The sequence below is a fragment of the Crotalus tigris genome, unplaced genomic scaffold, assembly GCF_016545835.1.
Source record: "Crotalus tigris isolate CLP2741 ecotype Arizona unplaced genomic scaffold, ASM1654583v1 scf7180000017729.2337069, whole genome shotgun sequence".
NCBI lineage: Eukaryota > Metazoa > Chordata > Lepidosauria > Squamata > Viperidae > Crotalus > Crotalus tigris.
The window spans coordinates 1,713,173-1,785,261 of NW_024096596.1; the positions used below are offsets into that span (position 1 = coordinate 1,713,173).

The 72,089-nt window shown below is 38.8% G+C and overlaps 2 protein-coding genes across 3 annotated transcripts; one reads left to right on the plus strand and one right to left on the minus strand.

The window, feature by feature from the left end:
• Positions 1-17,996: 17,996 nt before the first annotated feature.
• On the minus strand, positions 17,997-38,786 carry RAD23B (RAD23 homolog B, nucleotide excision repair protein). Its single transcript, XM_039339092.1, has 10 exons — positions 38,503-38,786; positions 31,492-31,573; positions 30,236-30,315; positions 27,096-27,361; positions 25,664-25,719; positions 23,674-23,801; positions 22,820-22,955; positions 22,298-22,425; positions 20,692-20,859; positions 17,997-19,331 (listed from the first exon to the last, which is right to left on the minus strand). The coding sequence occupies exons 1-10, from the start codon at positions 38,566-38,568 to the stop codon at positions 19,218-19,220; spliced, it is 1,224 nt and encodes a 407-aa protein (XP_039195026.1). The 5' UTR covers positions 38,569-38,786; the 3' UTR covers positions 17,997-19,217.
• A 302-nt stretch (positions 38,787-39,088) lies between these two features.
• Positions 39,089-55,197, plus strand: LOC120306250. Of its 2 annotated transcripts, none has more exons than XR_005556213.1 (2): positions 39,089-52,850; positions 53,975-54,002. XR_005556213.1 is itself a non-coding variant. In XM_039339094.1 (2 exons), exon 2 carries the CDS (start codon positions 45,720-45,722, stop codon positions 46,758-46,760), a length of 1,041 nt encoding a protein of 346 aa, XP_039195028.1. In that variant the 5' UTR covers positions 39,089-39,265; positions 44,310-45,719; the 3' UTR covers positions 46,761-55,197. The 2 variants fall into 2 exon arrangements, 1 of the variants encoding a protein (XP_039195028.1); XM_039339094.1 differs by having other exon boundaries at positions 39,089-39,265; positions 44,310-55,197.
• Positions 55,198-72,089: the final 16,892 nt, after the last annotated feature.

A 72,089-nucleotide genomic window follows, 5' to 3' on the forward strand; every position in this document is an offset into this window, starting at 1 on the left:
CTAGGCTTGCTTTAGGGCAAAAATGGAAGAACAAGGAAATTCCCACAGAGGAAGAGTTAATACATAAAATATTAGCATGTGCGGAAATGGACAGGCTCACAATGATATTAAAAGATAAATGTGGATCAGTTTATTATGAAACCTGGGATAAATTTTACCGTTGGAGGAATTTGAAGAGGACAGTTGGGATTAAAGATGAATGTTAAGATAGAAATATATGTTATTTTAGAACAAGTATTGTATATAAAACTTAGATGTATATGTAGAGATGAAGAATTGATTGTAAAAAGTGGTATAATCTGATAAGAATGTATATACTGGAATGTCATGTTAAATCCAATGTTTGTTTGTTTTTAACTGTATTATAAATAAAATTTGTAAAAAAAAAATAAGAAGCAATGGATGAAAACTAATCAAGGAGAGAAGCAACCTAGAACTAAGGATATATTTCCTGACAGTTGGAACAATTAATCAGTGGAATGACTTGCCTCCAGAAGTTGTGGGTGCTCCAACATTGAAAGTTTTTAAGAAGTGATTGGACAATCATTTGTCTGAAATGGGGTAGGGTCTGCTGCTTGAGCAAGGGGTTGGCTAGAAGACCTCCAAGGTACCTTCCAACTCTGTTATTCTTTTATTATGTCTCCACAGACTGTGGCATAAGCGAAATAAGTGAAGCAAAAAAGTGATTAAAAGTAAATGAAATGATAGGAACCTTAAATGTTGATGCAATCTTAAAACAGTAAACTGATTGTGTAAGATGAACCCTGAAACTATAACCTAGCCATAGATTTAGAAAGTCTCCCAGGTATTTTTTTTTCCTAATACTAAAAGACAGGGGTCTTCAAACTTGGCCCTTTTATGACTTGTGGACTTCAACTCCCAGAATTCCTCAGTTGGAGTGCCTGGCTGAGGATTCTGGGAGTTGAAGTCCACAAGTCATAAAAGGGCCAAGTTTGAAGACCCCTGTCCTAGGAGATAGAACATTTGTCAGTATTTGTCTGTATTAAATCTTTATGCAGATTATCTTAAATATGCCATTGTTATGTTAATAGGTCATAATTTGAAATGAGTATCTCTGTAAGGACAATACTGAGATATAAGTAAGGTAATTTCAGTCAGCCTTGAGCAATCCTAGTTAGATTCCACATACCTTCAATAAAGGATGTTCAGAACTGTCATCAAGCTCTTTTTGAGGCTCTGCATCTGATTTAGAAATTGAGGATTGCATATTTGACAAGTCCCTGCATGTCAATGACATCTTGATTTAACTAGCAGTATGCCACTTCTGGTGACTGAAAAGACCAAAATGTCACTGGAAGAATAATGCATGTAGGGACAACTTAAGCTCTGAAAACAAGTGAAAACAAGTGGTTCTAGAACTCATGAATCCTGTTTGTACCGCAGCTGAGCCAAATTGTGCTTTCAAGGTAATATGATTTGGAATTTGTCTTCAGATATGTTTAGAAAGTGGCAAACTTCATATTTTTCTGACAAGATTAAAGCAGATTGGGGCTTCAAAGTCCACAATGCTTTGCTATTTTCCCCATGGAAAACCCCCTCTATCCAATTACCAAAGTGTACACAGTATCTTGCAAGGATACTGAAACTGGCATCACCGTGGTTGCCTAACTTGCAGGTTAATTTACTTACAGCCATGTTCCTAAAAGATTTGAAACCAAAGCTGGAAATCATCATCTCATCAGAAAAAAATAATAATAGCTGAATTAAAAGCCCATTGAAATTAGCACAGTTAAGAATTAGGCAGGCCCACTCAGAAATTCCACTGAACCAAATATTTGCTTAAGTAAAGGAATATTTGTAGAGTAGAGATCACTTCAAATATTGGTGAACTAATTTCTCGCCAATAAGTACAGGTAGTCCTCAACTTACAACAATTTATTTAGTGACTGTTCGAAGTTACAACAGCACTGAAAAAAGTAACTTATGACCATTTTTTGCACTTAATACCGTTGCAGCATCCCCATGGTCATGTAATGATTTACATTTGGATTCTTGGCAACTGGTTCATATTTATGACAGTTGCAGTGTCCCAGGGTCATGTATTTATCTTTTGCAACCTTCTGACAAGCAAAGTCAATGGGGAAGCCAGATTCACTTAACAACCGTGTTACTAATTTAACAACTGCAGTGATTTGCTTAACAAATGTGGCAAGGAAAGTCATGAAATGGGGCAAAACTCACCTGACAAATTTTTCACTTAGCATCATAAATTCTGGGCTCAATTGTGGCCGTAAGCCGAGGACTAACGGTATGCTGACTGGGCCTGTTGGAAGTGTAATCACCCAATATTTGGCTGGCTACAGATTTTTCATCCTGATGTAGAGAATTAGAGATGCTAGTCTACAACTTCTTTTTTTCTTTTCCTGCGTCCTCATCATTTCTTTTCTCCAAAAACAGTCATCGGTTAATCCATATTCAAAGCTTTTTAAGCCAGAATATTCATATTCCAAGGCAGCAAAGAAAGACACTCTTATCGTTTGGTGAATAGCATGTCTGAACTAAGCCCTAAAGCAAGCAGGCCAACCAGATATCAGATTGATAAGGCTGGCTGAACTATTTTTGAATAAAAGGATGACTTCACTGGAGTGCTGTTGGCTGGGTTAATATATTTTGCTAAGAGCCAGATGTCACACAATAGGGAAGGGAAGGGAAGGGAAGGGAAGGGAAGGGAAGGAAAGGAAAGGAAAGGAAAGGAAAGGAAAGGAAAGGAAAGGAAAGGAAAGGAAAGGAAAGGAAAGGTGTTAAAATCTGGTTTAATTTGAGTCTTTTCCAAGGTGACCCACAAACATATTAAAAATAAACATAGCACCCATAGAATTCATAGAACTATAGATTGCTGTTGTCATCTCACATTGTTCAATTGATTTACAATCTTACTGACAGGACTGTGGGGTGAGTTGGAGTGAGAGAGAAAAAAATGGAAAAGCAGTTCCCTATTCTGATGTGGCAACACACAAATATTTTCATGCATCATGGCATCTTGGTAAAAGAAAGCTATCTGAAACAGGATTTTCCTGTTGGCAAGGAGACACTATATTTGCTTAAAACAACAGTTGTATGTTTCTGCAATATTCAACAGGTACAAACAAGGAAACATACTGCTAGATGAAAAAGACAAGGGGGGGATTGATATCTGCAGGGATTACAGCCTGACATTTATAGAGATGGTTAAAAACATTTCAATGAGTGACATAAGGTACTCAGGTATTTTAAATGCCTTGCTCATTCCTATATGTTTCCTAAAAATACGAACAGCCTTTAATTCTCCCTGGATTTGGTTTAGTGGCATAATAAATGAATACTTTTCGGCTGTTAGAAGCACTAACATTCATCTCTCCATCAGCTACTTTTTAAAAAAAAAACCCTTAGAAATGTCCTTCCAGTTTTTCATAGTCATTGTTCAGACTTGAGTCTCAGTTTACACTAAAGACACTTCATTCCATTTTTTGACAGATTTGTAGAATTGCCAGTTCTTGCATTTGTAACAAGCTCAACAAAATGACTTATGAGATTTATTTATTTCTTTATAACTCAGCACAAGGTCAAGAATGGAATACGAGGGCATAAGGCTTGACACAGAACAGGCTTATCCCATGAAACTATAAAAACTGAAAGTCACCCATCCCTCTGAGGGAAGCTTCCCACCACTATCAAGTACTGACATGGAAAGAAGCAGCAGTGTTTAATTTTCTGTAAAGTTTTAAACCAGGATGTCATTTTCAAGGTGGTTGGCGGGTCTTATTTAAAACATAGGTGGATGTTTTACCATAAGGGGTACCATGATCACAATTAAGAAAAGAAGATGGAGGGAGCAGTTGGAGGAATTACAGAATTGGTTGTTCCTGCAAAGTTTGGTGGTTTTTTTTCTTCTTCTATTGTTACTTCTTACTAGCTCTTTCATTACCTCACCTACCAATTTGTGAGTTAATCTGTGGTTTTAAAAATGTGATGTCCAATAATTTGAAGCCATGTTTTGCTGGATACTAATTCACAGAAGTGAGCTGGGTTAGTGTAATGGTTAAGGAAATCAGTTAGAAACCGGGAGATCATGACTTCAAGTACTGCCTTAGGCACAAAGCCAGCTGGGTGACCTTGGGCCGGTCAGTCTCTCTCAGCCAGTGGTAAACCACTTTAAAAAATCCTTGCCAAGAAAATTGTAGAGACTAGTCCAGCAGTTAAAAACTGACTCAAAGGCACACATGCACACCATTCACAGAAACCACAGTTCAACATGTAATCTGAACCCAGATCAGGTGCCTCTGTGTGTATGTGTGTTTGTGTGTGTGTGTGTGTGTGTGTGTGTGTAGGCTGGAAAGTTTGTAAAGTGGAGCAGCGGCAGCATCTCTCTCATTCCTCATCCTCTCCTTTTCCATGTCCATGAGATACTTTAGGTGTGAAATGGGGATACAAGACAGCCAAAGAAGCTCAGCCGGTCCATGATTTTCCATTCATAAATATTCCACTGCAGGTTCATTGAAAAAAAAATCAAATTGATAAGTGGGAAGCGGAAGGAATGGAAACAAATGTTGTCGTGCAATTGCAAAGGTGATTGGGATACTGGTCAGAATGAAAGCTAGCCAAAACTAGTCATGCTGTAGTATATACTCTTTTTTTATCAATAAATAGTTAGTTATCAGATTGCCTCTTATTTACTGATGAGATGAAAGCTGACATTACAACTGTCCGAGGATATATTTATATGAGATAGTAACTGATCAAGTAGAGAAAGGCACATAACATTTGGAAGCTTCCCACTGAAACCCTTCATTGAAATGGACAAGGGGACATGAACCCTCTTCATATCCTAGAATGAAACCTCCAGAACAATTTAATACCTAACCTTACTCCTCTAATCTCTCACTCACCTACCTAGAAGCTGGAGAGGTTGAGATATAACTCCATCTTCATACCAAACAATTTCTTCTCTTACGCAAATACAAGAAGTCACTTTTTCTGGGTGTTTCATCTGGAAATTGTCTTTTGAAAATCCACCTAGCACCAAATCGCCTATAAATCACCTTAGAGTCTCTGAGTCTCATGTTCTGGATTCTTCTGGAAGTTATTGTACTTAAGACAAATTCCCGTTTTAGCATCTTTGAAACCTTGAATCCCAGCTACTATCTGAAGAAATTTTGTTGTGATGAATTTAGCCTGATTACTCATGACCTACTATATAAATGATACTCCCTTTTCATTTCTATTAGAATTCAAGAAAGACTATATCCGACAAGGACACTGGAAGGTAAGACTTAAGAAAAAATGTCAAAAAAAAAATCTGAAAATATTTAAAATTACGGTTCAGCTCTATACAAACTTCTTAAATATTTTGAAATGTGTCCCTTCTTTCCCTCTGGTAACAAAAAAAAAAAAATAGAGAGAAATGGTGTTTAGAAGAAGAACTTCAATTTTAACTTTCAGAAAAAACAAAATTTGGCAAACGATGGTAGAAAACGTATAGAAACATATACAGCATATGTTTAAAAATTGTAGTAATCTTTCACCTCTTGGAAACATCCAGCTGTATTAGTTGTATTTATTCACATATTTCATTAAATGCGCCTTCAGATCTCCTTACTTCTTGGCTTGAGAGAGAAAAATGCAACTTGGAACATTCCACAGATACATTTCTGAATCGTTTGGAGAAAATAAGCACAGAACAAGGTGTAGGTCATCTGGTTTATTCATATGAAAAAAAGACATGTATTTCAAGGTATTTTTTTAAAAAAAAAATGTGCATGTGTATATATAAACATAGTTTATTTCTAGAGAGTAACATGTTTGGGCGTGGTGGTTTCGTGAGTTTTCTCAACCTGTTTATCCATCTCTAATTAAACACATCTTAGAAGACAGATTGCATAGGAGATAATTAAAATGTCTCTAACAATTATGTGTTTTTTTAAGTCTTTGTATTGAAATATGATTGGGTTCATCAGTTCCATCTAGGTTAATATGTGGTTCTTTTCAGCTGCTTCTGGCCATGGTAGCGTGCCACCCGTTTCCGAATGTTGAGTTCACTCTACAAGATGGCTTAATCACTCTGTTCTTTTGTGGAATATTTGCTTTACTACTGGGAAAGAAATTGCCATTCAATTGTGGTAGTTCTCTGTTGTAAGCCTTTCAGCAGACATTGCAACAACAGTGAAAAAAATGTTCTTGGCATGTGGTAATAGCAAACAGAGAGATAGCAGATAAGAGGTGTTGAGCATAAAAGTAGCAATAATGTGACCAGACATCTATAGAAAACTCAAGCATGACTAGATTAAACACACATTAGCAACTGAAGCCCTTGGACCGAACCTGTCCTCTGAGCATACTATCTAATGGCCTAGCTGCCAGGCTTATGGAGGGTATTACCCTATGATGGCAGCTGTAAGCAACATGAGTGGAAGCCTATACTGATGAACTCAGATTGTTGTCATATTTGTTTCGCTAGAGGACAACTTTTAATGTCTGTATCTCGGCTATCATTGCATTTACTTGTCAGCCCAAGCTCTTACCTCTCTTGACCTTTCTGTATGTAACAGCTGAAAGGAGTGGGAAGGATGCATACCCACATACACTTGCCAAATTTCTCTGAGAAATTTATTTTAAAAAACTTCTCCAAACATAATTATATGGTTTAGAAGAGGGGAAAAAATAAATAAGTCCCAGTTTCTGCTGCTTTTAGAGCAGATGTGAGGCCTCCAAAAGTTTAAAAGCTGTGTTACAGTGCCCTCAAAAGGAATAGGTTTATCGCTACATCTGTCAGCTCAATACAACGTACTCCAAAGAGTTTATTTTCAAAAAGGTTTTTAAAAAAGGAGGAGCGAATGATAAAACTGAGAAAGCCCACTTCTATAATGTTCTTTATGTGTGTGTGTGTATGTATACACACAAAACTTATGACTTTTATATTTTGTATCAAAAGAACTCCATGGAAGAAATTCCAGAGCTGGGAAAATTGGACTCAAGCTGGAACATATTTATTATTCCCAGAAGATGACATTGGTAGCAACTTGATGTCCTCCAGATGGAGCTACACAGTAGGTTCCATGCTAGCTAATGATGGATGTTACCTAGGTAATAAAAAGGGCAATTCGAAAATAAACCTTTGTTTATTTTTGTTTTATTATACACATTAGAAAACTACATTACATTACTTTTCGACATAATCGCCATTCAAATTGAGACACTTGTCATAATGTCTAACAAAGTTTGAAAATCCTTAGTAGTAGTCACTTGGCGCCAAACCTGGGCTATGGTGGGGGGTGATCAAAAACATCCCAATGGAACTGCTTCAAAAGTTCTTGGGTGCGGCTAGCAGTGTGCAGGCGAGCATTATCGTGAACCCATACCACACCGGAAGTGGTGCCATAGAAAATCCCGCCAAATGTGAAGATGCCAAAGGAGTACTGCTGGTGAAGTTCATGGAGCATGGTTTAACCATCAATTCAGATGTCTACTGTGAAACGTTATGAAAACTCAGATGACCCATCCATAACAAGTGTCAGGACATGCTGACTTCCAGTGTGGTGTTGGTTCATGATAATGCTCGCCTGCATACTGCTAGACACTCCCAAGAACTTTTGAAGCAGTTCCATTGGGGTGTTTTTGATCACCCCTCCCCCGATAGCCCAGATTTGGTGCCGAGCGACTACTACTAAGGAATTTCAAACTTTTTAAGACATTATGACAAGTGCCTCAATTTGAATGGCGATTATATTGAAAAGTAATGTAATGTTGTTGTTTTCTAATGTGTATTATAAAAGTTCTGTATCTGCAAGTGTCTGTCATTGATAACCAAATGGAGGTTTATTTCTGAATTGCCCTCATATATTGGGACAAGATAAGATTGGAAAATAAAGCTATGTGGTGAGACATGGATCAGCTAGTTGGACTAGATGAAGCCAATATTATCTTCCATGGAGAAATTATTTTACCTTCTTTTTCCAAGTGGCGACTTCCACATTGTCAAAATAGAGAATAAGTGGCTGTATAGATAACATCATTTTTGCTCATGCTAAGTTATACATACAGCTTCCAATTTAGAAAGCTGTGCCATCGTGTACAGTAACTACAAAGAGACACTTCGAAAACTGCAAAGAAGACTGTGCTAACCTGAGCACAGGATTGTTATCCAGCAGTTGTTATGCTGACTGCTGGTTCTCATGTCCTCTAGTAGGGTATTTTCAAAGTAAAACTTCTGAGAGAGCAGAAGGATCAAATAGAATTAAAGTCCTATCAGTCCTAGGCAACATGGCCAGTTATGAATTATCACAGTGGAAGATACTGCTCAAGAGTATCTGAAGGCCCTATATTTCCTTTTCCTGAAAGAGTAAAAGTATTTTCTCTTTAATCAAATTTATCTGCTAGCCAGCTCAGCACACTTTGTTGTTGACTTCGCCTGGAATGTTCCTTCAACTTAATAGAGCAGGGGTGTCAAACTGCTGGCCTGCAGGCTGGTTACATCAAGCGGAGGCCACAGCTACCCCAGCTCCGGCAATGCATGATACAAAGTCATGATACATCGTGATATGTCACGTGACACGGCGAGTTTGACATCCTGTAATAGAGAGATTGAATCAAGAGCATGTGAAGGGTTAGTACTGCTTTATAATGCCTTGGTAATAATACACTTGAATATTGCATCCAGTTTTGATCACCACGATATAAAAAAAATTGCGATTCTAGAAAGAGTGCAGAGAAGAGCAACAAAGATGATTGGGATTCTGGAGGCTTAAACATATGAAGAACTGTTGCAGGAAGTGGGTATGTCTAGTTCAGTGGTTCTCAACCTTTCTAATGCTGCGACCCCATAATACAGTTCCCCATGTTGTGGTGACCCCCAACCACTTATACATCACTGGGTGCCAGGGGCGTGGCCAAAGAAAAGGGGGGGAAAATGGCGGACAGCCTTGTTTGGTGACCCCCGTGAAATGGTCGTTCGACCCCAAATGGGGTCCCGACCCACAGGTTGAGAACCACTGGTCTAGTTTAATGAAAAGTAGGACTAGGGGTGACATGATAGCAGTGTTCCAATACTTCAGGGGTTGCCACAAAGAAGATTGGGTCAACCTATTCTACAAAGCACCTGAAGGCAGGACAAGAAGAAATGGATGGAAACTAATCAAACAGAGAAGCAACCTGGAATTAAGGAGAAATTTCTTGACTGTTAGAACAATTAATCAGTGGACTGACTTGCCTCCAGAAATTGTGGGAGGACTAACACTGATGGTTTTTAAAAAGATATTGGACAGGCATTGTCTGAAATGGTATAGGATTTCCTCTTTGAGCAGGGGGTTGGATTAGAAGACCTCCAAGGTCCCTTCCTTGGAGGCAAGAAGGCAAGAAAATGGTGAGCACCTATCCACCCTAGAAGAGTTCAAATCACCAGGACCAGATGGACTACACCTTAGGGTTCTGAAGGAACTGACAGACATGATCTCAGAACCACTGAACTCTATCTTTCAAAGATCCTGGAGCAATGGGAAACTATCAAAGAACTGGAAAAGAGCTTATGTAGTTCCCATCTTCAAAAAAGGGGAAACAAATAGATCCAGGAAACTACAAACCTATCAGCCTGACATCAATACCTGGGAAGGTTCTAGAAAAGATAATCAAGCAATGAATCAGTGAACACCTAGAAGCAAACAAAGTCATAACCAAAAGCCAACATGGGCTTGTCAAAAACACATCATGCCAGACAAATCTTATTGCATTCTTTGACAAAATGACAAAATTAGTGGACCAGAGGAATGCTGTGGATATCATTTACTTGGACCTCAATAAAGCATGTGATAAAGTAGACCACAACCTGCTACTAGATAAGATAGAAAAATGTGGGTTAGAAGAGCATCACCACCAGATGGATTCATAACTGCCTGATCAACCATACTCAACATGTAGTCCTCAATGGAACTGCATCTACATGGAGGGAAGTATGCAGTGGGGTATCCCAAGGCTTTGTTTTAGGCCCAGTACTCTTCAACATCTTTATCAATGATTTGGATGAGGGGATAGGTGGGGAGCTCCTCAAATTTGCAGATGACACCAAACTGGCAGGAATAGCCAATGCTCCAGAAGATAGGCTTAAGATATAGAAGGATCTTGACAGACTTGAACATTGGACACTATCAAATTCAATGGTTCTACATTTAGGCAAGAAAAACCAAATGCACAGGTATAGTATAGGTGGTACCTTGCTCAATAGTAGTAACTGTGAGAGGGATCTCGGAGCCTTAGTGGACAATCACTTAAATATGAGCCAGCAGTGTGCTGCAGCTGCCAAAAAAAGCCAACAAAGTGCTAGGCTGCATTAACGGAGGGAAAGTATCAAGATCACATGAAGTGTTAAAACCACTTTACAATTCCTTGGTAAGACCACACTAGGAATACTGCATCCAGTTTTGGTCATCATGATATAAAAAAGATGTTGAGACTCTAGAAAGAGTACAGAGAAGAGCAACAAAGATGATTAAGGGATTGGAGGCTAAAACATATAAAGAATGATTGTTGGAATTGGGTATGTCTAGTTTAATGAAAAGAAGGACTAGGGATGACATGATAACAGTGTTCCAATATCTCAGGGGCTGCCACATAGAAGAGGGAGTCAAGCTATTCCCCAAAGCACCTGAAGGACAAAAAGCAATGGATGGAAATTAATCAAGGAGAGAAGCAACCTAGAACTAAGAAGAAATTTCCTGACAGTTAGAACAATTAATCAGTGGAACAACCTGCCTCCAGAAGTTGTGAATGCTCCAACACTGGAAGTTTTTAAGAAGAGACTGAACAACCATTTGTCTGAAATGGTATAGGGTTTCCTGCCTAATCAGGGAGTTGGATTAGAAGATCTCCAAAGTCTATTCTATTCTATTCTATTCTATTCTATTCTATTCTATTCTATTCTATTCTATTCACTCTCTTATTTTGTTCTGTTCTGTTCTTTCCACTCTAGCGTACAGCCTTGTGCTAGCCTAGTTCAGGGGTGTCAAACTACCGACCCACGGGCCGGTTGCATCATACAGAGGCCGCCCCCACCCCAGCTCCGGCAATGCAAAAAAAGTTGCAATACATTGTGACACATCACGTGACGCAGCGAGTTTGACACCCATGGTCTAGTTAGTCTTTTATCCAAGCTCTATCTGAGTCTAACGTTGCTTAGATGTCTTCATGATCAGCCAAGGTCTGGTGGATACTTTCCAACAGAAATTACAGCCATTACAGCCATTCACATCTTGTGTAACAGACTTGATTCTTCTCCAGTTGAACACTTCATTGCTTGAAATATGCTGAATAAGCTATTGAAATGTTGAAAGTTAACACACTTTCTCTAGGCTGCAGAGAACAAAGGACAGATACATTGTCCTCATTAAAATTTCATTATTAGTGCCTGTTGTTAGTTTAGTTCTCCCCTGCTAAGGACATTTATTATGACTTTTTAAATCTTCAGATCCAATAAAGCAGATCTTCAGTCTGTATTGTAAATCTTTGGTCATATGCCCAACACCTCAATGTACAGCGAAAGCTGCAATGGGGGCTGATGAAAGCCAGTGAATGTACATTTAATGAAGCATTGTTTTGCCATATGTTCTGCTGATGTTGAAACAAATGCCTGGTATTAAATGACAGGGACTGCTTTGGGGTCTGAATGGGCCACAGCTGTGCTGTGTTTTTCTGAGAGCTCAGCCCCAGCGAAGTATCATTTGCTCCTCTCCATTAATCCCAAATGTGCAGAGATCTTTCTGCAAGGCAAGACTCTAGCAGCAATTCTGTCCCAGATAAGATCACCCAGACATTGCTGTAGCAACATAATACCTATGTTGTCATATTGTCACAGCAATGACTGGATGACGCTATCAGTATCTAATGGGAAAATGCTCTGCATGCATTTTCCAAGTTCCTACTTCTGCTTGGTAAACAAGCCCTCTGAAAAACATTGGTCCAAATAAAACACAGCCATCTTCTCTCTTATTGACCAACAATGGCAAGAAAATCGACCTCAGCATGTCAGCAAGGAAGTACTGGGAGGCCGAATGAAGCATTACTACAGCAAAATCTTCTTTTTTGGTGGCATTTCAATGGACTTTGGAGATGGTTGCAGTTCAGGCTTCACCTCCAAATAACAAAACTTTGTTGTTTCCAAAACAGTCCAGGCAAGTGAAATGCTTCATGGAATGTACTTTGATTGCACAATTATGCACTTAATGTAATTAGAACTATTGCATAATTCTGCACATGGCCTAAATTACAGTACATTAAGCTATGTATAGTTGGATTCAACAGGCCCTACCTTCCCCTAATTGGTCTGCAAAATCTGAGAGTTTACGGTGTAGAAACAAGATGGTGCTGTCTCTAGTCTGAGCTGCTAGAGGTGCAATAATGGGACTGAATCAGCTCACATGTCTCTGTCCTTTTGTCCGATTATGTTTGTTCCACAGATTAAATAACACAGGGCTTTATGGTTTGGCAACACTTAGAACTTCTCCCCCCCTTTTAACGTTCATCCCCCTCCCCCATCCAAATATTGCATTGCTAACTGTACTAGAACTCAGAACTCATCATCCCTGGTGCTGAACATATTGGGTGGTAATGATTAAAGTCAACGCAACAATGCATCTCGAGATCACTTTACAATGCCTTGGTAAGGCCACACTTGGAATATTGCATCCAGTTTTGGTCACCATGAAGTAAAAAAGGTGTCTAGAAAGAGTGCAGAGAAAGCAACAAAGATGATCAGGGGACTGGAGGTGAAAACATATAAAGAACAATTGAGTATGTCTAGTTTAATGGAAAAAAGGATGAGGGATTGAAATGATAGCAGTGTTCCAATATTTGGGGGGCTGACGTAAAGAAGAGGGGGTCTATTCTCCAAAGTGCCTGAAGGCAGGACAAGAAGCAACGGATGGAAACTAATCAAGGAGAGAAGCAACCTAGAACTAAGGAGAAATTTCCTGACAATTAGAACAATTAATCAGTGGAACAACTTCCCTCCAGAAGTTGTGAGTGCTCCAACATTAGAGGTTTTTAAGAAGAGATTGGACAACCATTTGTTTGAAATGTTATAGGGTTTCCTGATTGAGTAGGGGGTTGGACTAGAAGACCTCCAAGGTCCCTTTCAACGCCGTTATTCATCTGAAGGATACATGTAGAAGCACTGAAATAGGGCTAGGAAGTAGAATTAGGAATCATGAATTATCCTGAAGAGGCATCTGTAGGATCCAAAGTTTTCACTGAAATAACCAGAATAACATTGGATCATCATATGTTTGTGCAATTTATGGCCCCAGTACCTCAGGGGATTTAACACCTGATATTACTTGCAACTTCTGAACTTACAGACATGGATTATGTATGGACAATTATAAAGGAAAAATGGTCATTCTTTCTCAAAATTACTATCCTGGGAGAAAGATTGCCTATTTAGTACTGTAGCCATTTTTCTGAGTAATATGGGGCTCACTCATAAATCATCCATCTATCCCCCAAACAAACTGGAATGGATATTCTTCAACCCCTTTTTCCTCTCTAGCTGACCAGGGTGCTTCCCTCCCATCTATTGGAGTTGATCCTTTGACTGGAAAAATAAGCACACATTCTAAACAAAATGCTGGATTATTATTGTCCTCATGTTCTTTTTCTATGAATGGTTTTGGGGAACCACACATGGACTCTAGAAGCATCACTAAAAACCACAATGACACTCAAAGACTGAAGGTTGTTAGATTGTTAGACAGTTATCAGATTAGGTCCCTGGAGGTGCACTGTGGTTTGAACACCACACTGGAGGCCCCATAATAGATCAATGATTGAATTAAAAAGGTGACGATTATATGTTTAGGTGCTTCACATGTACAGATCCCTTTTGGTATTTTGTCACCAGCTACTCCCAATTTATATATTGCAATGTGATGTTCCTCTTCGTTTACTTCCTTTCAGGAAAGAGAAAAAGGGGGGGAACCTTGGCTTTTTATTATAATTATGGAGCACTTCGGGGAGGAAAGAGGGACAAGCTTTGAAATTAGCTTTACATCTACAAGAAAATATCTAGAATCCATGAATTCCAAATGGCAAAAAAGAACAGAGCTATTAGAGAATTTTCCTTCAAAAAATGAAGTACTGCTGCCATCTCAAGTATATTTTAATACTAAGTTCTTCCTTTAAATTAAAGGTGCTGAAGAAGGAAATCTATATGTCAGGCAGACAGGATGGAAGTGATGGAGATATTGGTCTTTTATGTTTGTTTCTCTTTTGTCTTGTTCAACATACATCAGAGAGTAGATAATTTTCTACTGTTTGGGTTAAGAGTAGATGTAAATTAAATAAAGGAATAGTCTCTTATAAAATCTCTAGTCTTAAGATTTTTTCAAAGATTCTGTGACTGGGCTTACACATTAAACACTCGATGGTTTAATAATATTTTGTTGAATAAGCTAACATGGAATCAGTTCACATAACCATGAGCCATGATTTACAAATCACACCAGCTAGACTGACATCATGCAAAATCAAACCGGAGAAATTATATGGTGGTTTAATGCAATTCTTTCTCTCTTTCTCTATTGTTACAGTATAAAAAGAGAAAAGAAAAAAAGAAAAATAGAAGGGAATAAATGAAAAGGCAAAGTATTTTTGTTATGGTTTTAAAATGAGACTCAATAATTAAATAATCCAATAAGATTTCTCTTTCATGTTTGTTGGATGTCATAGACCAGTGGTTCTTAACCTGGGCGGCAATTTCGTTTTTCAGGGGGGCGATGGAATGAAAAGGGGCAACACGGGGGCAAAGGAATGAAAAGGGGGCAATATGGGGGCGATGGAGCGAGAAGTTTTGGGGATACTTTTGAGACTTTTTCGTACAGTGAATCACTGTTATGTCGTACAAAAACATCAGATCACTCGCTATTAGTGGATTGAATTATGTTTTCAAATGTTCCTCCAGCTAGCTTCAGTACAGAACGCCATACATATGTGAATACGTATCGCTTATCTTCATGCGCGTTGCATAGCAGCCTCTACCCATACAGTGGCATGCCATTGGCCAGAATGGGCAGCGATGGAGGGGGGACCGTTTCTTTCGAAACATCACATGCTGAATGGCTGTCCCCTGTGACATCAGCTGTAATGTCAACATAACTGTTGAAACTAGGTTTATCGATGTCCACGTGTGTTTTTCTAGTGTTCCAGTGCAGTCAAAAATTTAATCTGCAGGTAGTGCCTTTCATTTTGAAGACCTCTCAACATAGCTGAGAAGAGGAAGTGTCACCAATATTCGACGGAATACCTAAAATTGGGATTCATTCCATCTCCTTCCAATGTACCACTTCCGTTTTGTCTTCTTTGTGAGAAAACATTTTCAAATGAAGTGATGAAGACTTCCTGATTGAAAGACCATTCGGTAAGAATTCATTCAGATAAAGTCGACAAACCGGCATTGTTTTTCCAATCCTTAAAGGCCAAGTTTGAGGGTTGCAGCACTGTTGGGAAGTTATTTGGAAAATTTATTTATTTATTTATTTATTTTCAAATATTTATATGCCGCCCAATCCCAAAATCATCACTCAACACTGACAAGGGGCTCATTTGTTACTATGAAGTATCTTTGTTGATAGCAAAATGTGGCAAACCTCACACTATCGGAGAAACACTGATTTTACCAGCAGTGAAACAGATTGTTGCCACTATGTTGGGGCCCAGCGCAAGCACTATCACGCAATCGATTCCTTTGAGTAATGACACCATATCAAAAAGAATAGATGAAATGGCTGATGTGGAAGAAAGGCTTATTGACACCTTGAAAAATACAGAATTCATGAAGCAGATTGACGAGTCAACGATTCGTGAAAATGAAGCCTTGTTATTGGCTTATGTCCGTTTCATCAACGGAAATGAAGAGATCGGGGAAGAACTGTTATTTCACTTGTAATTCAATCATTAAATGTTACTGTTTTTCTTTTCGTGCGTTTCACTTTATTGCAATTGAATTTTGTTTTCATTGGTCATTACATTTAAGTGTCTTGAATAAATAAGATAATAAAATACATGTATCACGAAGTTTGGGAACAAAGTGACAGGTGGCACCAAAATTTTTCACACAGTTGAGATATGGGGAAAAGACTGGAAATAAATTATTTGCATCGATATATCCTGATGACAATTTTAAAGAAAACAAAAAAAGTGTTTGCATAAATTGAAGAATTATTTCCTATGTTGTGATTGAGAGGTTATGTTGGGGGAGGGGGGTGATGACAACTTCCTCATTGGCTCAAAGGGGTGATTCTTTCAAAAAGGTTAAGAACCACTGTCATAGACAATGCTTCAGAAGGTTTGGCCATACCCTGAATAAAAGATTTCTATCTACCTTGCAAAGGCAAATTGATCAAGATTTGATGTATTGTGAGCTCCCAATACCAGCTTTCCTTATTTTGAACCTTAATAAAACTTTAGATAACTCAAAACAAGATCTTGGACATATTCATTCAAGTTTAGCGTTACCAGATGTTCAGCTAAAGGACAGTTCTCTGTCCAGCATAGATTTAAATTCAAATGTCTAGATATTTTGAGTTTTTTAAATTCACAATTTTCACAATTACAGCTATTCAAACTTTTCTGTGACTGTGACTTTGTAAATTGCTTCTTCTTTACCTGTCAGTGAACAGACTCAACATCCTAGATTTACATTATTTCTTGATCCCAGCCTTCAATTTTAATCCAGCCAAATCTATAATCCACATAGCCTGGAGATCACAACCCATCACACTTTTCTATGGCAAAATTTGAAAAACATTGCTGGCAATTCTACATTATTGCTAGCATATGTTCTTGAAAATATTTCTTGCAAAAATATTGCAATTGAAACACCAGGTTTTCTGAGGCTGGAAAAATAATTCCATACACATGCAGGCCAAATTTTGGTACATTTTTGATGCAAAAAAGTTAAAGTTATTGTAGTGTCTCTTCCTTTCCCATTTGTCATCCTTTCCTACTTTCTGTGTCCTCTTTTGTCAGGGATCTGGTAATTCTAGTCAAGCAGAACCAAAATGTCCCATCCAGGTGTTGACTGGTTCATTCATTACGTTATCTTCATTGATGGATTGGTAGAAACATTTCTGATTCAACTGAAATAGGAGATGGTGCCTACTGTGCAATTTGAGTTTCATATCTGATCTTCTTGGCTGTAGTTATTTGCTGCTTCATTATGTCTACTACTTGCTTGATCTTTCTTGTTTCTAGGTATTTCTTGAACAGGTATTCTTAGGAAACAAGGAAGATCAAGGGAGCACTTGAAATATTATAATATACAGAGTAAAATCACAGCTGCCAGTTCTTTAACTGGCATTAACCTTCATACATATCAAATTCTTCCCAATTCCCCACAATGATCCAGAAATACTATTTAGAATGTTTCTTGTAGGTGTATTACAGGTTGGGGTGATGGTGAAGTTTTAGTGTGATGTTTTGGATATTTAATTAATACTGTATATCCCTTACATATTTAATTAATTGGATCTATGTTATAGAATTTAGAGCCTCTTGAATGAAGTTTATATCTAGATATATATTAAAGTTCAAGGTGTTTTTGACACTGAAAGCAGAATGCAATTGCATTCAGTATGTTTATAATTTAGCTACTTTCCAAAATAAAAGAGTTTTCATAAGTGAAAAACTTTAAAATTCCAAGCTGAAATGGCATGGAGCTGAGCTCTAGCATTTTATCCCTATTAATGCTGCCTAACGTCAGACAAATTTAAGCAAAGCACCAAGACTGGAGAACATTCCATGCAGTTGGCTTCCCATTAAAGGTCAAGATATGTCTAAATTAATGGTTTAATGATTGTATAACTAGATGTTGCTAAAGAAACCATATTTAATCCCTAAACTGTTCTTTTCTGACGAGATTGTTATGCTATCTTCCAACAATAGTATAGTACTACAGGAGTTATTCAGAGCCACTCTACAAAGATCAGTTCCCCCGTTAATAAGAAATGATGCTCACAAGCTTACAATTAAATGTTACTTTTAATAGGAAGTAAAAGGGGATGTGCATAATCTTTAGAGATCCAATAACTTGATTGTTCATCTATTTTTTTCCACTTTCTGAACATCTCTTCAAGAGTAAAATGATTCACAATGCTTTTAAACAGAAGAGAAGGCAAGTTACTGGACAGTCCTTATTAAAGCATACAAATGACAAAAGCCTTTAGAGGCCCAGAGATTGAAACTATAAGATTACAAGCATTTAAAGACACCTAGTTTTGAAATACTTGCAGCTGTATTCATCAGATCAGTTTGACTTTCAACAAAATATAGGTAGGATGCAATCTGATTTCTTCATAAATACTTTCACTAGATTGGAGAGTTTACATTTTCTTCATTGGCATTAAAAAGTGCTCAATTCACAAAAAGGGATACATCAAACCAAAACATGCAAAGACAGCTGTTTGCTTTTCCTTTTCAAAAAAGCTTTACTATAACCCAATCTTAAAGTAAGCAGTAATTAGGCTATCTGGCATTTGCTCCAACTGTTTCCTATGTGTATATAGTCACTCTATTTATTACTTACTATGAAAGGAGCAAAGGGATAGGGATAGGAAAAGTTCTCTCAAATCAATGATCAAGAATCTAAAACAATAAGTGGTTTAAATCTAGCACTTCAGCAAGAAATAATGGGCATCCTGTAAAAATTAGATACATCTGAAGCAGCAAAACCCCACCACCTACTATTTTTGGCATATGTTTTTAATGTTACTCAAATATATTTTCTCTTAAATTTATGAAGCCGTCATCCAGTGTTACCATGAAATACAGACTGTTGATCCTAGGTAGTCTTTTCTATCTCCAAGACCCAATGTTATTTAAAAAGAAACGAAAGCAGGGCACCACGCTAATTTTGGGACCTAGTATACTAAAGAAGTGAAAATTGGGGTGGGGGGGCATGAACTTATAGTTTTTATAGAAGAAAGGAACTAAATATCTGCAAAAAAAGCTAATTTTTGGTGTATAGTATTTTACATTTTGATCTGCTTCATCTGCTGATTTAGAACAGATGTGCTTGTCTTTTCCTGTATCCTTTCTATATTTTCCTCTCTTCTCCCATTTCCCTCTCCCCTTCCCCCTTCCACCAAGTATCATGGATATGAGCCCAAGTATCCCAGACAATCCAGTGAGTAGCTAGTGTAATGCACTGGTGTGATGTGTGAGATTTTAAAAGTCTCTTCTTTTCAATCTTCATCAAAGTTCTGCTGTAGAAGGAAGTTGGCTGCCAAATTTTCATTCTTCTCACATGCAAAATATGCTTGTATCACAAGTCCTTCAGGAAATCCTAGGGCCTTTAACTATACGAAAGAAAAGACTATTAGAATTCACATTTATAGCATAAGCTTCCTTGTCAAACCAAATATTAAAGATTAGTATTTTAAATAAGTTAGCAATATCAGTCCTGATGCATGACACAATTGTTGCGGATACAAATTTGTTACACTAAAATCTTGATATGGCTAAACTGCATTGAATGGGCTAAACTGCATTGAATGCTGAGCCTGAAACAGAGTTGACTATGCAAAAATTATTCAAATATATTGATTACATTTATGAATTTGAAAACCAAGAATAAACAAGTTCATCTTTCAACTAAACCTTTCAGTTCAGGATCCTAGTTTAGCAGCAAATTGCTAGGCCTGTTTAAGTATAAATGATATTAAGATTATACATACAACAAATAACCACAGCTTACTTTTCTATCATTTCAAAACTGTATAAAAATGCTCTGTGTAGAGAAGAATCATATTTATGCAATAACATCCGAAATAATAACTTCATTTTCATTCATTAATTGTGAGAACAATTAATCAGTGGAACAGCCTGCCTCCAGAAGCAGTAAATGCTCCAACACTGGAAGTTTTTAAGAAGAGACTGGACAGCCATTTGTCCGAAATGGTGTAGGGTTTCCTGCCTGAGCAGGGAGTTGGACTAGATGACCTCCAAGGTCCCTTCCAACTTTACTACTATTATTATTTTCTACTTTGAAATATTGGAATACAGGTTTAAAATAATTTGAGGGAAACAATTTATGCACTGTACATGAATTCAGCCTGAGCAAATACAAAAAACCTTCATACTATCAAACAAATGCTATGGAAGTTAACATGAAACAAAATCATGAACTTGTAATCAGTTGGGATATACGACACATATAATTGCATATTGTAAGTAATAGGCAAGAGGTACATATTCTCCTAATTTTAATATTTATTTTCCGCCTTTATTATTTTTATAAGTAACTCAAAGCAGTGAATATACAAAATATCTCCTCCTATTTTCCCCACAACCATCCTGTGAGCTGGGCTGGACTGAAAATATGTGACTGGCTCAAGGTGATTCAGCTGGCTTTTATGTCTAAGGTGGGAGTAGAACTCATAGATTCCTGGTTTCTAGCCTGGCGCCTTAACCACTTTTTCTAATGTACTTCAAATGCTGGAGAAAAGAAATCTACTAAATATTATTCATTTTATAAGGATAGCAGAAGAAATTGAAAAGATATGTTGTTAACCCCCCCCCCACACACACACACACACATACCAAAACCCCACAGCCCACTCACATGTAGATTTTGGCTATGTAAGGATTACTCAATCTCTGAACTTAAGAAACTGAGAGAAAATTGGGGTTGTGAGTAAAGAAAAATGTTCAACTCACCCTTTCTATAGCTTCTTTTTCCTGAGGTGTTACTTGAATATAGTTCATGTGACGGCTTCCAGCTTCAGCTACCCCGCCTCCACTTCCACTGCCACCACTTCCTTGTCCTGATTCTTGAACAGGTTCGTTTAACATCTGAATGAAATGCTCTTGATGTTGGCTTATTTGCTATGGTGCATGGGAGGACAAAAGCAAATAATATACTGAAATAAAGACTGCCTCTCCTGATTACATCTGCCTGTCCCACCAGATCCAGCAGAGAGGATATGATGCAGGTCCCATCGGCTAGGGCAGCGGTTCTCAACGTTTGTGTGACGGCGACCCCCGTCACACAAACGTCATGTGCATGCGCAGCACCGCCCCCAGGCGCGGCGCGCATGCGCAGCACCGCCCCCAGGCGCGGCGCGCATGCGCAGCACCGCCCCCAGGCGCGGCGCGCATGCGCAGCACCGCCCATGTGCGGTGCGCATGTGCGGCGGCACCCCCATGCGCAGCACGCATGCGCGGCGCTGCCCCCGGAGGCACGCCGCCCCCCCATGCGCGGCACGTATGCACAGCACCGCTCCCGGAGGGGAGAAAATGGCGGATCGCCGCCTTTGGCGACCCCCGAAAAATGGTCGATCGACCCCAAATGGGGTCGCGACCCATAGGTTGAGAACCGCTGGGCTAGGGAGTTTCACCTAGCAGCTCCTAGGTAGTGGGCCTTTTCAGGTGTGTTCCCCACATCTTTATCTCTCTTAACTTTCTGGAAGTCCCTCAAGACCTGGTTGTGTCATCAGTCCTGGAGACCCCAAGCGACTGGTAAAAAATTGACATGACTCCAGGGTAATTAACACCTGCTCTTCGCCTAATATTTTTAAATTATTGTTGCTTTTATCATTTTAAAGTTTTTAATACTATTAATAATGTGTACATATCATTTTTAACACTGCTGTATGCTGTCCAGAATCATTTGTTTATGAGATGGGCAGACAACACATAAATATGATAAAGAAATATGTATTCCTATTTACCTTAAACAAACATTATTTCCATTTGAACTATAAATGATAAAATACAAGCCAACAGAAACCAAATAGTAGTAACAGATATACCTATAATCAGTAATGGTGAACCTTTTAGAGACCGAGTGCCCAAACTGCAACCCCAAACCCACTTATGTGGGCGTGGCCAATTGGGTAGGTGTGGCCACTTGGGTGGGCGTGGCTGCCGTGGTAACGGCAAACTGGATGGGGCTAAAAAAAGTTCAATCAATCAATTCCAACTTTGCGAGATCTTTTTTTTCCCTGCGAGTTGAAATTGATTGATTGATTGAACTCTTTTTTTTTGTACATGCGGCGGAGGCCTAAAGGAAAAAGGTTTTATAAAACCCAGCTGAAGGCCTAGGACTGGGGCAATGGTGCGCGTGCCCACAGAGAAGGCTCTGTATGCCACCTGTGGCACGCATGCCCTAGGTTCGCCACCACGGGCCTATATGGTAAATTATTACACTGAGAGACCTTTATAACTCACTTCATTTAATTCATTTTATTCTTTCCTCATCTGACACTGGTTTTTAAAAGAATGTGAAACTACAGAAGAGAACTCGATATGATTTAAAAGTCACCTGCAATAATTGAGGATTTTCCCGTCCTATTTGTTGTAATAATGCGGGCAAAAGCGATGGATTCTGCTGAATAATTTGTCTCATCTGCTGGAACTGAGGCTGATTTCGTAAAAATTCAAGAGGATGTCCTGAAAGAGGAGGTACGTTTTGAACAAGATTGTACGCAAAAGGCGAGCCTTTCTCAAAAGCTTTTACAGGACTCATGCTAGAGCCCAGTATTAATTTTTACCACGGTTACTAATGATAGGAAAGGGTAGATTTGTTTATCTGTCTGCCTAGAACAGCTTCATGCGAAAATGTATGATAGAATGGTACAGAAATCTGAACTACAAAGCCAAAAAGTTTTATAAACCTTGATGCAACATTCTACAAATAAATAAAAAAGCCCGCCAACCTATAAGAAGAACTATCAATAGAGATATTTGCAGAATTATACTTAACAAAAGAAAATGCCTTAAGGGCTATTTTGCAAACCATTTCTCTAGTGAGTCAGACTGAGACTTGTAGAAATGGCTATCTTACCTCCTGTAGAGCTAGTGGTAGTAGTAGTGGTAGTTGCTGCAGCAGCAGCAGCTACTGCTGAAGATGGAGAAGCCGCAGTGCTGGCTGCTTGAGGGGGGTCAGCCATACCTTGACTCTCCCTATCTCCAGGGATACCCTAAAATGAACATAGCCTTTATGATTTCGATACATCCATGAAGTCTAAGGACTGAGATCGAATGAAAGGAATAATTCTTTACTGTTAACAATTTTTTTAAAAAATCTGCCATCTGTTTTGTTACTTCTGCTGAAATAAGAACATTTAAATGTGTAAATGAACTTAGCCTATATCACGTAGCCTGTCATTAGAGATTATGAAATTGTCTAAAACAGTGTTTCTCAATCTCAGCAACTTTAAGATGTGTGGACAGCAACTCCCTGTGTCGCGGGGGAATTCTGGGAGCTGAGTCCACACATCTTAAAAGTTGCTGAGGTTGAGAAACACTAGTCTAAAATCCTAAAATCAGATTGAGTACATATATTCTCGGAGTCTTCCATTCAGAAAGAAATTTAACAAATGCAAGAAATGCAAACCCTCATTGAATAGTTTTGCTAAGAGAACACCGAAACAGCTAAGCTCTTTTTATATTGATATATATGTATCTCTTAATGTTATTAATCTTTTTGCAGTTCAAACGGAGGCACCAAGAACAGCTATACTGACAAAGAAATTAAACCAATTTGTGTTCAGTTTTCATTAAAGAAGAAAGTTCATTACTCAGTCATTACTTTATCTCTTATGTCTCTACATCTCGCCTTCCCATAAAAAAGGTGTCATGATCAGACTTAATTGTAGAAGGAAGAGCAAATCATGAAATAACAAGAAACAGACTCACCATTAAAAGATACTCCACTGCTCTGTCAGGATTGTTGAAGCTGGCTCTCAATGCAGCAATTACCTGCTCTCTTTCATATCCCATTGACATAATCTCAGTCACCATATTTTCATACGACTGACCTGTCACTTAAAGGTTAAGAGAATAGATAAGATATATGCAAATTTTGAAGAAAGTAGGGAGAAAATAACCGATTGGCATATTCTGTCAAGAAAATAACAGTACAACAGGGTTTGCATTAGTTATTCATTATAGCAATCTAGGTGACGTGTTATTTTCTGCTATTCAAGTTTACTATATTAATAAAAATAATTCATCTCTCATTTCGATTTCTTCTTTACCAAAGCCACATATGTATTAGTTGCAATAATCTATGTCTCACTTTAAATAGTTATAATCAAAAATAAAAACTGATTCCCTAGATAAAAAACAAATTATCCTTTTTTTCTTTTTGCTGTTTTTATAATAAAACTCCTTTCCTGATTAATCATTAAGTTTGTATTACAGTCACTAATCTGTACCTTTTTAAAAATAATTAAAAACAGTATCAGAGCTTGAACTTGATCAATAATAACTGAGGATAGATCTGTAGTGTTAATACTAATTGAGGGAAACAAAGAGGTGACTATGACCTTTAAGAATTCTCAACCATATATAAAAAGGTTTTTTTTAAAAAAAGCATAAAAGCCACAATATGCTTCAGCTGTCACACTCCATCATTTCACAGTAATCCATCAGGGCTCCCATTTATTTTACCAACTCTATTCAGGTCTAATCAGGAATATTATATAGAAGGGTGGGAAATCTTACTTAGCCTAAGGGTTATATTCTTTCACAGATGACTTTCCAGAGACCACATATTAGTAGTAAGCATTGCTGTGCTGTGACAATCATCAAGATTATGTTTCCCTGCTGGCCCTTACACTTCTATTTCTAACTCTTACAAGCAAACTTAGGAACAAAAGACAATTTTCAGATTATTATTTTTTTTGGGGGGGGGATTCAGGGAAATCAAGTAAGTTGAACTGACTAGAACCAGTTTAGCAGAAAAAGAAGTGGAATAGAATGGACACAGAAGAGGCTGAGAAGACAGCTGATACTGACAGATAGTTCCCCCCTATGTTTTTTTAAAATTACTGCAGATCTTATCCTGGAGAAATGCTGAATTGTAGCAGAAGATTTGAAAAGGAAAAACTCTCAAGTAAATGTTGTTAACTGGACTAGCATATTCTAATATAAAAACAACCAACCAGAAACCAGTATTCAAATAGCCTGATTAAAATAGTTCAACCAAACATTTAAAAAAAATGCCCATCCCCTCTGCTGCATCATTCAATTGATATACGCTTGGAAATAAATTGTATATAAAATGTACAGACATCCATTCTTATAAAGACTGATCTTATATCAACACTGGCAGCTGGGGTGGAAAGTAAGAACATCTGATTGGACTACAATTCAGAATTGCTTCTTTGAATAGATTGCTTTCTTTTAAATCTACTAAGACATGTTTTATCACAAGATACCAAACAGTAACAGCTTAGAGAAATGATTCAGGTTAGAACAATTTGCAAGTAACTCAGAAATTCGGAAAGTTTAGCACATAGTTTGAAAATCTATATGGCTTTTTTGTCTTCATGAATAATTTAGTACTGAAAACCGATTTATTTGATTATTATGATAACCCATTCTAATCTGGAGACTCTGGCTTGTGTACAACAGAGTAAAAATATAGAATAAAAACAGAAATATATACAACTGACAGAAATCCCTCAAAGAAAAGTATGCAATCCACTTCCCTTTTACATTATTCCTTAGCCTTTCACATAGAAATCCAAGACATATAGGTAACTTGTGGCATGGAAAATAAAAATATTATTAAGAAGCAACTGGCATCTTAAAATTATAGTAGCAGAGACGGGGAGAGGAAAATGATGGTAGCGAATATTTTTTTTACAAATGAGCCACTGAACTATCAGGAAATACTTACCAAGTGCACTTGTAGCATCCTCAAAAAGATTTGATCGAGAAATATCTCCTATTGAACTGCATTGGAACAAAACAAACATATTTAATACCTGTCCTATGAGTTAAGATATTTTTCTTATTAAAAATTTGCTAATAAAGAATCTAAAGTGACTTAAAAATTGTATAATAAAAACCAAGCTTCACTGGCATACATTTCATTTTTACCAGAGCTTAAGGTTGGAATCAACGAGCAACACAAAAGTAAGACACAGAACAGTACAAAGTAGACATTTAGGAATTACAACTTACTTGAGTTTTAATCATGTCCACATTGTGTGAACTTGAGCATGGTTCTTTATTTAAAATAAACACACTTTTATTGTTGTCTATTGAAAATGACTTAGCAGAAACTAGTAATACTTTCCAAATTAATACTGACAAGCATCCATCTGGCTACCATTTCAGAAAAATAAAATTCATAGTACATTAATTTGCAAACCACTGAAATGCAGATATTGCAGACCCAGCTAATAAAACTGTTCTCTTTTTTACTACTGGCAAAGCTGCACCAATGCGAGACATCTGGATCAGGATCAGGACTTTTCTGCCAGAGGTGGCCAGATATGATTGCCTGTTTGCTAAATTGGATAGCTGAGACAAAAAAGGAGGCTGTCTAAATACCAGCCACCTTGCTGTTGAGAGAGAGGGGTCAGGAGGGAGGGAGGGATATGGGAAGCCTAAGGAGATCTCACATTAATACAGTTCTATCAATTGCCTGACTAGCTGCTGACAACACAAGGTGACATGGGCTTAGCAAGAGCCAGAAGGGCAGTCAGTTGGATCCAGGAGATAATTTACACTGCAATATAGGATGGCATTTTATGCTTTCTCCTTACAAGATCCTCTCTGAATCCCACTGTATTTAGTTAAGGCAGCAGCCTAGAATTATGTGCCAGAGTTTTTAATTTTATTTAACACATGGCAAAAATGTTAAGAAGGACATCACAATTACATTCTGTTTTTATATAATTTAATGCTATATTATTACTGAATGATTTTTTCCCCTAGAAAACTGCTGAGAATTGTATGACTGTGAAGTGTATGGTTATGACCATTTACAAGTCTAATACACAATTACAATACTGTGCCCACCTGAGCAACTCAGAGTTGCAGTCTCTTAATAATAAATCTGTATATATGTTAAAAGGCAACCAAGAGCCGCCATGTGTATGTACAGTGTGGCTTCAACAGCTAAAACTTTACACCACAAAAGCTTTAAAAAGACACAGAGTGTAAAAATACATCGGTATGTGATACTGCCTTTCAGATATTTACTGTGTTAAACAGCCTAAGACTATAATTCCCTTTCGGTTGCAAATTGTTTTTAATATTCACTGCATTTAGTCTGAATGTGAACGAGAAGCAAAAGTCCGATTTCCAATGTTCTGCAATACCTTTCTGTAGATGTTGGGCTGGTGGCTGGTGGTGTTTCTACTGGTTTGTCTGCTGGTTTTTCTTCTACAGTAGCACTTACAGGTGCAGATTCACACGCTGCTGCTGTAGCTGGTATTGAAGCAGTGGGTGCAGATACTGAAACTTGTGCAGGAACAGGAGTAGGGACTAGTTTCGGCACAGCAGCAGGTGTTGTAGAAGTAACCGTAGTGGTGGTATCATTTGACTGCTGTGCTGTAGTTGGAGATGGAGCAGCTGCCGCTTTGGGCTATAAAGATGAAAGAATTAGGTCTTTCTCCAAGTTCATCTAAAAGTTACCTCTTTATTACAGTTTGAATTGCTTCATGTGAACGGTGCACAGCTTCTCACCTGCATTTACAGTAGTTTTTTTCTCCAGTAGAAACAGGTTTGAACTAATAATTCAATGAGTCAACCATTTCTCTGAACATGCCCCTCAAAACTGTAAATCAGACAAGGCAGACTGAAGGCCCAGCAAAGCTCTTCCAAGGCCTTCCTAAATTCTTCTATAATATGTACATGTCCTGAAGCCTCAAAGCGGCTTCAATAGGCTTTTAATCGGTTGCTTTGCTACTTGAAAAAGTAAATCTATACTCAGCTCATTATGATTTCCATAAACCCAATAAGAGAATTAGGTAAGCATATCTAAGTGATTAATGCTGCATGTCACAATACAGATACTAGTGATATTACCTAGCATGGGAAGAGAACATTTAGAACTATTCGTAATATTGCAGTATCACGACCTACAGTGCAATCATTCATCAATAAACAGATTAATGTTAAACAAATAACACACACACACACACACACACACACACACACACACATATATTGTGTCTAGTCTTTAATGAAAGCATGGTACACACTTTTGCTCTGTTTGAAATCCTCAGGAATAACCATCTTTCTAAAGGGGTAACCAAAGTTACAATTTATGAAGACAATTAGATGTGAGTTGAAGCAGTTTTCACCTATTACAGAAAATATTTTGGCTGTCCCCATTGAAATCTACACTTCATAAAATGGGTTTATGGAACTGAAGCCCAGTCCAACAACAACACAAAAAGTTATCAGATTTTAGAAAAAAACTTGTTGATATTCAGGACGCTGAGAAGGACTACAAAAATATGGCCTTCATCAATACAAGATAAAACAGAGAGTGTATAAGTCGAGATGCTGCCCATCTTGCTATCCAGTTTTTACTCCTCATAGGAGTACTTATTAAAGTACAATATTCCAGAATGGAACAAAGAACTCCAAGGTAAATACAGAATGCTTCTGACTGCCTAATATCAATGTTCATGAGTTTCTCATAAGCAAAGCTTAGAACAAGACGTAAGAATACCAAGATGAAAACCACTATTCTTCAGGAAGCACAACACCAAAGTGACCGAAGACCTCCTGGATGATCCAGCAACAGCTTGTCAACAGATCAAATGAAAGGGGAATTTCTGGCACTAATGGGGAAGGTTATGTATTAAAAAAAAAAACAGAACACTGACATAAAATAATTTCACCTCATAAACATTCACTTTCAGAATAAAACAGAATAGCAGAAATATCACCGTTTGGAGCTGCTCTGCAACTTCAGAAATTGGTCAATTTTCAATAATCAAGGAACAATGAATTCTAAATTATATCAGCATATTCTATAGGAGAATGTTAGATACCTGTCTATCAGTCTAAAGATAAATAAACATGGATCACGCAACACAATGATCCTAAATGCATCAGTAAATTTAGAATATAGCTGAAGCCAAAGAAAGTTCATGTTTTGGTATAACCAATTCAAATCCCTAACATTAACCAAACTAAAATGTTCTCAGGTGACCTGAAGTGAGCAGTTCATGTAAGATAGCTCAAAAGGATCAATAAGTGCAGGGAGTTCTGCAAATGGGCCAAAATCCCTCCAGGTCAATATTGTCTATTGATGAAAAGATTCAAGAAACATTTGGTTGAATCATTACTGCTAAAGAATATATATATTCTTTATATTATTATTATATTTAAACCTAAAACTTCATATATATTTTTTTCCAACAAAGGCAATGAATGTTTAATTTGGCACCACAACAAATCTGAGTGGCTTACAAAAGCAAAAACCAAATATAACCATACAAAAATAAATTTCAAATTTCAAATCATTACATTACACAACTTCTAATATTGATATCCCTTGGTCTGAGATGCAGATAAACAACTGGGTATTTTCTTCATATTGATAATACTTTGGGTACAGTACTCCAGAGTGTTGAATAATCTCCCAGCAGTCTCAAGTAAGTGTTAAACAGAATTCTGCTAGGGCAGGGATGGCGAACCTTTTAGAGACCGAGTGACCAAACTGCAACCCAAAACCCACTTATGCATCGTCGGGTGCCGGATGGGTATGGCCCATTGGCTGGGTGTTGCCAATTGGGATGTGTGGCCTATTGGTAGGTGTGGCTACGATGGTAATGACAGACTGGGTCGGACTAAAAAGTTCAATCAATCAATACCAACTTTGCAAGATCTTTTTTTTTCCTGCGAGAAGTTGAAATTGACTGATGGACTGAACCTTTTTTTTTTTTTTTGCACACAGCAGCGGAGGCCTAAAGCGAAAAAGTTTTATAAAACCCAGCTGAAGGCTTAGGACTGGGGCGATGGCACGCGTGCCCACAGAGAGGGCTCTGAGTGCCGCCTCTGGCACCCGTGCCATAGGTTTGCCACCACTGTGCTAGGGTATCTAGGTCTAGTTATATACCGGAGTACCCCAGGGTTCAACCTCTCAAACGTATGGCATGCTGAATGCAATCCTTCAGAAAGGTTTAGAAGAGTGTTTCTCAACCTTGACACTTTTAAGGCATGTGGACTTCAACTCCCAGAATTCCACAGTCAGCAGTGCCTTCTGTTTAACTAGAATTTCTTATTAATTAACAGAGTTTCTATGAAGCTCTGATGATACTGTAGATCACAATATAGAAAGAGAACCCAAAGTTCACAAACTTTCACCACTGTAAGACAATTTAGTAGTCCACAAAACAGTCTGTAGCAAGATTCTTTACTAATCAAGAATGTGTCCAGAAAAACAATTAAGGTTAACAACAAAACAGTTATCTACAAATAAAAGTATAAAAAAATAACTTACTTTTGTTACCATAACCACCACAAAATTCTTTTCATCAATTTTGTATTCATTAAGAGCAGTATCATCATTAAGTATTTTACCTGGAAAATTAAAAAAGATGTCATATGTCAGCTTTCTTTAACATCAAATATCTTCATGTCAATACAATGATTTACTCATTCTATGTAGAAATCTAGATGTGGAATCAAACAGCACTAATTATTTAAATCTGATTAACTATTTAATTATTGATAGATTTATGTCCTTTTTGTTTTGCACAACTCAAGGCAACATCCATTAATGCTCCCTCCTATATTCCCCATAACCACACCCTGTGCAGTGCATTCCGCTCAGAGAAATTTCAAGTTTCAATTGCTATTATCACATATTAAATAGAAAGACTTTCCCAGATGACATTATTTATACAGAACTACCAAAATTGTTATTAATCAATTACTCTGACTTCATGCTATGCCTCTTTGTACGTATGACTTATCGGCTAGGATAATTTTGGATACAGAGTTAGTGCTCTTTAAGACAAATATACAGCTGTAGCCTGCCTAATGTATTGTAGGCACAGAGCATCCCCATGTATGTGACCAACAGTCCAGCAACTTGTCCTATTTCATCTCGCCACATATTAAGAAGGACACATGAATTTCTCCTCAGGTTTTACCAAAAATAAACAAATTGGTCCAAACCAAATTCAAAGGACAATATCCCAACTTCAAGAGGTAAAACAACTGCGGCTGCTGGAATAGGTTAAAAAAAAACTCTTACCATCTAATGCTATTTAAAACAGCTCATTCCAAGATTATTTTCCTAAGGAAATATTCAAAATACATGTGCTTCATTCTGATTTTTTTAGGGGCATTTCAGGCTCAAAACAGGAGGGGTGAGATTAGTATTTTTTTTTTTTGGAAGCATAATTTACAGGAAATATAGGAATATAGGACATGTATTTTATTAACGATTGGTAATTATTTGCGAAAATATTTTCATTGTGCTCTTTGGGAGAATACATGTCAACTCCTCATTGCTATTGCTATTCCCATTCAGATAGGGAATGGGTGTGGAAAAAGTATTTTGGTTACAAAGATGGAAAAATTAGAGATAAAATAAAATCTAAATAACTTCATAGTTAATGGATTAGATTTTATCTACTCAAAAGAAAAACTAGGATTAAATTGTATGTCATTCACAGAATATTATTAATTACATACTGCTTCTCTAACCATCCACACACACATCCCCATAAAATGTCATAATTGCATTACCTGCATATATTAATTTTTGGCCAGCTACTGGAAAAGCATCTTTTCCCTTTTCTAATTCAATCTTCTCTTTCAATGCTTTCACCTATAATAAATATTTTTAGTTAAAAGAAGTTGAGTAGCTTTCATATAAAGCATTAGGGTAATAAACACTTTATTTTCAAAATGCCAGCAAACACTTGATATTTTCTGTGGTAGCTTAACAGTAATCCAGTTGTGACCTACGGTATCTATGGAAAGACTATATTTTGCAAGATAAAATTAAGTATTAGAAACAAAGCTTTCCAACTTCAAATCCATATACAGTAAGCCCCCCTCCCAAAAAATTGTTAATCCTTAAAAGATTGGTCAGCTTGGTAAAGTTTGGTGAAGTCCCCCATATTACTGCACCTCAGAAAGGCAAGTGTGTACTGACAAGGAGACCCCAGCCTGTGGTCCCTGGGTGTATCTCTCTCACATGCACTGCTGCTCCTCCCTCGGCTTACTCCTTGCTCCTCTCCTCACACTCTGGCAGGCCATCCCAGTGTTGGAGGGTTTTTGTTCGGTCTCTGCTGATTTAAAATAAATCACTATAGCCCAGGGAACCCCTAGTGACCTTTCCAGGAATCCTATAACCTCAGCTGAGAAACGAATTATATGGTCCCAGAAAGAGGAGGGCAGTGGCTCCCGTGGTTAGGATGCTGTGTTGGTGGTTAGCGAGCCTACATTTGAGACCCAAGTGCTGTTGCATGGCGGGGTGAGCTCTCGTCATTTGCTCCAGCTCCTTGACAGCCACATGAAAGGAGTCCAACAGGCATCCTCAGGGCAACAGTGATATTACCAGCTAATCCTTTCAACCCAGAAGAGCCTTAAAATGGGTGCCTCTGACACAAATGGGATGGAGGGGGAGGGATCCCAGAAAAAATATATAGATAGTCATTTGTCATCAGTTGCTTAAAAACTATTCAACATTACAATAGCCCCAGGAGTGCTTTACGGTCCCTTTTGCCTGTTATATAAATGTTTGCAGCATCCTGTAGTCATATGAGGATAATTGGTGACTTTTTTGCCAGTTTTCAGCAAAAACATCGTTCAAGTATAACAATATAGTGATTTGCTTAATGGCCTTCCCCAAAAATGTTGTAAAATTAGGTCTATTCACGTGAGTGCCTCAACATAGGACCAGAAATCTGGTGCCAATTGCAGTCGTAAGTCAAGCTTTACCTGTAGCTGATTTAAAAAGCTGCATATAGGCATTATATCGGTGTTCCAAGGCATCTTTTTTTTGCTTGCAAATTTGAACCACCATACAGCCCAAGTATTTATGTGCAGATGGGTAATTATTTTTATAGATTGCCATTATTATTAAGCAATTGTGATCGCCAGTATTCCAAGGACTTTTTCACAACCATTATTCCCAAGGCAGATATTTCCTATCTGGATGATTTGTATTTCCTAAATGAAGAACTATATGTTATTTATGTTATATTTTGTTCTCTAAATAGGAATCATTCCACCAGATGAAAAGAGGCACTACTTTTTGGAAATTATATTTTATCTTATTTTTCAGACCTCAACAATTAAAAAAGGACACTCTGTCTAAAAAGAAGTAGAAAGCAAAACAAAAACAACCCCCCCCCAACCCTTAAATTCTCCAGGTGAGAAATATGCTGATTATTTGGTCATTTGAAGTTCCAATCTCCCTAAACACTACTATTCAGTTAAATACTGTTTATAAAAATTATACTTGTAAATGCATAGTCTAAAGGAAAGGAGATTCAAAATCTGCAGTTACTGACAAATCTGGGGGAAAAAACTAAATCATTTCAGTGGTTCCTATTATTTCCATGTGTTTTATACAACCGCTTTAAAGCTACATTTGGCAATTCCAGGCAATTAAAACTGAATCAATCACTAGAAGTGAAAAAAGAACCTACAAATAAAGGCTTGCTAAAGTTGATTAATGATCTAATTAATGACCTAATTAACAAAAGATAAAATTCAGCAGAGATTAAGCAACATTTATCCTATACACTTGAAAAAACGATGCGGGATGGAGACTTGAAACCATAAATATTCACTAATGCAAGATAATGATTGCTGAAGAGACATGATAAAATCCTAGTGCCAAAGAAATCAAGTTACCAACACTACCAGAAAGTCTTCAAAAAGCTGCAGGTGTTTTGTCTCCAAATATTCCAGTTATGATTCTTTCATTTTTCCAAACCCAAACAAAGGTACCAATTCAGTTTGCCATAATTTTCTAAGTACTACAAAAAAAGTAGACTTTTGTTCTGTTGGGACATAAAACTGTTGAATTTTGCATTACTGGAATAAAATCCAAATAGAAATATTTTATAAATAGCTTTAAATCCTTCACTTAACTTTTTACTAATATTCTATGGAATCCCAGGAATTCTCAAACTTTGTGGTACTAAGTCCACCTAAAACAATAAACAAATCTGTATGAATCCCCATGAATAAAACTAACGATTTAATTGGAGATAGGGAAGGTAAGAAATAAGCAAAAGCAGTCCCTGACTCACAACCATAATTGAACCTGGAACTTTAGTTGTAAATTGTGCTGGTCATTAAGCAGGTCACGATGTAACTGCATCCCATTTTATGTCCTTTTGTTACAGCTGTCATTAAGTGAATATAGCAGTCATTCATCAAAAGTGGCAGTCATTAGAGAATGCAGCATTGTTTATTTTATTAATTAATTAAACTCGCTGGAGGTAAATCTAAGCCACTTCAATTAAAATGCACTATAAAACATTAAAACAAGGATCTTAGTTTAAAATTCAATTGAGCGAACCCACTGTATTTGCTGCAAACCCAGGTCCAATTTCTGACAAAAACACATAGATTGTAGTCAGATGACTACAGAATGTTGCAAATGGCCATAAATGTAGGCTGGCATCATGAAACCACAACTTGGTTTTAAGTAGCTTTGGAGCAGGTTCATTGTAACTTTGACCAGTGACTGGTCATAAGTAAAGAACTACCTGTATTCTGATTAATTTTAATAATTATATTTCAATTTATGTATTACAGAACTCAAAATGTGTAATTAGCGTGCAGCAGGCTGACACAAAATCAGAACAAATCATGGAACAAGTTTTAACAGTGTGCCCATGTTCCCAGTAGAGAACTCGTCAGGTTTTTTATTTCCTTCCTTCTTGGCTTAGACCAGGGGTAGCAACCCTGGCTCTTTTATGACTCATGGACTTCAACTCCCAGAATTCCTGAGCCAGCCATGCTGGCTCAGGAATTCTGGGAATTGAAGTCCACGAGTCATAAAAGAGCCAAGGTTGCCTACCGCGGGCTTAGACTATCATCTGTGGATGATGTACTACTACTGCTGGTACTACTACTTGAAGGCATCCTGGAAATACCAGTGCTGTAAATTAGCCTTAAATGTTTTTTAAAAACCTACAAACCAAAATTTATGTACCCTTGCAAAGAAATTGGCATGAAGTCACCATGAAATCAATTTGACTAGAAGGAAACATTACTTTTTTAATTAGCAATTTTATTATAAATGTACTTGAAATTAAGACAGGAACTTGGTAAATTGTTCATTTTTATTTTATATTTTATGTATAGTTGAAAATGGATCAATAGAATTATTGAGCTTTTTAAAAAAGGCAATAATTTACCTTGAACCACACAATGAGTTCTGTAGAATAAAAACACAATTGTGCCTCATATTCCAGAATGAAGTATTAATAAAAATATGCTCCCAGACACAAATTTTAATTTATGAGGAAAACAAAGGACACTCAACAAGAAAAAAATCCTTTCATAGACTACAATATTTGTTTCAATACAATTTAAACCACCTCCCCAAATAATGAAGTCATAAATGTAGTTATTAAATTCTAGAAAATGTGTAATTTGACATATACAGAAAATATATGTGAGCATACATTAGTTGAAAATTATTTATAATCTGTTAAACAATACTGGAAAAATTGTACAGGGTCATACTTCACAACAGAAGCTTCTAATTAATAGATCACAATACTCTACTAAGCCTGGCATGAAGCATTAAAAATACAACTGTAGTACTTGGCCCACTATTTAGGATATTTGCTAAGATAATGTAAATGTGAAATCAGGACTGAGGAGATTCAGGTTCATGAGACTTAATGAGTGGCTCTGGGAAATTACTAATTCTCTCTGAATAGTTGTCCATAGATATGAGACGGATATGTAAACACAATGCATCAACATTTCAACAGATTTTGCTGAAATTAAATTTCCTGGGTTTAATTGAAATCCCACTAACTGCAAAGTAATTTTGCAATTTGTGTAACATTTTGCAAAATGTACTTTCTTGCTGACATTTGCTAGAATTTCAAATATCACTTTTGGAACAGAAACCGAGGACTAGGGGAGGGAGGGAGGTGTGTGTGTGTGTGTGTGTGTGTGTGTGTGTGTGTGTGTGTGTAAGCATCTTTCTAAAGTTTTTAATGAAGCTGTATCTATACACAATTGCAACATTTTAAACAAACTTGTCCTTGCCCAGAAAGAGATACAAGCATTGTGAACAAGTGAATGGTTAAACATAGATAAGCTGAATGTAGTAGTAAATTAAAGCATCTTTATCTGCCAAACTCCAGCTATTGATACAAAATACCCAATGTAAAATAAAGAACATATTAAACCAGTGGTTCTCAACCTGTGGGTCGGGACCCCATTTGGGGTCGAATGACCATTTCACGGGGGTCGCCAAACAAGGCTGTCCGCCATTTTTTTCCCTCTTTTCTTTGGCCACGCCCCTGGCACCCGGTGATGTATAAGTGGTTGGGGGTCACCACAACATGGGGAACTGTATTATGGGGTCACGGCATTAAAGGTTGAGAACCACTGTATTAAACCATATGCTTTTGTGTTTAAATAACACAAATAACTTTGAATAGCTTGTTAGCACCAGAAGTCAGACTTAGTAGTTGAAAATCCCAAAGTTCAACAGAGTTTAAAACAGAGTTTAAACTTCAACCATTGCTTATCTCATTTTTTCACAAATATAAAATTGCCTACCAGACAACAGAAAAACTCTACTAGTGAGAACTGAGATACACTAATACTTCCCAATCTTCTTTCTGAACGAACTCACTTTGGGGAAAAAATGGTATCATTAAAGCTATTAATAATAATTTATTAAACTTCTATGCTGTCTGATTTTGACTCACAAATTACAAATCAAATCATAAAAGATAAAAAAATAAAGATAACAAGCACAATGAAGCAACTGGTCTCATTCTCTCTCCCTGATGGCATGGGTGAAGAGCCAGTTCTTCACAGCTCTTTTAAACAACAGAGTGGGGGCCATCTGGTACTCAGGGAGAACTCTGTTTCAAAGGGCAGGCACTACAACACATAAAAGAGTGCTTCCAGGGTCCTGAGAGATGAGATTGTTTAATTGAAGAAAATTGGAGTGCACCAACCTTGCAGCATCAAATCAGCCAGGCAGATGTTACGGGAAACAGGCGGTCCCTTAAGTAACCAGGCCTATGCCATGGCTAAGAAATTATCCTCTGCTATTCAGATTTGCCAATAAGCTTTAGCTCCAAAAGCTCCATTTAGTGCATCTAGTACAGGTAGCCCTCAATTTACAACCACAACTGAGCCCAAAATTTGTTCTTGAAACATTTGTTAAGTGAGTTTTGCCTCATTTTACGACCTTTTTTGCCACAGATGTTAAGTGAATCATTGGAGTTGATAAATTAGTAATCTGGTGGTTAAATGAGCCTGGCTTCCCCATTGACTTTGCTTGTCAGAAGGTCACAAAAGGTAGATGACATGACCTTGGGATACAACAATGATCATAAATATGAACCAGTTGCCACGCCTCTGAATTTTGATCACACGATCACGGGGATGCTGCAAAGATTGTAACTGTGAAAAACGGTCATCACTCTTTTTCAGTGCCGTTATAACTTTGAACAGTCACTAAACGAACTGTTGCAAATCGAGGACTACCTGTATATTCTCAGGCTCCACCTGAACAGTGCCAGAATAAAAGGGCTAAGTATGAATAAACCAAAGGATGATTTTAATACTATCTGACTCATGAGCTGGGGATGAGATAAAGGAACATCATGAGGACAGGGCAGCTGAATGACAGCTCACTAAATGAACTGTTGTTAAGCTACCTGTATAAAGATACTTTACTTCTCCCAGATCTCAGCAGAATGTTTACTGCAGCATAAACCGTCAGTTTACCTCCAATCCACACACTGTACCTACAGTATTTCGATGCGTGGTGTCCTTTACCTGTCCGACGCAAAACGCTCTCCTGGCGGAAGACACCCTTTAACCTTTAGGAGAGAAAGCTGGCCTATCTTCTGCCCACCTTTCACGCATCACAGCCTATCACCAGCATACCTTGGCGGAGGGAGGGGGGAGAGAGCGTGCGCGCGGGTCCCACGCGCATTTACACCCCCGCCCTCCTCGAAATAACGCAGAGTCATGGCAAAGTCCTAGTCTAGGACACCGCAGGAGCCACTCGGCGAACTCCTTCCTCCCGTCGTCGTTGGCACACAGGGGGAGGACAAGGGAGGGGGGGAGGAATGGTGGAGAACGTTCAGTTTAAACGTCACTTCCCACGGGGGGGGGAGAAGGATGAGCAGGCGAGGAGATTCGTCCCCTTCCCCGAAAGGCTCCAAAGCTGCGCCAAGGCCTGGCGCCAAAGAGGAAGCCGCAACCTCGGACCGCCCGGGAGGCCTGGCGGACGTGCCCCCTTGTTCTTTTCTCTCAGAAAGACCAGTTCTCCTCTCCCTCTCTCGCGCGTGCTGTCCTTTGAGGCCCTCCACGATTCCAGGGCCTCTCGCTGTCCCTTCGCTGATAGGGCCCCAACTTTTCGCGGCAGAACTTCCCACACCGCTGCGGAAAATGGGCCTCGGAATCCCGCGCCTCCGAATGTGGGGCTTCCACCCGCCAGAGCCCCCCACCACCACACGCACATGCACACACACCAGCTCAGAGCTCCAGCCCGACCTCTCGCCCCTTTCCCTCAGGCCGTACCGTCTCGCCGCAGTCGATATCTATCTTGAAGGTTTGCTGCTGCAGGGTCTTCAGAGTGATTTGCATGGCGGCGGCTGGCCTCTAGGTCCCGGCGGAACCTACCCCCGCAGCGGCCTCAAGACTGGGTGGCGGTAGCGACAGTTTCCCCCCACCCCCCCGGATCCTCTCAGCGCTCCGGCCTAGCTTGGCTTAGACTACGGTGAGAGAAAGGGGGAGGGTCGGGGGAGGGGCCAAACCAGAGCAAATACCGTATTCTCGCGCACCGAGGGGGCGGGCGTTAACCCACTTCTCGCGCGCCGCTCGCGGCCCTAAAGGCAACGGTTGCTCCCGCCGGCGCCGCCGTCGAGGTGACGGTGATGACGCAATAGCCTCGTGACCGCCCGCCCAAGCCCCAGGTGAAAGGCTGGAAAGAGCGCGGGGAGTGCGCAAGTGCCAGCAAGAAAAACTACGGCCTCTTTTCCCCTTCCCCCACCCGCTGGGAAAGTGCAGGGGAAGACTTGCGCACGCGCGGGAAAGGAGTTTCGACAGGGGGCGGGGAATGGAAAGTGAGGGCGGTTGTGCGGGGCGCTGAGGCGGGTTGGAGAAAGAGAAGCGGGAAGGCGCCGGCGGTGAGGCGAGGAAAGCGGTCGGGAGGAGAGCTTAAGCCCGCGATAGGATGGAGACCATTTCCTTCCTTTTGAGGACTGAGTGGTGTGCTCGCATTGTGACCACCCAGTTATGTTTCCTGGAGGGGGAGAAAAAAAATCTCCCTTTTATAGTCCAGGTGCGTTGCTTTCCTCTCAGTGGCGATGGGAAACCGCCCTATGAGGCAAATGCTCGGATTACACGTTTGCGTTTTAGCCCTATTGCTCCCGGTGGCTCCGTACTCCACGTGCGTAGGATTACTCTGCAGATTCTTCCCTCGCTCTGCTGTTTTTAAACCACATTCACGTGGGAATGTAATTAGGGGGGGACATCTCAATGTATAGACCTGCCCCCGTGGGCAGCTTCCAAATTACGTAGTCTTCTGCAGTTTGCCGTGAGCTCGTCTGCATTAAGCAAACCTTGAATGCCTTTGGGATTGCAGTGCCTTGAGGTATCTGACAGGACTCTGGTGCCCAACCCAATTTTAGGATAAATCAGTTTAGTCATTAAGAGGGTTTTAAAAAAAAAAAGACCCTGTAGCTTTTAAACCCTTTTGATTTTGTAATGTAATAGTAGAATGGATTAAAGTATATAAAAGCATTACTTTTAAAGTATACAAGTATACTTTGCTTTCTACTAACCATTGTTTCTGAGCATATTTATAGATCACAATTTCCTAATGGATGTACTTAAAAGTATATACAATATATTTTCTTCCTCAGCTAGTGTGCTATATACCACTTTTGCTAACTCTTCCGAAGTTAAATAAGCTTGCGCCTGGTTTGATAGGAGATCACTAGGAAGTCATTTGACTTGTGGAATCTTGGAAGGCAATAGTAAGTCACTTATAAATTGTTATCAATTGTTATTATGGCCATGAAGTCACAAGAAATCAAGTTGGACTCAAAGACTTTATGTCATGTTAATGTTCTCTAATGAGTTCTCTGTGATGAAAATGAAAAACTTGACTTTTCAAGGGACTTCAGTGATTATTACAACCAGGATGTATTTTAGTAATATACATTCTAAGATGGGATACAATTAGAACTTGGTTATGGGGAAGGATGGGAACACTGTTGTAATAGAGTTTATAGAACTGGTGGTTTTCTTGATAAGATTGAGAGCTGGAGTTGGATAAGAGAGGTGTAACAATAGACAGGTGCAAAGAGATGAAAATTGTAAAGATTGGGAAAGCAAAAAATGAATTTTAAGGTGCCTGGAAAATCTGTTTTGTAGGCTCTGTAAGAAAGTAACAGAAACTTAATATGTTCTACTGTAGTGCTTTGGGGAGAACTGATTTTCTATAGGCTCAGTTGTTTTGCACTATAGAATAAAGTTACTGTTCTTTTATATAATATATTTTGCTTATCTTTGTCACCTGACCATATTTCAGTGATTTCACATCTGTATGCTTTTTCTCTTTCTCAGCCTTTAGCATATAGATGGATGTTCTCAAGGATTTGGTGTTGAGTTCTTTTTAATTTACTTCATACATGCTTCCTTTGGATCAGCTGATTTCTTTGCATCAGTTAATTGTTGCACATATACTGACAATTCCCAAATGTATCTCTCTGTCCCTGTTTTGTCAGCATCCTGTTCCAAAAAAACCTTGGTGGGCTTTTTGATTGATTGAATTCCTACTCTCTGAAACTCAATATGAATAGAGATTATTGTTTTCTATACTGATTAACCCATCCCTTTGTATCTTCATTGCCACCAAATGTGGGCTTTCTTTACTCTAGGAATCTGGGGATCAGTTTCCTTTAAAGCCCTTCATTAATAAATCCACTAAAATCTGAAGCATTTGTGTAATGTATATTCATAGAGTACATTGGTTCTTAGCCATAGAGACAACAGAGCAACTGTTTGTCTTGATTATCTTATATTTGGATGTTTGGATCAGTCAATTTTCTCTGATCCCTGATCCAGTACAATTCTGTTACTAGTGGTTACATGCCAGAGTACTTAATGACTTAGAATATTGGCTTGCATCTTACATGCCTTGCACTTGACCAAATCATCTAGATCAGGGGTGTCAAACTGCCGGCCCATGGGGACGCGTCACGACGAAACCGCACCCACCCAATTGCCGGCAATGGGGAAAACTCTGAGATGTTGGCGCGAAATCATGTGACGTCGTGAGTTTGACATGTCTGATCTAGATTCTAGGCAGAGACAGCTGGAATCTCAGCATAGTAAAATAGCCACATGATAGCCTAAAGTTTTTCCCATCTAGTGGCAGTCCTTTGGAATCAACTCCCACCAAAATTATATCTTATGCCTAGAGTATGGTTTACACAATTGAAAACTGTGTTTAAAGCATTTTAATTAGCTTTTGTGAAGTTGGATCAGAAATTAATTTTATGCTGCATATATTGTTATAGTACCTGCCATCTGGAATGTGATTCCCTCTGAGATCCAAGTGGCTCCCACCCTGTTAGGATTCCCAAGGGGCTTCAAGACCTGGCTGTTCTCACAGGTCTTGGGGGAGGTGGTTGGAGCCCATTGGGGTTTCTGTGATTTATGTTTGGTTGATCAGATTTGCTATCTTGTTCTTTATTTTGTCCTTGGTTTTTGAGTTGTTTTGTATTTTATTCTCTTTGTCATATTATGAGCCTCCCAAAGTTATTCTGGAGTTGGGCAACACCTAATCATTAGACTAAAATGAATGAAATTAAATTACAGGTTATAATTATTGTTTTATTGTTTGGCCTTTTCAAGTTACCAATGCTCTATATTTTAATTATGGTTTTGAATTGGATTATAGCAATACTGATGTAGTTTATTTTGTACTAGTTACACACATATGAAAAATCAAAACTACAGTTTCATAGTTTGAAAAAATATTCCCATCTTAGTGAAGATTCCAAAATGGGAATACTGTGAGTTAAAAATAGTTTTGCTGAGTCCCGGCTACGTGAATATATCTGCTTTCATATTATAAATTCATTGTCAGGAATTTATGATGAGCCAGTTTGGTATAATGGATTAGCTTTTACATCTCCCATAGACACAGAGTGTGGCTGGGTGACTTAGCCAGTCACTCTCAGCCAATCCATCTCACTTTTATTGTTACTGTTGTGAAAGAAAATCCGGTAGGCCACCTTGAATTGTATAAAATAAAGGCAGGAGATAATGATGATAATATATAATTTTCTTTCCACTGTTCCCATGATTTCTATGAAACCTATCTCCTATGTCATTTAAATTGGAAGGATAGTACTCAGGATTCAATTAATTCCAAACTAAAAGACCATAAATACGTAAATTATGTCTGTAAATGTAATGCACAGTTAAATAAAAGATATTACAAATCATATCATGAATTTCCTTGATCCAGAGAAGAAAATGTAACACCCAGAACAAACTCACATATTCTGCTGTAAGGAAGAAGGCCAAAAACCACATACTATCTAGGATTAGTTGTTTAATTCATCTTGATCTGAGCTTTATTCATTGACTGGACCTCAAAAAGAGGATTAACTGGAAATTAGCCATCTATTCTGACATCTGGCATAGAAACAAACTATAGTAACTTTGCAGAAATAGGCATCCTATAATTACAGTCCTGTTTTCCATGTACACAGATGAAGGTATAGGGAAGATTTGGTCAAATCTAGTGGCTCTAACCCTGATAGAGTTATTATGATTACAGTATTTAAACTAAAAGAAAAGGCAGTTGACCATGAAAACAAAATACCTAGGGGTACTGCCCAATATGGCTACTCCCTAGAAAACCGAAGCTACCATTGATAGTTGCATCATCTGGTAACAGATCACTGTAAGTACAGGTAGTCCTCAACTTACAACACTTCATTTAGTGACTGTTTGAACTTACAATGGGACTGAAAAAAGTGAGTTGTTGTGAGTCCTCACCTGCCAGCAGATCCAGCAGCCAAGTCAGATGAATTGGATGAGGGGGAAGGGTTGCCTGGGTTCATATTGGAGTCTGTGGAAGGCTCTGAGGAGCACAAAGACTCAGAGCTAGATGTGACACCAGACCCATCTACTCACGCTCAGGCAGAGGACAGCTGGGTTGGGGACCTGAACTGAGCAAAGAGGAGGAACAGCCGAGTAAGCGGTTGAGCAGTATTTATGTAGACTGGGACAGAACAGTTATGACCATTTTTCACATGACCATTTCAGCGTTCCCCAAGGTCACATAATCAAAATTCTGACACATGGCAACTGACTCATGTTTATGGTAGTGGCATTGTCCCAGAGTCATGAGACCTCCTTTTGCAACTTTCTGACAAAGTCAATGGGGAAGCCAAATTAATTTAACAACAGTGTTATGAATTTAACAACTGCAATGATTCACTTAACAAATGAGGCAAAAAAGTCATAAAATGGGGCAAACCTCACTTAAGAAATGTCTCACTTAGCAAAATAAATTTTGGGCTCAGTTGTGGTAGTAAGTCAAGGATTATTTGTAATCATGTTTTAATATGCTAAGATTGGTGGCTGCTTTTGCACAATAGTATAACCCAGCCACTTATTGTACAGTATGGTTTATACACTAAATGATCCACTCTGTTATGTTTGGTGTTAGCTTACATACTTTCACAAGAAGAATAAAGCTTTCTGGGCAGAATTCTGTAGGGGCAGAATTGTGGAGGTTTATGAACTTTTTGTAATAGTTATGAATGTTGTTGAACAGACAACATGTCCAGAGTCAGGTTTGGTGAGTGCGTCAAAACAGCATGCTTTGTAAAAGGAAATTACATATAGTACTGAATATAGTGATAACAATATGTGTGATTCAGAATAGTCATTTTAAATTTGCCTGTAGAAAAACTTTGCCTTCCAGTAACCATTGTTTCTCCAGCATCAGGAACCCTCTCCCTTCGTGGGATTATTTGATCCCACATTATTCAGGTCTATTCTAGCTAAGGCCTCCGCAGCATCTAAGATTGCACCCAAGCAAGAACCACAATCCATCCCTTCCACCAGTCATACACCAGACTCACTGTTTTCTGAGCCGACCGTGCCCCAAAAACATATACCGTCTCCCCCATTTTTCGTTAATATGGTAAAGAAGCAATGAGCTAGTCTTAGTGCCCCCCCTGCTCCAGGGGCCACTGATAAACTTTTCAATGTGGCTCCGTTACTGTTGGATTTACTAGAGGTCCCGGCAGTAGACACATCATAAACTCCTATCTTCTCCCCCTCCACCATACCAGGTGATATGCTGGAGGCATTGAAGCCGGAGGAACAGAAATCAGAGTTTTCTTTGCGCAGGTCACATCAGGTATCCAGATGGGCAGTGAAGGCTTCCACTTCGGCATCCTTCTTTTCCAGGTCTTCTATCATTTGGCTTCGAGAGCTTCAGGCCATGATTCCCCAGGAACAGGTGTGGGCCCACCAAACCTTGGGTAAGTTACTTGGTCTGGCAGAGTACATGGCGGATGCCACACTTCATGCAGCCAGATTTTTGGCCAGGGCAATTGCCTTAAATGTATCAACTTGCAGGCTGTTCTGGCTGAAACAATGGCGTCCAAATGGCGTCTGGCCACTGCACCTTACACTGGGAGTCATCTGTTTGGGGAAGCTCTCGATCCCTGCTTGGTGGAAAATTGGGACAAGAAGAGGGTGTTAGTACACCAGGCCAGGCGGGTGGACAGGAAAGCTACCCCATATTATCGGAAATAAACCTTTCATACTACTTCAGGGACGGAGTGGTCTCAACTACCCCGCTCTTTCCCCCCCAGAGTCGAATGTCAATTGGACCGCTTTGGGCCCAAGCCCAGGCAGCAGGTTCAATCAAAGCGGCCCTTTCAAGGCATGGGGGGCCATCACTTTAGGAGGAATAAATTACTCTAGGGAGGAACCCCTCCCATAGATGGCAGGCTTTCCCTCTTTATTCACAGCTGGGAAGCCACCACCACAGACGTTTGGGTTCTATCCACCATAGAATACGGTCTGTCATTGGAGTTCCTATCCAGACCACCGGATTGGTTAATCCAGTGCCCAGCTTCCTTAAATCCAACCAAAAGGAACCTCATGAACGAGGCTATAAATCATCTTTTGGAAATAAAGGCCGTGGAACCAGTCCCGGCCAAACAGATAGGGAAAGGTTTTTATTCCATCCTCTTTGTAGTGCCGAAGGCCTCGGGAGGATGGAGAGCCATTCTCGATCTAAAGAGGCTAAATACTGTACAAAAAATTCAAGATGTAGACTCTACAATCCATCCTGACCAGCCTCAGGAGGCACGACTTCCTGACGTCTATCGACCTCACAGAAGCATACATACATGTGCCAATCCTTTTCCAACATTGCAGATTTCTCAGATTCTGTTACAAATCCTGTCATTATCAATACAGAGCTCTGCCATTTGGCCTGTCATCCGCTCCGAGGGTGTTCACAAAGATCTTGACGGTTCTAGCCGCCCACCTGAGACTGGTTCCAATACGGATCCAGTGCTACCTGGACGACATTCTCATACAGTCTTTGTCAGTTCAGACAGCAAGGGCGGATGTAGCACTCACCATCGAGGTACCTCAGAACCACAAGTTCTCTGTGAACTTCCTCAAGAGCCAGTTAGTTCCCTCGTCTTCTTCATTTGGGGGCGGTCATAGATACGGAACAGTGGATGGTCTATCTGTCTCCGGACCACCAGGTCAGTATCAGGATACTGGTACGTCATGTCCAACACGACCGTGTGGTTCCCCTGATTACCCTCTCCCAACTATTAGGGAAAATGATCTCATGCATCTCCATAGTGCCTTGGGCCAGACTGCACTCCAGGGCTCTACAGTGGTTCCACCTCCTCTTTCAAAGGCGGAAACTTACATCTTCCAACAGAAAAGTGAGGGTGTCACCCCTAATTTTGAAGTGTCTCCACTGGTGGACTTCCCAAACGATAGCCGGAGGTGCACATTTCAAGGAACCAGCACAACTCACTCTCACCACTGATGCCAGCCTCTTTGGCTGGGGAACTCATCTCCAATCCCAGTTGGCTCAGGGACGATGGTCCCGACGAGACCTGAAGCACAACATAAACTGGTTGGAGCTCAGAGCCATACATCTAGCATTACGACACTTCAGATACAGGGTGAAGGGGCAGCACGTTCTAGTCCTCATGGACAACATAGCAGCAAAAGCCCACGTGAACCGGCAGGGAGGCACCCGGTCCCAGTCACTCATGACAGAGGCCAGGCTACTATGCTCCTGGGCAGACACCAACCTCTCTTCCATCAAGGCGGCTCACATTTTGGGAGAGACAAATAGACAGGCGGATGCCTTAAACAGAGCAACGATAGACCACTCGGAGTGGCGTCTGCTTCCAGCTCTATTCGCAGAGATAGCGGAGAGGTTCGGCCGCCCGGCTCTGGACCTGTTCGCGTCTCCAGAGAATTCACAACTCCTGCGGTCCTCCCATTTCCCGTCTCCGGGGGTGGAAGGAGTGGACCCACTTAGCAGTCCTTGGCCTGGGGGTCTACTACATGCCTTTCCCCCTCTTCCTCTAATGTTGGTGGTCATACGCAAAATATTGCAGGAGAGGGCAAAAGTCATCTTCATTGCTCCACACTGGCCGGGGCATCCATGGTTTCCTGACCTCATGAGCCTTTCCATCTTGTCCCCGTGGAGAATCCCTCCGGATCGCATTGTGCTCAGCCAGGGAGCTCTTTAACACCCGAACCCGCAATGGCTCCAGCTAGCCGCCTGGCACTTGAGCAGCAACGCCTGACTCAGGAGTCTTACCCACCGAGGGTGATCTCCATGATTCAGGCCTCCAGGCGCCCGTCTACCAACAGAATTTATGACTCCACTTGGAGGAACTTTTCCGCCTGGTGTACCAGGAATAAAATTGGCATGTCATTTGTCACTGTCCCAAACATTTTGGAATATTTGCTGGAGGGGCTTGACAAAAATCTTTCGCTGAATACCATCAAACGACAAGTAGCAGCTCTTGCTATGGTGCTCACATGCGACGATTCTTCCTCTCTAGCACATCACCCGATGATTCGCTCCTTCATTAAGGGGGCGACCAACACAAAACCACCCACGGTCCATAGATAACCCTCGTGGGATCTTTCATGTGTTTTGCATGCTCTTACCAAGCCACTGTTCGAGCCACTTAAGTCTTGTGAATTGAGTTTTTTGTCAATGAAAGTAGCCTTTTTGGTGGCAGTAACATCAGCCAAACGCATTTCCGAGCTGGCTGCACTCTGTCAGGGAGGATCTATGCGTTTTTCGTGACGACTGTGTAATCCTTAGACCCAAAGTTCATTCCTAAGGTAAACTCCTTGTTCCATAGATCACAAGAACTCATACTACTGAGTTTTTGTCCCCGTCCAACTCACAACCTGGAGCGCCAGTGGCACACCTTGGATGTGCGCAGAGCATTAAGACAGTACATCAAGCGGACCTCTGCCTTCCGCAAATCGGAAACGCTTTTCATTTCCTTCCAGTCCTCTTCCATGGGGCAGAAGGTCTCTTCGACCACCATCGGCAGGTGGATCAAGGCCTGTATAGCTAAGGATTACCAATCCCAGTCCTTGTCCATTCCTCGCCGTATCACTGCTCATTCCACCCGCAGTGCAGCGACCTCAGCAGCTTGGGTGACTCAAGCACCCATTGATGAGATTTGTAGGGCGGCGACTTGGTCGTCTCCCTCCCCGTTTATTAGGAATTACAAAATTGATAAATTTGCCTCCGCTGATGTCTCCTTTAGCCAGAGGGTGCTACAACGTGTGGTGCTGTCCTGAGGGACACATGCCCTGACTGTTTCCCCCCCATAGGGACGGTGTAGGCTTTGGTATGTCCCAATCTGTGGATTATCCATCCTCATACTGGAGAAAGGGCGTTGTCTTACCTGAACGCCTTTTCTCAGCATGATGATGGATAATCCACTCCCGCCCCTTTGTCAGGTCCTGTGTCGGGTAGGGGAACCAACGTGTCAGACTTTGTCTGCTGCTTCACCTTCGTCGGAACTGGGGAAGCATGGCCCAGCGGGAGGCGTGGCTAACACTCAGACTTAGTCTATTGGGTAGAAGAGACTTCAAGAAACCCAATCCGTGGATTATCCATCATCATGCTGAGAAAAGACATTCAGGTAAGACAACGCCCCTTCTGAGCATATTTATAGATTACAATTTCGTAATAGATGTACTTGAAGTTGGAAGGGATGTATGACTATGGTTAGGAGCCTAAAGATCACTTGCCCTTTGCACCCATATTTCTAGTTATGACCATGGAATGAAAACTAGAAGATGCCTTGAAAAAAGTTTATTTATCATATAGATAATTTTTCAGGTGGACTGCAGTTTCTATGAATTTCTTAGGGATCATGCAGTTTCTTGATTATTTTTTCTATTACTTAAATAAAAAATAATTGCCTCTTTTAGATCACAATGTCAAGTGTATCAGAGCATATTGCGTCAACTACATAAAAGGTATCCATGTAGCCACAACCTAGTCTATGCAACTGCAGGTCATCTGGTAAACTATTGGAGATTATGTTATCCCTTGGAACCCATGAGCCTTTCTAATCACAAGAACAAAGAGCAAGAGACACTGAAGGAGAAGGGTCTTCACAGACTGTCCTTGTGTCTATTTTTCTCCAGGCATATTGTTAGTAATTTTTTTTGGTATGTTTTAAGAAACAAAGGAAACTTCCTGTCTCTCTCTTTTGTGCTTCCTTCTCTTCCAGACATACTTTAGACAGAAGTGAAGTTAGATTTACTGTTAGCTGGGCTTAGCCTGTAGCCTGTATCCAAGACAACTGTATTATTTTACTTCTAATGGAGTGTTCGGCAGCGTAATTGCTCAATATTCTTTCAGCACTGTGCTTATATTTAGAAGCACATCCTCCGGCAAAGACTCTTGCTGATTCAAATCTCCAAAATAAATTCATTCCACTACTTTGCTATTTTAGATTACATATTCGGAATAGTATGTCTGAACATTCTTCTATATTAAATATTGCAATCTGAAAATATTAAGATTGCTTGAATTGATCGTATGCCATGTGGTTGTAAGATAAATCTTGTCCATTACAAAGGTGGGAAATTTATGGTGCCAGATGTTGAACAACAGTAACCAGCAATCTTAGCAGGGCCATAGGCTACTGGAACTAAACAATGTCTTCACATTCTAGAGATAAATTTCACTGTGCCTAAGAGCTTGTAGCTTACTCTGTTTAGAATTTCATTTTCCTGATTTCATATAATTGCTGTCATTTATGGAATTTGCTCTCAGAAGCTGTTGAGACAACCATCCACATGGAGAGGTTTAAAGGAGTACTGGGCATATTTATGGGCACAAGACTATTAGAAGTTTATCATCATGATAACTGTATTAGCTCTCTAAATTCCTAGAGCACATGAAATGAATGGGCTGTTTCCCTATGATCCTGGTTGTTGATTTCTCAGAGGCAACTAATTAGAAACTCTAAGACCAGGAAAAACTATACAAAATATTATTTACAACAGAGTTTTGCAATTAGTGTAATCTTGTGTTGTATTTTATAGAGGGCAATATTTTTGAAGGACCATTGGATAACAGTTACTGCCAATATATGCTGGCTCCTAGGGCAAAACCAGATCCAGTTCAGTTTTGACCAAGTTATGTTCCTCTTCCCTTATTGATATTATTTATATCAACAGGGCATCTCTACACAATCAAATTTGTGCACAAATCTGTATTTCATTCAGGGGTATCTGCAGCAGCTGGCTTGAAGATGTCACACATGACCATGCAATCAGAGCCTTGGCTTATTTTAAATATAGGAAATCCATGTTTTAAAAAGGGCAGTTTTATTACCTGGTTATATCACTGCAGTATTTTGAAGCCAATGTCTATCATTGTAGAGGTTTTTATGGCGAAGCCTGTCATCAAGTTCTGCTTGTCCCTGCCATTATTCTTATAAAGACTTATCTACAATTTATATTTCAGATCATTACTTTTTGAACACTTATCCCGTATTATTATCTCACCCTATTTTAAACAATTCATGGGGAGGGGGGGATTAGTCTCCTTTAAATGTCTGCATATTCATTAGTCACTTAAAAACACTGCTGACTAAAAGGCTCTGTAAATGAATCAGCACTATGCAAATTCAACAGTTCTAAAAATGTGGAGTCAGCCTCTTCTCCCTACACTCACATATTCTTGATCTAGGAAAGAAAAGCATTAGATGTATCAAAAATTTTGAATTTGGTTCTATAACTCCCTGTTAAGTCTATTAATTTTCCATACAATTCTTATTCCCAAATACATGGGAAATTCAGAATTGAGCAATTTATATAACTTACTTTTTAAATTTAGACTTTTTAAACTTTTAAAAGATATGTGACTCATTTCCTGTCAGAATCTGTGCCTGTTTCCCCCTACTATTTTAAAATCCTAGAAAAGGAAAAAGAAAATTAGCAAATAAATTTGTTTTGGGCTTTAATAAGAAGCTAGTGGGCTTCAGATTGATGTAAGTCTATCAGATGTTGGCTACAAAAGTCTAGATCACTATGAGGCAATCAAGATTTTTTTTTTTATCTCTTTACTGTGCTGTAGTGGTTGCCTGGATTTTTCAAGGCCAGATCCGATAGGTCTACCTTGGAGTGTTACAACTTCAGCAGGTCTGCTCCAGCCCTATACCTCAGCATAGATTCAGAGTTGTTTTGATTTATCAGCTAATTATGTGCACATACATTCTAATTACTAATTGCATGGTTGTATAACAAACAAGCAAACAAAGCATTCTGTAGAACTCTTCATTATTATAGGTGATAAGGCAAAAAATGAAAGAAGCAAGAGATTGGCTTATTTTGGGGGTCTATTTAGTTACAGGTTTAAAATAAAATAGGAAACAGGCTGCAGACAATAATAAAGTTTATGGGGCTGATAAGGTGCTTTAGGTTGTGCCTAAGGCTCTTCTAAGGACACTAGAATACAGAAAAAATAAAGCAATACAATAGTTAATTCAGCAGTAATTTCGATCTCTGCCTTATGTAGATTTCCTAATAGGTAATAAAAGATTGGAGACAAAATAGGCCAGTTGTATACTGATAGAGCTGGAAATAATTTTACAGGTAGATAGTTTCTAAAAGTCCTCTGAAGCCAAAATCAGTAATTTTATCTGTTGGAGGGTGTACCCTCTGAGAATACTGCCCCAGTTTCCAAAGGTCAAAGGAAGCTTTTTAGTTGCATCCCAAATTTTGCAACAAAACCTAATATTTAAGCCTGTAGGTGGCAGTAGCTACCTCAGAAAGTCTCAGATTCAAGTTTATTCCTCTGAACCTTTTTCTAAATTAATGGTTTTGGAGCAGTCGCATCAGGGATGATGGCTAAAACGTTCTAACTTGGTATGGTATACAGAATTGATAGACACATTTCACCAGCAATGTCAGAATATATTAATAAAAAACATTGCCTCAGGAGAGATTTTCTGAAAATATAATGGGAAGTGCCTCAAACCTGACACAGAGTTAAGAGACTGAATAATCTATCACAATAACTGTAGAGATACAAGAGAGAAAAAAATCAATAACTATGGTCTGAATGTTATTGGTATACCTGAGTGGCCTATAATATATAACAGAAAATACTGTCCCAGATTTTAGGGATAAAATACTGTACAACTCCATCTTACCCCCAAATTCTACCCCAAATTTTACTCTGGTGACACCACTTAGCTGAGTTCTTATCTTCTTAATTTGGAGAAAGTTTTAATAGTTTTCTTTCCTTGATCTCTCTAGTTCCTTTACAGCTTCCAGCTTTTAAAGACCCTTAGATCGAAAGAGGGCAAAATTAGAATATCAATTGCATATTGATACCCTATAGCTTTTTAAAGACTGGATTCTTCCAAATCTCAGATTAGATGGTAGTCAAGGTACAGTTCTATGCTCTCAATTAGAAGGTATTCTCAAAGACTAAATACAGATTGTTATCTCAACTATTTGGAGCAGGGGGGTCAAACTGCCGGCCCACGGGCCAGTTTCATCATACCAAAGCCACGCCCACCCCATTGCCGGCAATGCAAAAAGAGTCGCGATACGTCACATGATGAGTTTGACACCCATGATTTGGAGAGTCTGAATATCTATTATCATTTTGTATATTTAAAACACTTGAGCTGGTTGTGAGGATCCCAAATCATTTTGTTAAGTAAATCATAGGACTCCTAATACCTCCCCACCTTCAGCCTAATGCTACAAAGTCAGTATTAAATTCAGTGAAATTATTATAAGGTAACAACACATACATTGGATTGTAACCTTTAATCGTTAAGTTTATGTTCTGTTCAGCTGTATATTAAATTCTGAATAGATTTGAGATTGGTTTGATGCTGTACTTGAACTTTGTTTTAATAAAGCAGAAAAATAAGCAGTGATATGTATCCTCTTTTGCTAGCAAGAGTTAATGGAGAAAAAGATTTTGTGCCCAAATTGATACTGAGAGATAGGACGCAAGTAATGTAATTTCTTCAGCTACCTAAGGGTTAATATTGATATCCTACTGCACTGCATATCAGATTCAAGTCAATAGCCAACAATTATCTATTACATTCTCAGTCCAAGCAGAATCGGGACAGTACTAAATAAGGAATTTCTTTTTCAGTTCCAGACTTTGTCCTGTGATTAGAGGCCACTTTAAATTGCCGTTCAGCTTCATGTCCAAATATAACATCTGCTCTGAAGAAAAAATACTCTTCAATATTTCTCTATTAAAATTTTGTTTTCATGGTCATTTTTTAATAGAGCATAAATGCATTTTTTCAAAGAAGGTAGGGAAGCTTTTTTACATTTATAAATATGTGTAAAATGTTTCAACACAGGGAGATATTACTGATATCTGTGATAAAACCCAACTGATTCCTTGTAGGTGTTCTGCAGATTAGGTTTCTGTCTCTGTTCTTATTATCTAAGAGTCAGCCTATTCTGATTAATGCCAGAGCTTGTTAGCAAAATTAATCAGTCATAATCAGAGCAGCTTCACTCTCTGCATTTTTGTAAATTGCATAATCACGTTTTCCTCCTGTACTTGAGGGATAATTACTGTAATGAACACTTGATTTTTCCCCTCCTAGTTAGAAATGTCAGAGATGTACTCATTTTACAAGGTAATGTAAAAGTAGAGCAAAAGATGAAAAAGAAGATTTTGGCAAACATTTGTAGGGCTGACAATAATAAGACTGTTACCTTAATTTGGAGTGTTTTAAAGAAATGCATATAGCTGGAGCCAATAATCTGGATAACAAATTTTGTCGTTAGTTTTATACTTTAATGGTACATGTTTGTATTCTTATATGCCTGATTAAAAAGTACCCATACCAGAGAATACACCACAATTTGATTCATGTATTTTTGGTGTCATATATAGCTTTTTAAAATCTGTGTACATTTCTGTTAACAGACTCTAATTTAAAGTGGATTTCACTTTTTGGATTTCCATGTTGCCTGTTACACATTACCCACTAGATTTATTTTTAATTTAATATTTTACTTTGCTGTGGCTTTTGTAGAGTTTGGATTATGCATTTTTGTTCATATTATTGTGCCCAATAGATTTTAGGATGACAAAAAAAAATCTGAAGCATTCTAAATTGCAAAATCTTACTTTTTTCCTATGGATTGAATGAAAATACAGTGGAACCAATCCTGGTTGTGTCCTTTCTGTTAACAGTAAACACTGACAATCAGATACATATTGCTTTTACCTATACGGCTCAATTCCAACTACTGTACTGTTTCTTTAATCATACTAGAATACCTTGGAAGGTTGATGTCATCCTTGATTCCAATTCTACTGTTTGCCTTTATTTAATGAAACTTAATGAAACTGAATAAAGAAACATAACACAACAAGCAAAATACATTGAAACAGTTGTGTACAATTTTATATATATAGGTCTTTGGTTGTTCGAGTTTTCTCCCGCGTAAAATTGGAAGTGTCTTGGCGACGTTTCGACAAAGTCCCATTCGTCATCTTTAGGCTGGTGTCTTCAGCTTCGTGCTTTGAGGAGCAATGTATATGTATATATATGTATATACTATGAGAAGTCATTCTGTGAATATTTTTTGCCATTTGCTGCTTGCTTGCTTGCTTCTATATTACTCATCTTCTGCTCGAAAAAGCAAAAGATACAATACTTTTTCTGGACTTAGAACCATGTTTTTTTTTTTAATGCAATACTAAGTTCACATTAAAAAGCAGAAAGTAGGGCCTGAAGAAAGGCTGCACTGGATCTGATTTCATTGCTTTAAGTATACTTAATAATTTTAATACTATTTAGAAAATCCTGGCTTTCCTTCTATGAAAAACTAAAATTCAAAGACTACTTGTGGAGATTTTTGGGGTGCATACTTGAAGTTTTCATGGACTGCTTGTGGTCCTGGAATCTCAGATTTTGTGCACTTGAATTAGATTTGGGTTAAGTCAGGACAGCAGTGATGGTTTGTGATGCATATTTGCTAGGGATAAATTAGCCAAGATCCAATTAGGATTTGCAGTCCAATTTTTTCCATTAATGTTAATTCAGTATTGGTTCTGTTAGATAAACATTAATATGTACATTGAGAACTCCAAGAGATTCAGTCTGATACATCCAATTCATGCAGGTATCTGATTTGGAGATTCATTCAGAACAGTAAGTCAGCTTGAACGTGTCTCATTCTAATACTTGAAATGAAGCTTTGTACTAATATTCAACACTTTATGAGGTCTCACTGATACATCATCATCATCTTCCTAATATTCCTGCATGTGCAGGGCCATTTTTTGAATCGACAAATGCCAATTTTCACAATCAAATGCAACATCTATGTCCAAATGGGCGATTTTCATGTCTGCATTTATTGTATCTTGCCATCTTTGCTGTGGCCTTTCATGCAGGCATTTGCCATCTGTGTTAAAGTGGAAGGCTGATGTCTCATTGATACAGGAATAATTAAATACATATTCAGAACTGGATTCTATGAATTTGCACTGCTCAAAGACTTAAAGCTGCTCTCTTTTTAGGCTGGATTCAGTGCTCCTGAAACTCATACAATCCCCAATTGATTCTGTGCCCTCCTTTGTTGTTGGAAGCATTCCTCCTGTATTATTAAAAAATAAATAAACCTTTCTTCAAAGATATATGCAGATGTATTTTTTTTCCTTTAATTGGGAAAGTAATTAGAGGATCTGTGCCATATACCTAGGTGCCTCATTTTGCTTTCTTTTGACTAAACCAGCGCTTAAACCACTTCTGTACCATTTCCAAAGCCCTCAGTGAACCTTTGTGAATGCAGTCTTACAGATATTCACCTTGCTTTGTCAATGCCCACAGTTACCTGGATGTTTCTATTGAATTCCTAATCCTGTTACACATTCAAAATCCATTATTGGAGTCACCAATAATATATGACCTAAGGGCAGACCTGTCAATGCCTAAATCAGTATCCAGTTACCTCCATTTGGTATAAAACACCAAAATATTCTGTGCAAGCATCTTCCTAAAACCTTTTGGACAAAAGCGGCTGGGTGTGTTCAGTTCTAGTCAGTGCTGACTTCTGGTGTTTGCCTGGGTAAGTCCCTGCAGTTTTCTTGGCAAGATTTTGGAAGTGGTTTGCTACTGCCTCTTCCTAGGGCTGAGAGAAAATGCCTGGTCCAGAGATATCCAGCTGGCTTTCATGCCTAAGGCAAGTCTTAAACTCTCAGTCTCCCAGTTTCTAGCCTGATGAACTATACCACATCAAACTGGGTCTCACAGTTTCCATAGCACTGTCTAAATTTATAAATAAGGGTTGAAATTTCATGGATGTTTTTGAATCAGGATGAGTGGTTTGGAGTTATTCATTCTTGCACTGGCTAAGTAGTTTCTATCCTGAATTGCCCCCATTTGCCCAAGTTTGATCTTTACTTTGGGCTGGATCACAGAACTAATTATCCTTGATTCAAACATAAAACACACTTTTATGTTTTCAATATAAACACAAAATATGAAGTGATGAGGTTAAGGTTAGGCCCTTAGCTACAAAGTCCTGGATGTGTCAGTTGCATGTTTGTTCAATGTTTTCTGGAAATCTAATATAACCAAACTGCCTGTTAAGATTTTTCTATCCTTTTAATGCACTTGTAAGAGCCAAGAGGGAATTCCAGTTCATGCTAATGAGGCTTCTAGGGTGGCAATTGTTCTGTATTAATTAGCATCGCAGCAAACAAGTGTAATTTTGTGTACATGCCAAAAGTACAATAAGGGGCTTGTTATCCAGATTTGTTAATGTGATTGAACAGTGTGAGATGAGAAGGCAAAGAAATGCATCCAAATTCCAACATATACTAGGGCTTCATTTTCCTTCTCTATTATTCCTTTGAAGTCAGTAACATTGCAACAAGTGGGTCAGTAGAACACAGATTTAATATTCATACTGAAGGGCATGCTCTCCAAATTTAATGCTTGCTGTTGTTGGCCAGATCACCCTTGGTTTCTACCATAAGGCTGATTCATGGCTAATCAGTCACGCTCCATCCAGCATCTCCAACTTCAGATGCCAGCCTAACTACTTCAGAAAACAGCAGCTACTTTAATTAAATGCATATGTCACAAGCTCCTCAGACAGGAATATTTTAGTGCATGTGGAGTGCAAGGTTCATATGGCTTGTACAAATGGAAAATAATTTAATTCTGCTGTTGGCCACTCTCAAAATAAAAAATTCAAAATGCAGAAAAATGGTTCCTCCTGTGATTGTAAGAACATCAACTAACAGCGATTATGTTCACCCATTGCAATAAACCAGAAATCCTTCCAGGAATTGAACATCCAAAATCTGCCAAGGTTTTGCTGGCTGTTTAGGAGGGAACAAATCAGAATTACTTATTCATATGTTAACATGACAGGAGGAGGAGCTAAATTGGAGAAATCAAGCAACATGTACACATGACCAAGGAATGTGAATATATCCAGTGTTACTCCCCTTAGACCAGTCCACGAGTCACAAAAGAGCCAAGGTTGCCTACCTCTGCCTTAGACGGCCAGATTATTCAGGATGAATACACACTGATAAAGTCTAAAATCTTCCTCACAATCCTTTGAGATCTTTATTCTATGGACTCAAAAGAGAAATGTAGCTTTTATTTTGTAGATTACGAAATAGCTGCATAGATGGAATTTGGTTATTTTAAAGCTAAATGGTAGAGAAGCTGCTGAAGCCTTGGTAGACTGCTGGTTATGATCGTCAATTCATCTGAGATTGATCTCTCACAAAGAGAGGTCTTTGGAGGTAGTCTCAAAAGATGCATGGTTTCATACCTGTCTACAGTGCCTTCATTATGAAGTTGCTTGAATAACTATGGGATGCAACTGCTCCCAAAAATAATTTGATGAGGAGCAAGTGGTGAGACCTAATGATCTGCTATGCCATATTCCTGGCAATACATACATCATAATTTGTAGGGTGTTAATGGTTAAAGGCTGTATACATCAGTTTGTCACAAACAAAGACTGCAGTCTTTTAGGATAGTATCTCTTCACCTGGTCCCAGTTCTTGAAATCTCACTTCTCATCTTAAATCTTAGCATATCTATCCTTTTCCGGTTCAAAACCAAAAAGCAACATAGAATGATATAGATTGCTTCCATGACAATGATATAGATTGCTTGAATAACAAACAACAGTAGAACTGAGCATCAGTAACATTGGTTCAACCACATTCAAAAGAGTGGAATGGCTAAACATAGTAATTTCCTGTAGGTATAAAATGAAATGAGAAGCAAGATAGAACTTTATGAGCCATGGAATTGAGCAAAGGACTAGATTCCATGTGTAGTCTAATAGAAATGACATGATATCCATACTTGTCTCCCATCAATTCTGCTTGCTCTATTAGATCTAGCGCAGAGGACATTAAACAATGTCATTGTGTTGGACCCAGGAATCAGGCTTTCTCGTTGCAGCAACTGCCCTACAGCATCCTTTCAGCAATGTGGATGGCCCTGACCCTGTTAGCCTTTTGTAAGGCATTAAAAAACTTGGCTGTTCCTCCAGGTGTTTGGGCCAGGAGGTTAAGTGAGCTCTGCCAGCTAATATGGTTTTACTTTACATTGAAATTTGTTATTTGCAGCCTCAGACATGGTTTGAATTATTTTAAATGCTATTTTAACTTTGCCTGCCTTCCAAAGCCACTATTGTGAGATGGTGACCATACAAATTATTTAAAATTAATTGAAGTGTGGTTAAAAAAAAATGCCTTGATTAGCAGTCCAATTGCATTGCATTGAATACTTCTACAATAATTACTGATGCCATAGTTTTAATTTTAGAAACTAGTGAAAAGGCTATGCACAATAGGCCCAGATAATGTGACCTATCTCACTTCAGTATCAGGTTTAGACTCTGATCTGAACAAAGTTTGATTGATGATGGTTAATCTGAGCATGCCTTTTCTGTTGTTTATTAGCTTTTAGTTGTTGTATTTGTGGGATTGTTCAGAATCATCAAAATTGTCTCAGTTATTTGTAATATCTGCCTTATTATCTCTGTATACCTGCCTGGTGACTCTGGCCATCTTTAGAGATTGCCTTTGTTTGCCGAAACAAATGAAGCTGGGTAATTGATTTCAAGAAAAGACCTTTTACCTGTGGAATAGCTGCACTAAAGAGACACAGCTGGCACCCAGTCTAAATTATTTTTTACCCTAATTTTAGACCCTTGTTTAAATAATACTTATTTTTTAATTGAAGTGCCCATGTTTTATTGCTCTTATCATGAAATTTTACTTTTGTATAGTTTAAAGATGGTTTTGGTATGGTTTAAAGATAAAATAAATGCACATACAATCTGTTAAGAAAAAAAAGTTAATAGTTTCAACCAATAACTTACCATACTGTTCCCGGACTCAGCTTTTTCTCCCTTCTTAAGAAATGTATTTAAAATTTAAATTAATTGAATGTAATTAATTCAAATGTATTTAGGAAATGTATTTAAGAAACAAATAACATACTCATTTTGTGGGAGAAATACAGGATGCAAGGAACTATTTGAGGAAGACTTCTTAGTGTTTTCCAGTTATCAAGGGGAAGGCATAAAATTGAAAGCAAGAAATGTTGAAGAATGGCTCACTTAAATACATATGTAATGTGTACATATATGCAGAGACTGTTGCAAAAGGCAGTATACATTGTTGCAGAAATACTACACAAATCAAATTTATCTTGATCCAGATTTGATTTAATCTAAGCTATGTATGTATCTTTGTCATGCATGCATAGTGAACCACAGTACATCCATATGTTTCTTATCAAGGAAAGCAGCAGTACATATGTTTTTAAAAATATAAGGATATAATTCTCACAGTTCTTAGATTTCTTCCTTTTCTGTTCCATAGGCAACTTATCACATAGTCGACACTGATTCCTAGTTCCCAGTTCACAAACCACTGACTAAGCCAAAGGAAGTTGTCATTTTTTTCCCTTTTCTCCATGAATTCCAATTAATACTTCTAAGACCAGCATCGGTTACATGTCTGCTTAGAAGGAAACTGGGAGTATGTATTCAGGATCCCTATAGATTTAAAACTTCCCTCGATGCATCAGTTTTAGCAGCCTGCTTCTATTTTTTTTTTTTTTTTTTAAAAAGATTTATTTGCCAATCAGATTTTCCCCCAGTTCTTAACAGTCCCTCAAAATAAATCATACGAAAGGAAATAAACTAAAAGGAAGTTGGGAGTTGCATGCATAAGGAAAGGAAAATGCCAAGGCTGCTACTTTGAGAAATCTCAACAAGCTTTTCAGTACTGGCTCTAACTTTATTGAAAAGTTACATTAACAGAATCTTGCAAGTCTGAAAGTATATCTCTCCCTACCCCCCAAATTTGCAGTCCAAAAACTTGTGGGGGATCCCCTCTGAGGTTTGTCATGTTCCCATTCCTTCTGCAGACTCAATGGCCATTTTTCTGATCCTTGTCCAGTCTGGGGCCCTTCCATTTCCCAACGTCATTCCCACATGACATTGCAAGTATTCAAATGGCTCCAGGACTGCTACAACCATCCCTTTGAATGATGAATTAGTTTTATTTGGGGCTTGAATGTTAATTCCCACATTTTATGTTATTTCATGTTTTTTTTAAAAAAAATTGTTTATATATTTGTTCCTAATCCAATTCCAGATTTGAGTCCTGGGTCACTCAAGAGTTGGTGGGCCAGAGCAGCCTATAAGCCAGTAGTAGCGAACCTATGGCGCGGGTGCCAGAGGCAGCACTCGGAGCCCTCTCTGTGGGTACGCATGCCGTCGCCCCAGCCCCGCCTCCCCCCGTGGCCCCCTCCTCACCAGCAGCCTCCCTGGAGAAGAATCACCCCTGGGTGCGACCCACACAGAACAGCGCAGCCAAGGACATAGCTGGACAGCAGGGACACAACTCCGCCCTCGCACCCCATAACGTGCAGATGATCCTGTGGGCTGTGAGCAGAGGGCGTAGCTGCCGTGGTGCTGCAGGGCTGCCTTGGTGATCTGCTGCGGGCCATGGAGGCAGTGCGTGTCCCTGCGGGTGGGCGGGGCAGGGGGCGGGTGGGGGCGGAGCAGGCAGGGTGGGAGGCGGGGGCAGGGGGAGTGGTTTTTGGGCACTCGGTCTCTAAAAGGTTCGCCATCACTGCTATAAGCTGTGCAAATAAATAACTGCCCCTCTCAAAGCTGATCTATATCAATCTTCGGAGCCCCTTGCTCCTAAGAGGGATGTGGCTCTTCTGCAAACGTTGACATTGGTGAAAACCAGAAGAAGGTTCCGTGCAAACTATTTCAGCATTTGCGAATCCTGAAGGAAGCTTGGGGCAACGCTCCCCTTCGTGGCCCCTTTTCAGAATCTTCATTACAGGTTGTCCTCGATTTACAACAGTTGGCTTTGTGACTTTTCAAAGTAACAAAGGCCCTGGGAAAAAGTGACCTATGACCGTTTTTCACACTTAACAACAGTTGCAGCATCCCCATGACCACATGATCAAAATTCAGATGCTGGGCAGCAGGTTCCTATTTATGACGGTTGCAATATCCCATGGACATATGATCACCTCTTGTGACCTTCCAGCAAGCAGGTTCAATGGGGAAGCCAGATTCACTTAAACAACTTGGTTACTACTTTAACAACTGCAGGGATGCACTTAACAATTCTGACAAAAAAAAGGTCGCAAAATGGGATGAGCCTCATTTATCAAATGTCTTGCTTAACAACAGAAAATTTGGGCTCAATTATGGCTGTAAGTCAAGGACTACCGGATCTTACAAAATTGGGAAGGCTGCAAGTTGCTCTTTCCAGCTTTTGCAAATGTCGGGAGGGCTGTTGATTCTTTTGGCTCTCAAGCTTAAGATCCTGAAAGGGGAATGGCTCTCCCTGACTTAATCAGAGGAACAAACAGAACCACAATCCATAGGAGTTTTGATGGTTCCTGTTTTTATTTTTGGCACTGAAAGAGTCAGACTACCCGCTTGTTCCTTAATGCCATGTGCATGAGGGTCTTTTTTTTTTAATCTACATAGGTTATTCTTAACATTGGCAGGACTAAAAATGGAACTACATCCGAAGGATAGAAGTAGAATAAAGCCCTGAGAAGTACCAGATCTGTTCGCACTACAGATTTTAAACTACTACTAGTAAGCTTCCATTCTCAGAAAAGTTTGGGGAAATCAGAACAAAACTTCTCAGACCCTGTTGCCAACAAAGAACCAATCAGAGACCAGGCCTTTCTGACCTGACACCAATTGGAAACAAACTTGGCTAAAGACCAATCAGAAGTCAGATCGCCTGGTGATAAAGACAGGCACCCGGTCAGTCCCTGCTCAGTTGGTTGCCTGTTGTCTATGCGTAGGAAAAGGCTTTGCCTCTGAAGATGCCAGCCACAGTTGTGTAGTCACTAAACCCTGAAGCTCAACACTGCCCAACATATACAGACTGTGAAAGCCTACACCGGTACATTACTCAGATGCTCATATTTACTGTTGTATATAAGGAAGGCACAGGTTTAGATTTGCATGCCGAAGCTAGTTTTCCAAAACTGCTCGAACTACTGAAGGCCAGTTCTTGTTTGGCTGCTAATGTTAGCAGAGGAGTGCATTTTGGGGGAATGTTTCCAAATCACACTGTGGGATTAGCTAGATTGGAATTCATGCTCAGTTCCAATCACAGCAAATGATTACTCCTTGCCAAGCAGGGGGAAAAAAAGTGTCAGCTATTAAATCCAGAGAATTATATCAGTATTAATAAAGTGGCAAGGGCCAAGGCAGACATGCCCTGCAAATGAAACAGAAAGCACCACTTTGGCATCTCCTGGAAGCTGTTGTGTGTTGTTTAACTTGGCAATGTTTTGCTATGTAATTATTTGGATCTGGATTATTTGCCGGGATGGATGCATCGTGGTTTGTCAAGCTGTGAGCAGCTTTTGGAAAATCAGCTTTGGAGGGAAATGTTGAGACAAGATCAAATTTATCTCAGGTGGGGGTCAAAATGGTAAGGGTTAATTGCAGAATGCAAAATAGGCAGCAGGTCTGATCCAGGCACAAATTCAAGTTAATTATAGTCCATCTGGGTATGCAAAGTCCAGGTGGAATGGGAATCGCCAATAACAAAAGAGGAATGCTATTGCAAGATAAATGACTATATCTTTAGCAGAATGTAATAGGTACACAGATATATTGGTGTACCCTTGTCTGAGAATATATTACAGTTGTTTAGAAGAGGGTCTATTAATTAGTCTACAGCTATTACTAACTGATATTATTTCTACCTACAGTGAAAGCTCTGTAACCCTGTTTATAAGGTATCCTTATTTTAGCTGACACCTACATCTTCTCTCCATTAATTTGATCTAAATTATGTGGTCTGGTGTCATGTTAATGCCACCCACGCCATTATACTAAAGTGAAGTGCTGGGTATAATCATTGTGATTGATATAAATATCAGCCTTCCATAGGCTCTACAGATAAATGGGATTTAAATTCCTGCAATATTCAGCCATTCTGGCTGGGAGTTGGTCCAAAGTATTGGAGAGCAGTAAGTTGGAAAGGCTGTTATAGACCTTATTAGAAACTCTGCCACGGGTATAATATATTGGCAGTCTGTATCACATGACAGATGATTGAGCTAATGCTAGCCCTGAAACCAAAAGGCTAGGAATTAAGATTTTAAACTTCAGAATTTCATTTACAGATGGTTCTTGACCTAATGACCACAGTTGGGACCAGAATTTCCATGGCTAAGCAAGCAATTGTTAAGTGACTCACTGCAGTTGTTAAGTGAATAATGCAGTCATTAAGCCGGCTTCCCCTATTGACTTTGATTGTTGGAAGATAATTAGGAAGGTTGCCAATGGCAATCCTATGATTCCAGGACATTGTAGTCATTGTAAATACATGCCAGTTGCCAAACACCTGAATTTTTATCACAAGACTGGGGATGTTTCAGAGGTCATAAGTGTGAGGATTGGTAGTCAGTTGCTAAATGAATGGTTGAAAAATTAAGGACTATCTCTATTTTCCTTATGTATATTTGAAATAATTCTCTGAACGTATGATATCTACAATTACCCAGAAGTTTCAGTGTAATTTTTATAATAGACTCTCAGTTGCTTGCAATTGAAACAGTGTAAATCTACATCAACCACTTACGTTTCTTATTAGTTGCCCAATAATATGAGCATTCTAGGAACATACATAAAATAAAAATGTGTACAAGCCTAGTTGAAATAAATAAGCAATATCATTTCAATTCTCTTTCAAGGAATCTTTAACTAGTGATAAGGTTATAAATCATTATCATGCTCCATTTGTGGAGCCTTCAAAAGCCGAACAGTTGAGGTTGTGCACATTTTTTAATAGAAGGACTATAAGGTTTACATAAGCATTTTTTTTTTGTAACCCTGAAAAGACTTCTACTAGTAATAGAAAATAAATGCACTTGACAGACCTCATTTAATCAAAAATACGCAAGAAAGTTTATAGCACATTTCAAAAAGTGATTTAATTAATGCTAAATACACCTGGAAACAATCTAATTAAACTCAAATAATCTTGTCAAACTATACTGAGATTAAACATTGGTTTTTCAAAGAAATGTTTATAACTGGCAATACTTAAAATGGAGCATACCTAGAGAGTGCCCGGAAATTCATCCAGATCTTCATGATAATTTGTTTTTCACTCATCTTTGATGTATAAGGCAAGGGAGATACAACCATGAGTAAGTCTAAAGAAAAAGAACCAAATTTGTCTTTTTTCTATCTTAGATGTTCATACAAGGTCTAATAAAACTTTCTGCAACTTGGTTTTTATCATGTTTTTATCAGAAGGTTGTAGAAGGATGGGCTACATGTACATTTGTAAAATACATTGTTCACATATTATGTGTGTATCCCATAGTACACTCTAGGAACCTAAAACAATATGTATTTCTCCCATTTCATTTTATATTCATAATATTACTTCTGTTAGACTAATTCTATTCTAATAGAATTGACTTCAATCAATGTCCCCATCAGAGCGAAGATTTAAGCCTATGGTTCTCTATTTCTATTCCAATGTTCCAACATTGGGGTCACTACTGGGGGGGGGGGAATGGAAACATCTCTTGAGAAACGTAGTCCAATGAGATAATACTATTTAAGCAATGTAGTTAGGTTTTGAATCATAATTACCTCTATTAGCTGAGCTTTAATCAGTGCTAGATGACACATCAGTAGATATTTTAGTCCCACTTTTCATTTCTATAGACTGTCTGCTAGAAGTTGATCTAATTTATAGATCTAATATAGGGTTTCCTACCTGAGCAGGGGGTTGGACAAGAAGACTATTCCTATTCAATCCTATTCCATTCCATTCTAAATTTATGAAACTGATCAGAGCCAATATTGTCTCTTAAATCAACAAAGGTTTTCCAAAGTCTTATGCAGAGGTCCACTCCTTTCACAACATTTACTTCATGGGACGAGCCAGGTAGCAATCTGGAGCTTTCTGTTTGTGTTCATTAGCTCAGTGTTTCTCAACCTTGGCAACTTTAAGATGTGTGGACTTCAACTCCCAGAATTCCCCAGCAAACAGTCTTCTGATAGCTAAAGGTCTTCCATAAAGAAAAGGGAGTCAACATATTCTCCAAAGCACTTGAAGGCAGGACATGAAGCAATGGATAGAAACTTAAGGAGAAATCCAGCCTAGAAATAAGAAATTTCCTGAAGTTAGAACAATTAATCAATGGAACAGATTGTCTTCAGAAGATGTAGGTGCTCCATCACTGGACGTTTTTTAAGAAGACATTGGACAGCCATTGGTCTGAAATGGTATAGAGCAGGCATGTCAAACTGCCGGCCCATGGGCTGGATGCATCACGCCAAAACCGCACCCACCCCATTGCCGGCAATGGGGAAAAAGTCCCAATATGTTGCGCGACATCACGTGATATCGTGAGTTTGACATGCCTGGTATAGAGCCTCCTCTATACCATTGGACTAGAAAACCTCCAGTGTCCTTTCCAACTCTGTTATATGTTCATTAGAAGATTGCTTGCAAATGAATGCACCAGTATTTCTCCACCTTAGTAACATTCAGATGTGTTGACCTTTCAAGATCTAAGGTCTTCAAGCGTTCTAGCTGGGGAATTCTGTGAGTTGATGTCTATATATCTTAAAAGTATTAAGATTCAGGTAGTCAATCACTGAATCATACAGACTGAAGTAATTACTTAGTTTAATGCTCCCTGTGGGCTGATTATACTTAATGACCACAACATCCAGCAATAACTGGTGGATGCAAATGACTCACTGCTTTTGATGGAATTTGTGTTTGAAAATTTTGACTCAAAGGTGTTTTCTCAAAAGGCAACTGGACTTTCTTGGTTTTTTTTCTTTGAAAACGTTTCAGTTCCCATCCAAGAAGCTTCTTCAGTTCAGTTCTCGCAGCTTCTTGGATGAGAAGCGAAACGTTTTCAAGGAAAAGACCAAGGAAGTCCAACTGCCTTTTGAAAAAGCACCTTTGGGACAACCATGACCTGGATGATTGAGAATCTCACAGACATTTGAAAACTCTTGAATTACCAAGTGCTTAGAAATGGCTTTCATATGCTGCCTTCCCTAACCTGGCCTGGCCAGATGTGGCTAGAGATTTCAGAGGGGGGTAACAGGCTCAACACATGTGAAGTCAGGAGGTTGGGAAAATCTAAACTAGTCAGTACAAGCAGTTACAAATCCCCAAAAATTGAGCTCATCCAAATTAGTTTATTTTTTTTTTGCTTCCCTTCACAACCTACCAGGTATGTATTTATGAGCTATCCAGAAACAAATCAGATATAAATATTCTGTGTTAAGTTTAACCCATGAATTGAGATCAAAACTGATTGCTAGCAAATGTTTAAAATAGTTGCAGATGTGCGGGTTAGCCCTTCGTAACACACTGATATCTGTGGAGCAGAATGAGAGAAGGAACTTTTTTTCAGTTGACAAAAGTTTCTCTAATCTGTAACGTGGATGTGCTTCTTAGGAAGAAAATAATGAGGCTATTTATATATCTATTACAATGGCCAAATTCAAGGGACTTTGCTTGACAAAACTGAGGCAAAATTTCTGTAGTGTGATGCTGAACACATCTGCCCCCAGTTCTCTACTGAGTTATTCTCTGAAGTCATGTTTATTGGCCTTCGAAATACAAAAATCCACCTCGAATATGTCTCATGTTGTCAAATTAACCACAGCAAAACTGTGATGAAAAGCAGCTGTATTCTACAAAAAGGCAAGTACGTTTCTCCATCCTACTTAATATGTTCCAAACTTACATACACTACTAGGGGGAGGTCATTCAAATAGATTTTTGTCAAAAAAATAAAAGACTGGAAGAATTGGAATTTCTTGGGCAAGCCTGCCTGGCTTTCCTGCTCATCGTTTAGTAGTAGCAAAATAAACTATCCTGATTCTTAAGGCCAGAGAGCCAACCTCTGTTATGATCAGAATTGCCAACATTGACTGGCCTGGTTCTCCTGAACAAACAGCCGTAATGGTGGTTACTGCCTATTCAAAACTGTAATTATCGCTTGGTGATTCCAAGCCACCATTGACCCTGTAATGTCTCACCAGTTCAGCCACTGTTACTCCTGGTGATACTCACTCCGCTCTACTATTCACTAACAGGATACCAATAAAGGAGAATATTTGTAGCTCAGGGTTGAAACGAGGTGTCATTGGTACACTCCGAGGTTGGTTGTTTTCTTTCAGACATTTCATTATCCAAACTAGGTAACATCATCACTGACTTAACACTGAGGCTACCTAGTTTGGATAATGAAATGTCTGCAAGAAAACAACCAAGCTCAGAGACCACCAAAGGCCCCATACTAACAGAATGACAGAGTTGGAAGGGACCCTGGAGATCTTCTAGTCCTATTCAAGCAGGAGACCCTATACCAGGGGTAGGCAACCTTGGCTCTTTTATGACTCGTGGACTTTAACTCCCAGAATTCCTGAACCAGCTGGCTCAGGAATTCTGGGAATTAAAGTCCACGAGTCATAAAAGAGCCAAGGTTGCCTACTCCTGTCCTATACCATTTCAGATAAATGGTTGTCCAATCTCTTCTTAAAAACCTCCAGTCTTTTGAAGGCTACCATTTATCTACTTCCTTCCTATGGACTGAGAGGAGGCAGGAACTGCAGTTGTTGACAGATCAGCAGTGGTGAAATGATGACCCCTTCTTTTACAATACCTTTTAAAGCAATGTTTATCAAACTTGATGTGTGGATTTCAATTTCCCCCAAATCCCCCAGCTAGCATCTCAAAAGTTGTCAGGTTTGAAAAACGGTTTCAAAGAATGGGAAAAGCAAGACTTCCCAAAATCAATTGGCTGACTTTTTAGGTGGCTAACCACGTGCACTAAAAACATTTCACTTTCATTATAGGAAAAAATATATATCATAAAAGACAATAAGTTCTATCTCTGTTTTGGTGCTCTGCAGATGAGTTTCAATCCCATGGTCCCCAGCTAATGTAGCCAAAACAGCTTTTAAATAATTTAATTCACAAGGAAAGTCATACTGGGTTCAGATAAAACCCCACAATATCTTGGTAGTCATACTTTGGGGAAATTTGGTGTAGAAAATGATTTCAGTGTTTCTTGAAAGTGAGAATTTAACCTGAGCAAGGATGGGTGAAACAGCCTATTTTAAGTTTAGCAGAAAGATGGTGTATTATATAAAATACATAGAGAATAGGAAGGAAATTATACTGTAATCAGGAAAATACAAAGAAAAAAATCACATCCCTGCCAAACTTAGCAGGGCAAGCTACTGTGTATCAGCAGGGAACAAACTTCACACTCACCAGCACTGAAGATGTTAGCTAGTTGGGTAATGAAATGTCTGCAAGCAAACAATCAAACTCGGCACCACAGACTCCACAGTTCAACCCTACATATATGATCTACCCAAATTATCTTCTGTTGGAATACAGAATAGTTTGAAAACCTAAACCTTAACTTATAAGAGTAAGATAATTTTGTGATTGTACTTTTTGCTGCAAGGAAAATCATAAGCTTCTTTTTTCTTTTGTACTTTTGCTTTTCTTCCCTCTTTCTGTATAGCTCCTTCTTAGTTTCTGTTAGTTTTTGAATCTTTTTTTAAAACTTTAGTGAAGAAAACCCACGTCATAACAAACAACATAGTTTCAGATGAGAGGTAAGAAATAAATATACTTGCAACAATAAAGTCAGGAAGGAAACATCCTGTAATTAGAATCTCACCACCAAAGAGCAGAGAAGGGGATAAAGAAGGAACAACACAGAAGAAATTCTTCAACCTATCTACATCTGTCTGTCTTGTGGTCAGTGGGCTCCGAAACGCTGCAAAATATTGCAATTAAAGTCACACTTGTAAGACTGACTTAATTTCTCTGCCAAAGTGGAACATAAGTCCCAATTAAAGATATATCTGCATGATGAAAGTTGCTCTAGCTAATTCTAAGTTAATGACTTGGTTGGATGAGATCCTTTTATTTTCAATAACCTCTTTCCCAATAAGTCCATACATCATTTATCTGCTGTCATGGCCATTACATCAGTAAATGTTCGAAGATACTCCCTACATGATTTACAAGAGTCCAGGTGACATTGTCCTCCATTTATAGCACACACATACACACATACCATTTTTTCTGTCTGCTTTTCCAGAGAAAATCAGTATCTAGATGAATATTGGAAAGGTGAACAGTATCCTTTCTTCTTTCTCAGTATTTATGTCCTGCCTTGTAGTCTGCTCTTTCCACCTATTTTAGAACAAATTTTAGATTGAATTAATCCCATGCTTATTCCTATATCACTGTCTGTCTGTCTCTCTTTTACATTCAAATAGACCTACATTTGCTTATTTATTTTTGTTCCTCTTCTCATTTTATTTAATGAAAGTTGCCTGGCCATCTTTTATTACGTCAGTTATGCGCTAATAGTCTGAGAAGACTTGGGCTGGCTTATCAAACTTTGCCTTGCCACTAACCAGTCTCCTTTACAAAGTCTCATTCACAACTCATTCATAATGTACTTTAGATCTTCATCTCACCATTGATCGGCTAGTAACTTTGCTCAGACGATACTAGATAGCTAGTTCTCTCCCTCTCTCTCGCTCTCTGAGGAGTGTCCTGCCTCTGGAGTTTCTATTGCTCTCATAGGCTCCTCAAAGAAATAACAAATGATACAACACAAGAGAGTGGAATTTGATTCAGATAAAATTGGGAAATTAGCTGAATAAGAAATTCACTTAAGCAACTCAAACAAGAGCTAAACCAAACGTGCTACTGAGCTTATTACCTTTTCCGAGGGAGGTAACTCTAAATTAAACAAGAAAGAACTTGGAATTTCTACTTCAATTGTTTTTGGTGTTGTCTTGTGAATAAGGCAAGAAGGAACTTGGAATTAAGCTGCTAAATCAATAATTATTCAAAAATGGTAATTCTTAGATGATTTATCTTTAGACAATTGGCCCAGTAAGGTCCAGTCACTTTCTCTTTTTGAAAAAAAAATCACTGATAATATTTGAGTATTAAGTTATCATTTCCATTTTGTAGGAAGTGGAGATGAATGATGATGATGGTGGGATGGTTGCTCCAGGTGAGACAATAGCTAGAGTGGGGCACACACTTTTCTTTCTTTCTTTCTTTCTTTCTTTCTTTCTTTCTTTCTTTCTTTCTTTCTTTCTTTCTTTCTAGCTTCTATCACTCAGTTGGAAGAACATTCCTTATACTCTCAGTATGTTGTAAACATTCTAATGTTAGCAAGATCAAGATGATGAATAAACCCATTTCAGACTCCTTTGGAGGAATTAAGAAGTGGAAAAGTTCTCATGTCGAAGTGCCAACCCTGATGCTGGGAAATAGCAATAGCACGTAGACTTATATACCGCTTCATAATGCTTTAGAGCACTAAGAGGTTTATAGGTTTACAGGAAAGCTCTTTTTCAAAAAGAGAAAGTGACTGGACCTTACTGGGCCAATTGTCTAAAGATAAATCATCTAAGAATTACCATTTTTGAATAATTATTGATTTAGCAGCTTAATTCCAAGTTCCTTCTTGCCTTATTCACAAGACAACACCAAAAACAATTGAAGTAGAAATTCCAAGTTCTTTCTTGTTTAATTTAGAGTTACCTCCCTCGGAAAAGGTAATAAGCTCAGTAGCACGTTTGGTTTAGCTCTTGTTGGAGTTGCTTAAGTGAATTTCTTATTCAGCTAATTTCCCAAGTTTATCTGAATCAATGACCGATTTTCTCATGCGCTATCAGAATATCATCCTCTTCCGCCATTCCTTCTTCATTAAGGAATGGAATGCCACTTTAGCCAGGTTTGAATCATCCATACAAATCTTAATGCAGGTAGTTCTCGACTTAGGACTATAATTGAGCCTAAAATTTTTGTAGCTAAGTGAGACGTTTTGTTAAGTGACTTTTGTCCCATTTTATGTCTGTTCTTGACATGCTTGTTAAATGAATCACTGCAGTGGTTAAGTGAGTAACCTGACTGTTAAGTGAATCTGGCTTCCCCATTGACTTTCCCCATCACAAAAGATGATTACGTGACCCTGGGACACTGCAACCGTCATAAATGTGAACCAGTTGCCAAGCATCCAATTGTGGAAAATGGTCATAAGTCACTTTTTTCAGTGTTATTGTAACCCTGAATAGTCACTAAATGAGTGATTGTAGTCGAGGATTACCTGTACAGTTTTTCCTTCCTTCCCTCTTATTCTCTTATACTAGAACTAAGGAGAAAATTCCTGACAGTTAGAACAATTAATCAGTGGAACAACCTGCCTCCAGAAGCTGTGAATGCTCCAACACTGGAAGTTTTTAAGAAGAGACTGGACAGCCATTTGTCTGAAATGGTATAGGGTTTCCTGCCTGAGCAGAGGGTTGGACTTGACCTCCAAGGTCCCTTCCAACTTTATTATTATTAGGATCATCGCACAGTCAGCCAGATGTTCAGACTGGATTTGGCATTTTGTCTACCTATCGAGTCCTTACCCAGGACCTGGGATAGGTAGATGTGGATGTTTGATGGTATTACAGATATCGTCGCAGGATGGAAGCAGTTCCTTATAAGGCCGCCTTTTGCAATTGACTAATAGCGAATTTGTCAATGCCAATTGTGTTCAAGTGGTGCTCCAGTTGTTTTGGGATTGCACCCAAGGAGCCTATGACTATTGCTTGCTTTTGCCACAGTCTTTCTATTTCTATTTGTAGGTCTTTGCATTTTGTTATCTTCTCCAGTTCTAATAATAATAATAATAATTATAATAATTATAATTAACAATTAATTATAATTAATTATAATTAATAATTATAATTATTAATAATATTAATTATAATATTAATAATATTAATGATATTATTATTATTATTAATAATAATAATAATAATAATAATAATAATATTACTCCAGGAAGTTAAAAAGAAGTCAGCTTGAGTTTCTTTCTAATCTTCCTGCCCCGGACATCATCATTATCATCATCACAATCATCATCATCATTGAAAGACTGTGGCAA

Coding starts and splice junctions, on each gene's coding strand:
- LOC120306250 (XM_039339094.1), top strand. CDS start 45,720: ATGGTCTATCTGTCTCCGGACCACCAGGTCAGTATCAGGATACTGGTA.
- RAD23B (XM_039339092.1), bottom strand. CDS start 38,568: ATGCAAATCACTCTGAAGACCCTGCAGCAGCAAACCTTCAAGATAGAT. Junction 23,802..25,663: donor GGATGCTACAAGTGCACTTG/GTAAGTATTTCC, acceptor TTAACCTTTAAG/TGACAGGTCAGTCGTATGAA. Junction 22,426..22,819: donor TACCACTAGCTCTACAGGAG/GTAAGATAGCCA, acceptor CTCCTCTTTCAG/GACATCCTCTTGAATTTTTA.